Source organism: Candoia aspera, chromosome 3 (assembly GCF_035149785.1).
Source record: "Candoia aspera isolate rCanAsp1 chromosome 3, rCanAsp1.hap2, whole genome shotgun sequence".
Lineage (NCBI taxonomy): Eukaryota > Metazoa > Chordata > Lepidosauria > Squamata > Boidae > Candoia > Candoia aspera.
Genome location: NC_086155.1, coordinates 119,449,316 through 119,521,404, shown reverse-complemented (window position 1 = coordinate 119,521,404; position 72,089 = coordinate 119,449,316).

The window sequence follows — 72,089 nt, the reverse complement described above, 5'->3', positions numbered from 1 at the left end:
ATTGTCACACTTGCCTAAGCTGCCAACCTGTGTATTCCCTGTCATCCAGGCCTCCAGGATCACTACCAAGCTGCACGTGTGATCTTTGAGGAGAACTGAAATTCCATGTGGAACAGGTTGAACTCCAAGGACCAGCGCCTCCATTTTGTCTCCACTATCTCCCTGGAAGGAGATGCAAAAGACAGAGTACAGTCAGATATCTCAAGTTTTATTCAACCAAAAGTCCAGAGGAAAAATAAATATCTCAGGCTAAAAGCAGCAGCTATCCAATCCCAACCACAAAGCTTGGGTCTCCTAGCCCCAAGAGACCAGGACACATTTGATAATGACTAATATTCCCAAGTGTGGAAGAATAAGGCAGCAGCTTCTGAGGACTTATTTGCTGCACAAGTTGAAAGATACCATTGGCCATGAACTTCTCATTTTGAAGCTACAGGTCTCGTTACTACAAACACAGCTGCTGGGGAAAGCTCCCTTCAGGTGGCAGTTTCCATGTACATTCCTGATTATTGTAGCATATAACAGTATGGAAAATATCTTGGGCAAAAGCAATTATTTTTTTATCCCGCCACAGGCCATTTCTGAAGTCCTCAGTGCAAAAAGCCAGCTGTCAGGACAACACAGCTACTTTACTATCATAGTGAAACCTATCTGCAGAGTGGCTATAAGGAGAGCTCTAAAATCCTCTAAAAATTTTATATTTATATTTATATTTATATATTTTTATTTATTTATATATATATATATATATATATATATATATATATATATATATCCTTTATAATTAAAGCAAGCTGGTGCAATATGAGACTCATCCAGTTGAACACAGCCCACCCACTATGAATGATCAACCACCATGGGTTTAGTAAATCTCTTCTAATTAGTTTCTTGAACTAAAACAAACAAACAAACAAAACTTTAAATAAAAGCAAAATGATCTTTCAAAAGCAAAACAACAACACCTTTTGGTGAATACTAATTTACTAATTTCAACAATAAATATAAATTTCAGGGCCTATAATCAGAACTACATGAGAACTTGGTAGCCAACTTTTCCAATCAAAATGTAGCCTTTTAATTTTAGAGACTCATGAAAAAGGAGTCCTGAAAGAGTACAGATTTCCAGAAACAGTGAGGCTAGTTGGTCAGCTGATTTTTTATACTGACACACTCAATAATAATAATAAATATAAATATAAATATAAATATAAATATAAATATAAATATAAATATAAATATAAATATAAATATAAATATAAATTATATTTATATGCTGCCTGACTCCCAGTGGCTCTGGGGAGTTTACAATTGTTAAAACATTTAAAAACAGAGAACACTACAAATCCCACAAAAGTTAATCCCATAACTTTTGCCTGAAATCAGAAAGTGGTACATCCCTAAACGTTTTAGGTTAGACCACAAGTATGGACTTCATTTTATTACAAATCTATTCATATATCATCATAATAAGTGTGCCTTGGAAATTCTCCATCAAATATTAGCTTTTTGTCTTATTAATTGCTGCCTTGGCCTTAATTAGCAACGATGGCTTAAAACAAAAATAATTGTCTTCATCCCCAAACACCTAAATTTAATTCAACTAAAAAGAAAAGTCAAATAGCATGACTGGTTCTTTTGGTTTATGTTATTCCTCCCCATGAAAATCTGTCAGCTCCATAAACAAACTCTATTTGATAAAGGTTTTATAGGAATTATTATGAGCTTTTTCATTTGTGCAAAGGAAGATGTATCACTATCTTCTCTTTTTTTCTTTGGCATCCAGGCTACTTTCCCCTTCCATATTGTGCAAACTTCAAGAAAGCAGCAGTGAGCATGTCAGAGAAACAGTGATGATAACTCAAAAATGTTGCAGTTTGCAACAACCTTTTTAATTTCAAGACAAGCCCATTAGCTTAAACATTACTTTCTTTTTCTTTAATTGGATTCTTTGGATAAATTGCAATATAAGGCAACCACATGTGGGCTATTTAAACAAAACAAAGCCTTAATCAGTCACAGTGAGGGTCTCTTATATTTTTGGTCCAGAAAAAAAAAAAAATTGAAGAGGATGATAAGGTGAGGCGAGGCAGGGTAAAAGCTGATATTCTCTCTTTATAACAGATAGCCTCAAGTTGTAGAGGCCATTATACCATGCATTTTCAGAGCAAATGAACTTGACAGATGGCTGTGTCACCTAAACCCCTACCTACCAACTTGATTATGCAGAAAACAATACAATAGAAAAGAAATCATTACTGAAGGAACCTGGTTAGTCCACAGAGGGCTGAGCGATGCAGAAGAACAAAATTACAGTTGTGGAATTGAACAGCAAGAATGCATTTAACATAAAGTGGGTTACAGCGAGGCAATCAGTCATGGCTACGGCTATTGTCTGGGCTTGTGTGCATGCTATATGAAGCAATCTGTCATCTCCCACTGAATTGGTGTTTAGTTTATCAGGGAAAACTACAAAGGTTTTGCTAGGGCATGTTTTGGTAGCCTTAAGTAGCTCAACAGAATGAAATCGGGGAGAACTCGAGGCCTTTTTCTGGGCCACATGGTACTTCAGAGAAGAGTAGGTTATTGTAGTAATATCCAACACAAAGCTGTGGATAACTATGGAAAAGAACCATCTATTAAAGCAACAATGTTTTCTGGGAAGGAGCCCTACTCAATGTGAATCAAAATATTTACCTGAATTCTATACATGGGGACTGGGGGGGTGGGATGGGGTGGGGTGGGGTGGGGGGAGGAGATCTCAAATTACATGAGAGTGAGGCAGAGAGAGAGAGAGAGAAAATGAAAAAGCATCTTACCCACACATTTCATATTAACTTATCCATGTTGTTGAAGCAGCTTTACAGTTGTGCCATGCCAGAAACACCTGAAGAATTTTCTGAGTGAGGGCCTTTGATCCTGGCTTAGCTATGATACTATTCTCAAAAGGAATCTGTGAGATCCTACCTTCAGTCTTGCTTTGGCCAATGCAGCAGAGTCCATGGGAGTTGTTACAAGTGCATAAAAATGTAATAGTTTTGTTATGGTCATTTGATCAGAATGCAATTTACAGGCCCAAAGTCCATAAGCACCCGTTATCCCACAAATCTTAAACATTTCAACTAACCCACTTCTATTAATGAAGGACCTGATTTAGACGATCACTTACTTTCTGTTTAATACAAGAAATACAAGTAATTGAATGACTGCTATTCTGTAGAAATAGAAGACTAATACAATCTGGCCACTTTATGGATGTGAGTTCTGTCTTTAGCTTTCATAAATGTTAATTCCTGGTATGAATTAACTTCAAATCTAAGATTAACTCTAAAACTAAGACTAAAGAAAAGAAAGAAAGAAAGAGAGAGAGAGAGAGAAAGAGAAAGAGAGAGAAAGGCAGGCAGGCAGGCTTTTTTTAAGGTTCAAGAAATCACATTGTCAATTCAGTTATTTCAAAACTGCTTCTACAGTAATTCAGGCAATAAAGTGGTATTTTATATTTTATAGATCTAACATATCTGTTAAACTAGGTAAATACTGACTTCCCATTTGTTATACCTTTTAAAACAATGCATGCAGTGACTTCTCATTTAATTTCACTGCTGTTGAAATAAATGGCAACTGTGCCTAATGAAAGCTGGACAAGTGTGGTTTTGCTTCAATATAGCTATTTATATGCATTTCTTAAGTTAATGTCATTGTGATAGTTATGTAACAGACCCACACAATCACCCAAGTACTAAAAAAGCTCTTATCAGCAGTAAACAGCTGGTCCCACATTCTCTCTGTTTCAGTGCTGTTACCCTTATAGCTCTGAATACACATGTGAAAATTGCTACCACTGTCTGTTTCTTCATCATTGTAGCCATGTCCATATGAGCTAGGAAGGCAGAGGGTTGTGGTATCTACTGCCCCAATGCCCCATTGGGGGAAAAAAAAAAAGACTTTCATAAAATAAATGTATGGAAGATGTTAGGGATCTGTTTGAGACTTCAGAATCAGAAGCTGAAGAAGCTTCTGAGCCTTAGCTTGCACCACAAAAATTAGCTGAAGAAAGCATGCCTGAGGAGACACAAGAGCAGGATGAGTCAGCCAACCCAGAGCCTGACCTAGGCAAGGTCCTCAGCCCAGCAGCACATTGCAGATTTAGAAGAGCAAAGGAAGTCAAGCCACTGATTTGAAAGTAACAAACACAACTCAGCTAATTAGTCCAAAGAGACAAATCTCAAGTTTGGAAAGATCCAAGAATGATCTGTTTCTAGTCCAAGGTTTCAGGTAATGCAACAACAGCATATGAATAGTATCAGAGGTAGGAAATTTGAATAATTTTTGTCAGCCACAAAACCCATCTTTTTTGCCTAGCCCTGATTATCAGCCTCAAGGCAAAAAAGATGGGTTTTGTGGCTGGCAAAAATTATTCAAATTTCCTACCTCTGATAGTATTCATATGCTGTTGTTGCATTACCTGAAACCTTGGACTAGAAATAGATTATTCTTGGATCTTTCCAAACCCGAGATTTGTCTCTTTGGACCCTTTTGCTAAAGCAAGCTCTCATACCTAGTATTTATTTTTATTTTTTTTTGCAGTGTGCTTTGTGTTACTTTGGTGAAAGATTTATGACTGCAATAAATATCTTGAGTTCATCATCAGAAGCTGGCTATGTGTTTAAGTGACAGCACAGAACAGAAGGCCAGCCACTTGCTATACCTCATGGCTAGCTTTTGATGTTTTGTGAACCATGGTGTTATCCAGCCAGTATTTTGAAAATCCAAGTCCCAATTCTATATTAAAAAGTAGCCACATGTTATTTTGTCTTCAGATCTAATGGAACAAAGACAGCAAGTTTATGAAAGCCAATAGGTTTGAACCAAAAAGTACCATTATTAGTGTTTACCTGGGGGCCACAACATTGGTGTAATTTAGCAAAACAAAGTATAAAGAAAACTTTGAAACTGTAACATTGAACACTTAAAATGTTAGCTTTGAGACTTGTACACAGGTAGTTATAATAGATGTTTCCTATGCTTTTTCTGGACATTCTTCCTTGCTTCCCTCTCCCCAAATTGCCATTCAGTTCACCAGTATTCAAAGTGAAGCTCAGCACAGCAACCATCTGAAACTGAGAACCAAATAACTTATATAGGCATGGTCAAGAGTTCAGCTAGTCTAGGCAGACTTTTTCATTATAAAAGTATGAATGGCAAACTACAAGGTACCTTTATTTTACTCCCATGGCTCACAAAAGATACTTTAAAGGGAAAAAATAAGAAGGGAAGGGAAGGGAAGGGAAGGGAAGGGGATGTAATATGGGCAAGTTCATCTAAGGTCTGAGACCCAAAGAAATATGCTCTTCTGAAGGCAAAGCATAGACGTAATTGTCTGCATGCCTGCTCTGTGTAGGATCAGGCTAGATGCTTAAACAGTTAAAGATAGGAAATGTTCTCTTACAAACACATACACATGCATTCCCAGATGCACATTGACACACAGATAAAGGCACAGTGGTGCTTTGTTGTTGTTGCTGCTGCTGTTGTTGTTGTTGCTCATTTCTTTTGCTTCCTATTGCAGCTTCCATGTATAGCCAGTGAGACTGACTAGGGAGAGAGGCCTAACTCGTGTGCTCATCACCTCTTTTTCTCTTCACACACAGAGTTTACACACCAGGAAAGCATCATGAAGGGTGCTAATCATTGGGACCTACTTCTGAACTCCTCCCCAAATGACCTACTTTTCTAAGCATACCCAGAAGTTTCTCATAGCTGCTGGCCCATTCGGGGCAAGTTGCAGAGAGGCCTTTGCCTTTCTGGACCAAGACAATCAAGAGACCGAGACCTGCACTTGACTGCATTTGCTGTTTGCACTTGGACAGAACCAAAACCAAACAGTTCTCAGTTTTGCAATATTTTACCAAGTAAATACATCTGTAAACATGCATAAGGCAAGGCACTCAGGCATTATTTATAGCAGTACCACGAAAAATTAAAACTTCTAAATGGTAAAATGAAAAATCTGTTAATTAAAAAAAATCCTTTAAAATAGAAAGGAATTGTTCATCACATAAAGCCTGTTTCATACAGGAAAGTCACCATAAAAGCGTGGACAAGTTGTATTTTTAACAGAAAAGATGGTACTATATGAGAAGGAGGAAGAAGAGCTAGGTGAAAAGACACTAAACTAAATACACTATTTTATTTTCATGAATATTCCATGTTCTTAAAAATACCTGGATTGATTCTCCTCCTCCACCTCCTATTACAGAGTGGGAAGGGCAGAGATCAATTCATAGACTTTCTAGTTCTGGTCATAAACCAACCAATCTGACTCTTCCTCATCATGCACAGAGTATCTTTCCTCTAAGTAAAACAGCAGCTTTTCCTTAAAGGAGCTTATGTTGAATCATGCAAAAATGTGGGGGCAGGGGATTCAGCAATAATACAGACGTTTTCACGTTTAGTCCATGGCACTGTCAGGTAATTCAAGAAATATGAGTGGAAAGTTTGCAGTCTGGGACTAGAGAGGGCTCAAGTTGTTGATATAAATAACATTGATCTAACGCTCCGTCTAGTTCAGCTGGTTATGTCTGGGGTGAAAGGAACACCATCACTATTATAAGGGCATAAGGCTTCTGCTTTATCTTTCCCACTAGATCCAAGGATTGCCTCCTGTACATGTTATGATTTATTTATATTTAAGTTTTTATTATTTGTTTGTATGAAGTTTATATGGGAAAACTAATCTACTGTTCTTGCTTAACTGGTTCCAGGAAACTAGTGCTTCCCATCAGCTGTGTGGAAGAGGAAGATGGGCACTACTACTAGGCTGACATTCAATTAAATGCAGCATTGGTCAAATTTATTTAACTTTCTGAAACATTTTTTTAAAGTAAAACAAATACCTATATTATGGAATATTAGAATTATGGCCAGATAATAAAAGATGCAGCGAGTCAAAAACCCCAAGGCATGTCCAAATTATGCAATAAATGTAAACATATCTCAGTTACTTAGTTATTGTAGTTATACTGAATGTCTTGAGTCTCAGAATAGACTACCATCTAAAGCAGCCTTCCCTGACCTAGTGCCCTCCAGATATATTTGGATTAGGTAAAGGTAAAGGTTTCCCTTGACATGAAGTCCAGTCGTGTCTGACTCTAGGGGGCGGTGCTCATCTCCGTTTCAAAGCCAAAGAGCCGGTGTTTGTCCATAGACACCTCCGTGGTCATGTGGCCGGCATGACTAAACGGAACGCCGTTACCTGCCCGCCAAAGTGGTACCTATTAATCTACTCACATTTGCATGTTTTCGAACTGCTAGGTTGGCAGGAGCTGGGACAAGCAACGGGAGCTCACCCCATCACGCGGATTCAAACCACCGACCTTCCGATCGGCAAGCTCAGCAGCTCAGTGGTTTAACCCGCAGCGCCACCACATATTTGGATTAAAATTCCCAAAATTCACAAGAAGATTACGGCAGGTTATTCTAACTGGGCAAATACTGAGGATCTAGGAATATCTGGTCCCATCTTAAAGTAATTCAGTATTTTCCGCTACAAATAAATATTTGAACATATAAATTCCAGAGATTTTTCAGGCACATCATGAATTTTCAAACATTGAAAAATACTTTAAATATGTTTTCAAAATGGTATTTTGTGTAATGTATATAAATTACTATTTACTGATTTTTTACAAAGCTACTAATGAATAATACTGTATATTGTTAAAACCCCTCTGTTATGCTAAATATAATTATTATTTCACATTATTACATTTATAATGCTGAGAGCTATATTCAGCTTTGGCATAAAGTGCTGGAAGCTACTTTCCAAAAAGTGGGAAGGCAGGTTAAATTTCTTTTTAGTTACAGTTAAATTCAATACAGCTAAGACACATTTAATCTCTATGTGTGTAATTATTTTCTCCAATAACATTAAACATTATAATTTCATGTCAACTTTTGTAGGGACTGAGAGGCCAGATTTAAAGCTTTCATGTAGCCATGGGCAGCAGATTGTTAAGAGTATTTAAATCTAGTTAGGTCAATAGGAAGGTCTCAGCTCTTAACAGTAGAGTTAAACAAGTGGACACAGCTCCATACCAATGATCTGATGAGCAATAGTTGGCTTGACTTAAGCATTCAAATTTAAAGGAAAATAATTTATTTAATGTATGAAATATTCAAAATCATACACACAGATACATATGTTAAGCCTATCAATTCAGATGGAGAGGGTGTAAGCCAATGGTATGTTCCTCAGATTAATGTGGTGGTTAGAGGTCAAGTTGGAGGTAAGTCAATCAAGGCGTTTGCATGTTCTTCCTGGGCCCTGCAGCAAAGACGCCCAAGGTGCCTCCTGACATGGCAAAGGTCCAGTGACTATTCCAAAAGGTCTTTCCCAAACCTTTGCTAAGCCTGCTAACACGTGTGTTAGTTTTGGCCTGCTGCTAGTGTACATTAGGGAGATATTGCTAGGCAATCATAAATCTTAATGTGAACAGCAGGGCAGCATTAGCTGTGTCGGAAACCAGTCTGTGTTATTGTCTTACAAGTTGTCTCAAGGATATGGAAAAGCAACTTAGGCCAACCCGGCAGCTTGCCCCCTTGGGGATACAGCACCAGCCAGATTCTAATACTTCCACCAAGTAGTGAAGCATGAGAATTTCATTTGGGCAGTTTTTATAAGAACTTACCACTATTTGTACATTTCTTCAGAAATGAAATGGAAGAAAGTTGAGATTTAAAATATTGGTGGAGTGGGAATGATAACCAAAGTGACATTCATTCAGTTGCAGTCTGCTTAAAGTTTGAATTTGATATCTGCATTTAAATTAAGGTTGTCACAGTAAATTAGGATGGCAATTTCCGTTATCTGCCAGATCTTACCTTTATAACAACAGGGCAGAAAGATACAATACGGCATTCTTACTGTCAGGTACCCACTAAATTGGTTAATGTAAGATGGGTGAAAATTCATTTCTTCTTATAGGAATAGACCAAAATGCATACTTTGCTTCATAAACTGGATGGGGAGAGTTTGAGATTCTGAAACACTGAATGTGGGCAAAAGTGAAAATGTCAGATATGTCCATTGGCAGCAGCAAGACACGTTAAGGGAGATTTATTTTTTATATTTAGTCAATAGTAGCTTTATTTATTATGTGCTTATAGCTAAGTGTGGTACACACATAGAATAAAACCATTGATACTGTAACATTACAGTCAATTATGACAGGTATAATAAGGAACCTCTAAAGTCTATGACATGTTAACCTCTGTACATCCATTGTACAGATGAATGTTGCAATCTCTTTTCCAAATTCTGCAAAAACATAGTATTTCAGCAATTCAGTTGATATCCATGGATTTTGGTCTCAAAATGGATTACCTTGAGAAAAAAAAGCACTAATGTTTAAGGTTTTTTTTAATGGTATAAGGATTCCCAATCTCTTACATACTTCTCATTGGAGAAACCTGATTTATATGTGCTTTCTCGGAGAAACTGAGTTCAGGGGTCCTCTACTGAAGTTTTTTTTTAATCTAAATGCTACCCCCATAATAAATAGAGTGGTCGTAATACGAGATGGGTGGTGGAGAAATATGACAAAGAAATAAATAAATAACAATAACAATAACAATTTTGAAATGCAGCCTTCAAAAACTAGCAGAGTTCAACAACAAGCAATCTCAAGCAATTTTAACAGTAAATTCAAACAGAATTACTTTCTTGCATTTATACTGCACCTCTTATCTTCCACAACTATTTCTGGAAACTCTTTATAGCTCTTTTGGGAAGTTATAGTACCTACTGAGGATTGCTTTCTAGACACCTGGAAAGTGAAGTAGTCTAGCCGCAAACCAAATATATATACATATACATACATACATACATATATATATACATACATACACACACACACACACACACATACACACACATACATACATACATGTATGTATGTATGTATATATATATATATATATATATATATATATATATTTCATTCATTCATTCATTCATTATTACTTGACAAAGACAATTAAAAGTTGTTCCTAAATAAGGAACATTTAAATTCCAAATAAAGATTAAAGCCTAGAGCCTAGCACTACTGCAAAGGCCATAGTGTTAAAATTAAGAATTGACAAGAAGGCTAGTGTGGTCCCTATGGAAAAAAGTTTTCCTCCTGGCTTCACAACACCTACTTGGAATTTAATCTCCATCCCTTGAAGATTCTGAAAAGGTTAAAAATTGAGTGCTTCTTTTCTTACCTGAGGAGTAACTCTGCATTGAACTGTCTCCTTTTCTTGTTTTTAAGAGTCTTCTGGATGAACATTACATTCATCTACAGGCATGGAGAAACTTATATGCAATGATTTCTCCAAAAAAACATTGGGATGATGAATGCATTTCAGGGCAGAAACAGTCTTGTTTTCATTCACAACAAAGAACTTAAATTAGTATTCATATTTGTCTTGTAATATAGTAATGCTACTTTCCAAATAACCAAAACACAGAAGAAATTCAGCTAGGTTGGCAATACTGAAAACCTTTTTGTTATTGTTGGATTGGAGTTTAAAAATTAGGCCAGATACATAAATTTCAGTTGCTAAGCTCAGTACAATGGCTGTCTGTAAAACTCTGAACAAACCACAATAGACAGTCATTTAACTACTTGTTAGTGACTGTTTCTGATTTGGAATATAATTGATAAAACACTTCCATCTTTCCATGCCTTCGATGAATATGGCCTTGGCAAAACCAGGGAAAGATGGCAAAGCATGCAACCTGTTTGTTTTCATGAACAGAGTGGGGCACCTCATATCACACCATTTATGCAATACAGCTTACTCTACTGCAAATGAGTTTGTCTGTTGTAATCCTCATGAAATACTTTTCAGTTTTTCTGCCTCAAACATTCATAGATTAATCCTCTGGGGAACCTGCATCTTTGTATCAGGGCATTATTCTCTACCAATGTACATTGTTCTAAGAAGTGCATAGACAAACATTTGTATCACCCACTTAAGAGAGGGAGGCACTGAGCATCTGTCATCATCAGCATCAGATGCTGATCAGGAGTGGACCTTTCAGTTCCAATGGGGCATTGCTCTCTGCCACCTTCCTAGTTGAAGCAAGTAAACCTCTTTAAAAAATCTTATATAATATTAACTTACTATAGGGGTATCCACTGGAGGGGGAGTGTCAAAAAGTCAAGATGATGATCATCTTGACTTTTTTTTTTATCCCCCGCCCCTGCACATTCCTGTTCACTATTCTATTATCCATTTGTTCTCATCTAGATTTCATAGTTCACATCCCAAAGTTGTATATGAGCTATAGTTATTTCATAGCTGTATTAGATTTTTGCATAGGCTGCCTTGCTGCCCCTTAGTCTCTGGGGTAAAAAAAGAAAATTGATGGTACCATTGCTGACACATTTTATTACAGAAGTAACAGTACTTTTTTTCTTATGTATCTATAAGTGCAGTATAAAATAATGAAATATGACATCAAGAAATTAATGCTATAACTTACTACAATCCAATTTTAGATTAAAACTAAAAGATAGAACCTAAGTAACCTGAATCATTCATTACATTTAAAACAATCATTACAAACTATATCTACTGTAACCTACAGTATGTACCATTATGGTCTGTATCTATACCTAGAGCCAGTAGAGTGTAATAGTTGAGGTGCTGGATATGGAGCAGGGAGACCCAGGTTCAAATCCATTCTTAATCATGGAAGCTCACTAGCTGATTGGGAGCAGTCACTCACTCTTAGCCCAACATACATCACAGGGTTTTTCTGGGGAGAGATTGGAGAAGAAAACCCTAGATATATTGCCTTGAACTCCTGAATGAAGGACAGAATGCAAACCACAAAAATAAATTGAAATAAAAAGGCAGGCCTGGGTAAAGCATCATGACTGTGTAGTTGGACCTACCAAGATTAAGTGGCTGTGGGTACTTGGACTGCCCAGATCTGGCGATATTCCAACTCTGCATGGAGTGGCACTTCCCCGTTCAAGGGTGATGTCCAATTTGGGATCTTCCTGGACTCAAAGCTCCTGCTGATGAGCAGATGGCAGCTGTGGCCAAGAAGGCCTTTACATAGCTTCATCCAGGTGTCAGTGGTGCCCTTTCCTAGGTCAGGGGGCCCTTCAGGCAGTCACTCATGCCCTGGTCACCTCACAGTGTGATTACTATGATGCACTCTACGTGGGGCTGCCCTTGAACCCGAAACCTTCAGCTGCTCCAGAATGCAGCAGTGGTGGAGAGGGGAAGAGCAAAATGAGCTCCATTTGCCAATATACATTCTAACTACTGTAAGTCACGGAACAACCAGATACTTCTCTACTGATGCTCAAAAGATGGCTTAATGCTAAAAAACATTTGAAGCACAGTTGGAGGTGGGCAATGGATTACAGTCCTTTGTTACACTTGCCCCATTTCTTTCTTGACAATGCCTGTATTTGAGTTTCCAGAGATCAAGAGAGGAAGGAATAAAATTTACAGCAAGTGCTGAAAACATTTTTTTTTAAAGCAAAGTAAGGCAAGGGTTTTCTGAGCTCTAAATGAAATTGTATATGACTCAGCAAGGAATCTACTTGGAGCTACCAGTTCCCTTCATTTGAATTGTGGCAGGAAAGGGGACCTTCTCTCCCTTCAGCCAGCCAGCCCTAGCCTTGACCTGTCCATAGAGCTACACAAATAACAAGTCAATTTCCCCATTTTGAGCACACTCTTCACGGGCTGCTATTAGAGACATCATGTCATTGAAGCAGTCAGTGGATAATCAAAGGCTGCTGATGTAGCACCAGCCTGCTGCTCTACTTCCAAGGAAACAGGCTCTTGAAAAAGGAAATGTCACATCATGGTGTGAAGATAAACAGAGGTATATCTTTGGAGCAAAATGCAGGGCCTGTGGAAATAGTGTCTGTAAATGACTTTGATTCCCCTAGTGTGATGAATCATGGAGTTGCAAATCCTTTTTAGCTAATTGCTATCAGCTTGTGAGTTTTTTTCCTTCCCCTTTTCCATGTTCAGTATCAATTTTCAGGGCCAAGGGAGATAACACTTACCCTACCCCCACCCCCACCCCTACCCCCAAGTCTATTGGAGACTCACCAGTAATAAAAGTAAAAAGGAAAAATAAATCCACTCCTGCTCTAGTACCACTAAGCTATTTAAAGAGGAAAGATATCAACTACAGAGCTGCTAGTATTAACCAAAAATAAGGGATATTTAGGAAAAAATTCCAGGCATAGTCAGTTTTAGCAATCTGCCTACGAGTTTCATTGGAAAGCTATCCCTCTTTGTTAATTTACTGGTAACTCAAGCTAGTAAGCAGAAAAAGAGATTTCCATATTCAGAAATACTAAAAAAGTATTTTAAAGGGCAAGATACTGGATCTGCCCTGACCACAAGATTAGGTTTAGAACCTAAATCCAGCAATTTATAAAACAGCCCAATTCAACTTGGACCCCTTCCCCTCACACTTTGGAGGCTAGCCAATTTGAGTCAGGGCTGAATCAGAAAGACAAGCTTTGTCCCTTCCTTTGCCTATGGTTGGAAATAAACCAATGCCTGGGATGCTGCTTTGGGTTTTCGTAGAAATTAAATTGGATGACATTTGCCAACACATTAGAACGTTCTGAGCAGGTGAAGTCTGCTAAATTTTAGAAGGATGCATGTAGAATTTTAGTGCTAGGCTCCTTTGAAGGTTGATATTGTTTGTAAAGGAAAATAGTTGTAAATAGTCTTTGTTCTTCTTCTGTTGGGATAAAACTTGCCAAATTTCAGAAAGATAGGTTCAAGAGGTTTTGTATAAGGCAATTCCATATGGTACTGGATTTTTATTTTGCAGTTTTTTAAAAAAACTTTCACTAAGGCCACTAATGAACTGTGGAGCAGCACCTACTCTCATCTGGTGGTGGCTGATGCTGAGCTTCAAATTAGCTACCACACTGAGAGATCAGCCAGATGAGCAAGAAAAGCAAGTAACAACTGCAGAGCAAAACAGCACGAGGCAGCAATCTCAAACGCAAGCATACTTTGGGACACCCATCGAGCGCCGCTACTTTACCCCAACATCAGGCAGGCAGAAAAAGAGGCAGATGGCTAACTGAAAGAAGAACTAGCTTAACCAAGCAGGCAAAGCACATTATATCATCCATGAACAAGCAAGGAATCTGGAATTCTCCTGTGCGAGCTGCCCATGATAAACTCTTTCTACCAGCAGAGATGCAAAGAATTGGGATTCAAGATGTGACATGCAAGATGAGGGCATTTCTACCTTACCTCACTGGAAATTCAGCATAGGTACCAGATCAACAAGTAATCCTGCAATTGCAAAAATCCACAGAGAAATGCAGGATTGTATTTTTGAATAAACGAATAATGTTTATATGTTAGACATCCTTATGTGCCTATAATTAAGACCAAGTATCAGAGTATAAACAGTATATTGCTGGAGCTGATTCCTATTAATGATGGAAAACTGATAGTCACTAATCTGATTTACTAATTGGTTTTGATTTTTGTTTTGCAGTGAGCTGGTTATCTGTTTTGTCAGAGAGCTTTCATGTCCCATACACTTGCTGCTGCTGCTGCTGCTGCTGCTTAGTATTTGTATGCCCTAGTCCACTTAGAGAGGGTGGGCAATAACAGTAAGTGGAGAACAAGACCTTGGCATAAGTGGCCACAGGGTTCATTTATTTGATTTATACCACACCATAACTGAATGACTCTCAGCAGCTTGCAAGATATATAACAATGACAAACATCTATGTAAAATAGTAAAATAAATGGCAATAAAGCTAAAAAAAAATTTAAATGATACAAATGGTGTAATAAAGCCTGATCTCTAATGAGGAACAATGGCACCACCATAGAGAAGCAGCTGCACCTAGCCTTGGCTCCCTTCACCTCCTGGATCACTAGTAGCTCTTCCTGGTAAGATATAATAGCTTGGACCAAAGTTGTTTGCAGAAGGTAGTCCAGGTGCTAAGCAATGAAGGGTTTATTGGTCAAAACTAGCATCTTAAATTATACTTGGAAACCTATCAGTAACCAATGCAGGGTCCACAAAATTATATGCCCCCATTGTCGGGAGTTGGTAAGTATTTGGGCTGCCATGTTCTGGACCATTTGTAATTTTTTAAGAGTCTTTAAGGGTAGTCCCATGTAAACTTCATTTCAGCAGTCCAACTGGGTGGTGATAAGGATGTGAGTCACCATAACCGAATGACTCTCAGCAGCTTGCGGTTGATGCATCAACTAAAGTTAGGCAACCATGGCTTCCATCTGCTGTCCTAGCAGGAGCTGAAATCTGGAAGGATTCCAAATCACAAACCTGCTCTTTCATGGATAGTACTGCTCATCCAGAGACCACACTGGCATTAATAGAGACCTTGCTGTATAACAGTAACTCCATCTTACTTGACTTCAGCTTTAGTCTATTCTTTTCTATCCAGACCCTTACTGTCTTTAACCATTTGGACAGGATGTCAACAGCATCTCCCCTACATCTTGGGTTGGTGATATAAAGTTGGATATCATCAGCATATTGCTGATACTGCACCCTCAACCTTTGGATGACCTCACCCAGTGGCTTATAGATATTGATGTTAACAATCAGGGGAAAGAAGACTGACCCTTATGGTCTTGCAGATGTCAGAGCCCATTGAGCTGACCTGTCCTTCCTCCCACTATCACTGGCTGAAACTCACCACTCATCCCCAACCCCCATAGGCAGTCCAATAAAAGACCATGGTCAATGATATTAAAGGCTGCCAAGAAGTCCAAAAGGACAAGGAGGTGTGTATTATCCCCATCAAAGTCCCAACACAGGTCATTAAGGAGAGCAATTAATGCCCTATTTACCCCATGTCTGGGCCAGGAAAACCAATTAAGAAGGATCTGGATCATCATCATCATCATCATCATCATCATCATCATCTAGTTTTTCATTTCCTTCAGGAGCTCAAGCATGCATATATCTCATTTTTTCAACCAACTTTTCTCACAGAGTCATCCATGAGCTTCAGTGGCTGAGAACGGACTTGAAGCTAGGTCTCCCCAATCCAGGTTCAATCCCTTAACTCATATGCCACACTGGTCTGCCTATTCTTGTGGTTCTTTATCTTTTATCTTGGTTTAGGTCAGATTTTCACTTTCTGCTTGGCCACTCACCATTTTTTGAGTGCAGGAATGGATGTCATTGTCCTTCCCTGACTCCCAGCCCATTGCAAATGCACCTCATGCCTGTGATTAAAACCTGCTGTTTTTTTCACTCAAGCTGTCCTAAGCCCTTCAGAACAGATGGTCTTCAGCACTTCATTTTGTTCTAGAAGCAATCTGAGCTTCATCAGTTTCAGTACCTGGAGCACCCCTCCCTTCCAGGACTGATCTTTGCCCTGTGCCATTTCATCTTGGGCTGCCGTGCAGCTATGTTCTTTGCTGGTAAGCATTTGCTTTTCTTTAAATAATATTCCAGTAATGACCGTTAAGTCAATGAACTACCCTCAACCCCAGAAGCTCATACTTATATCTCCCATGAGAATGTGCCATATGAATAAGGTCTCCCTTTCTGCCCAGGCTGGATGAAACATGCTCCCTTTGCTTTTCCACCCCCTGCACACAATATTGCAAAGCTTCCCTTCCCTTCCCTTCCCTTCCCTTCCCTTCCCTTCCCTTCCCTTCATTTTATTTATTTTTAAACAGCTTTAAGTTTTAAGTAAGAACCCTGCTCCTTTGTTTCCATGAAGCTGCCATTTCAAAAGCAAAAGATCCAGCCAAGTAAAGTGAGGAGGTTTGCAAATCTCTGATAGTCATTTCCTGAACAACCATCAGCCCTGCACACCTCAACCATATGCTGTTGTTGGAGAGCCTTTGGGGAATCATCCCATGTGCCAGGATCAGGCCATCAGACTGTGAATTTAATGGGTGGTTGCTAAATAGGGCTTTTTGAAAAACAACAACAAATAAATGGCATCCTTTTCCTCCTGAGGGGATCCAGAGGCAGTGGCTTTGGCCTTTGAACATCCTCAAGTCAAGCATCAAGAAAAGGTGATGAAGGTTAGGGAGGCTCCCCTGACATTTAAAGCCCTGGCATCAGCCTTAGCAATTATGGACCACCTTTCTAGCAGATGGTAATTGAAAAGTGTGACCCACATGGGCTCCAGTCAATAATGGCGTCAGCATACAAATGACACTCAGCTCCTCTCACTTACTATCCCCTGTTCTCGCTCTTCACCTTTTATCCTTCGCAGCATTGTGACTTAATCCACTCTAATGAGGTGAGCTTTGTTGCCAAAAAGACAGCAGCCACCACAGCTCTCTCCTGGCACCACAGGGCTTGCAAGGAAGTCAAAAGAAAAGAAGCGACTTTATACGTCTTCCAACCAGGAGGACAATGTAGCCTTTTGAAAAGTTACTGCCCTCAGCCTTTTTCCCCCATCCATCCCTGCACAGGAAGACTTTCAAGCTTGATAAGACGTGGCCATCATTAAGGTAACATCAAGCCAAGGGGACCAAGGTAGTTATTGCATTGTTGTACAGGCTTTACTTAGCTTGAAGCCCATTACAGCCAACCACGTGCTACTCTTTACAAACAGTAGGGTGACAACAGAGACTGGTGAGTGTGTGGATTTCCAATACCTTTCCCCCCTCTATCTCGTCCATCTGTATTACTGGAGTCACAGTAACCCTTTGTGAAGTTGACAAAGTGGCAAGATTATTTCACACACATCCACATAAAGGAAAACTGTATGGCAAAGCAATACTTCTGAGAGACCAGTTCAATACTGCATCATAACAGAAATTATGAATGTCCCTGAAAACAAACCTCTTTCCTCTGGCAATCAGTAGACCGTATTTATATGGCATATTCTCATGGAAGGTGAAACATAATGTGTTAATGGAAATAAATACTCCTGAACCCACTTCACTGTGTTTTTATGATTTGATTTAAGTGGCATAACTGTACCTACTTTTGCAAGTATGTTGTCACAGATTTGCACTATGTATGCTAATCTGCATCTTTCCCTTTTTCCTTTGCTGTGTTTCCTTTGCTGTGTTCTCAGCCTCATTCTCTCATTTCCATATTCCAAAGTCACCATCTGATGATTTTAGGCCCATCACTATCTCTCAGCCCAATCTACCTGTAAGAATAAAATGAAAGGAAGCCACCTTGGGCTCCTGGAGAAAAGGCAAAATATCAGTCAATCAATCAATCAATCAATCAGTCAATCAATCAAATATTTCTTTCCCCTTCTTTCCATCCTTCCATCCTCCATCCCAAAATTGTTAGGATCAGCCACCCAAGATGGAGTGGCTACATCTTGCAGGACAATTCTTTAGCTGACATTTCAAATAAACAACCACACAGAAAGACCATAGCTTAGTGGAAAGGCACATGATTTGTATGCAGAAGGTCCCAGATTCAAATCATAGTATTCAGTTAAGAGATTTGGATGTACAGTCTGAATGTCTTGAGAATAATAACATAACATTGTTGTACGCTGCCCAGAATCACCTTGTGTGAGATGGGCAGCCATATAAATGTGAGCAACAATCAAACAAACATTGAAAAAGACTCTCTTGCCTCCAATCCAATCTCTGTACTGCAAATGTCTGATTCTGTACACCATACATATCCATCGCTAATTGATAATATTTTATAGCACACTCTGAGCCAAATGTTAAGCTGTTTAAAAAGAGTTGGGTGGTCTGTTTAAGTGATTTTTGCGCTGCAACCTTTGCAGAAATACTTCCTCGTGTCTACAGTATGCACCAGTGACTATTTATTAGGGATGAAAAGAAAACACTAATTGGGAGAAGGAAGACAGGCAAACATTTTTGGTTATGCAAAAACCTACTGCCATTTTTTAAAATAATGCAGTTCTCTGCTTGCTTGCTCAGATATAAACTCATCTGTGATCAACATGCCTTATTCCCAGGTAAGGTATACTGTAGATTACTACAGTCTTAATTCATTTGGTCTTTGTAAAGTCATTGCATAGAACAGTCAGTTTTGTTGTGCACAGGACCATGGTTATCTTGTTCATCATATGATGTCTGACTGGTAGGATTTCATATGATTCATATTGGAACCAGAACACAGCAACTGCCAGCAGGAATAATAATCCTTAGTAGAATAAAGGTGAATATTTACTTTTTTTTTAAGGGTGAAAAAATATCTATCTTGCTATAATCACTAGTCTGGGGCCAAGAAACAAAAGTGGAGAGTGCAGTTCTACTGCTAATTAATGTTGTCATTTTATGAGTTGATAATAAATACAGAATTAGCCATTTTCAAAATGAAAAGAGCAAGATAAAAGTTAAAGACAATGGGAAGGGATTACAGCGCAGGATCTTAAGACACTATATACACAACCAAGAAAGGCAGAGAGGGAGAATCCTGCCTCTTCTGCTCCTTGGACCTCCCTTTCTTTTCTTCAGCCCTAATCTGATTTTTCCCAGATCCTTTTGATCTCCCAGAGGCAAGCAAGCAAGGTCCACCATTACAGATGGAGTAAATATGGAGATTAGCCTCTTCTCGTACTGCATTAGCTGCTAATACCTGATTAAGTCCCCCGAATCAAGCAATTGTCTCAAGCTTTGGCTACCAGAGAGGCAGAGCACAGAAGGGGGCAGGATGAAGGCCGATTTTGTAATGGATCCTTATTTTATCCCAGTGCTCTAAGAAGATTAGGCCTGGGGGTGTCACATTAGCCGTGATCTCTGGGCCTCTGGTTGTCTCTTGCCGTTTTCAAACGCCTCAGCTTCAGCCTTAGAACAAACAGTCCGCTTGGACTCTATGGCCCCATGTTGTGGCATGAATAATCGCAGGCAGCAAAGTGTCTCTGAAGCTTCCCAAATGCAAGGCAAATTCGCTAGTTTTGCTGGTGGGAAAAAAATGTGATTTGTGACAAGACGGCAACCTCACTATGCAATTTAGACTATAAAAATGGCATTTGCCCCCATCCTTGGAGAAAGACTTGAGTCTGAGAATACCTTCTGAAAGATACAGGTTGTTCTTTTCTTTTCCTCTCCACCTTTTGTTTTCACAACAACTGCCCTGTGAATTACTTTTGGCTGAAAGTAAGTGACCCAGTTTGACTATCCCAGGAGCTCCATGGCCAAGCAGAGGTCAGAACCCAGATCTGCTCAGGGATGTCAATATTGTATCAGTTCCACCCAGATAAGCACTTTTCCTGCTTGTGCAGGTGGGTTATGCCAAGAAATGGTGGCTGGCCCACATTTGCTACTTTTTGGCACATCCATTCACTATACCATAGTTAGCTTTCCATATTTTGTTTTTAAAATGTATATAGCACACAGTTAAGCTAAGCTCATCGGTATATCCACTGATACATTCCCCTTCCCTCCCCTTCTCTTCCCTCCCTCCTCCCTCCGTCTCTCTCTCTCATTCTCTCTCTCTCTCTCATTTTCTTTCTTTCTTTCTTTCTTTCTTTCTTTCTTTCTTTCTTTCTTTCTTTCTTTCCTGCCTTTGAGTCAGTCTCAACTTTTGGTGACTACATAGATAAATCCGTGCAGTTTTCTTAACAACATTTTTCAGAAGTGGGTGGCCAGTGTCTTCTTCCTAAGTCTGAGAGAGGGTGACTGGCCCAGCTGGCTTGGTGCCTAAGGCAGGACTCAAACTCATGGTGCCACAGTTTCAAGCCCACTATCTTCAACCACAATGCCATGCTGGCTCTCAAATATATCTTTATTAATTTCCTTTTATGGGTAAGGGATATGAAGCCACATTTCAAACTTCTTTCTGCCATATTCTAGACTTTCCATCTCTGTTGCAGAGCACTCAAACTAAAGTGTATGGATGGGGATAGAAGCCCATAGTATATGATGATAGTTGGAGCACAGACCTCCAGCACTTACGATACTTAAGTATAAATCATATTCTGTATGTTGGAATCACAGTTCCCAGAGTATAGAAGTTATCAATGGCAATGGGAAATCTTGAGCATACTGACTGTGACGACATCACTATGCCACTGATAAGTACTGATAATTAATACTCTATATAGTGAGCAATATATTTATAAATAACAGTTCATTCTCAAAGGAAAGATCAAAAGAAATGTTTTGATATTGTTCAAAGAAATGTGGCATAAGCCATTCAGGCAAACTAATAAAGAAATATGAAGAGAGATAGAGAGAGAGAATAGTGCAGAGAAGTATAAAGATTTTTCATTTGTATTTTACATGGTTGATTTTAATCAACAAAGCAGTTAGAACAAAAACTAATTTAATTCTTCCTATATACAGAAATTTACTTTCTGAATGTTCCTTAGAGCATATGCAATGCAAAACAAAAACTGCATAAAAAACATGTTTATTCTTTTAAGACAAAGCTGCTTTTCTTGTGCTCAGAAGAATATGTACTGATATCTCTCCATGGAGATCAGAGATACATTAAAACAAACCATCTTTTATCCATCCATTTAAAAATTGCTTTATTTAAAAATTATAAAATGCTCTTAAGCAAGAAGAAAAAAACATATTTAATTCTGGGGCAAAGTGGAATATTATTATCTAGCATCGTTCAATTCAAGAGAGAGGTTCTACAGTCTTCATATGCATGCCCATAACCTGCTTAAAGTTAAACCATATGCAGAAAATGAACCACATATTCTATTTCACTACAGAATTTCTGTATCATGATCTGGAATTGCCAGCACTGATCTTGACACTAACATGGGAACAGCAGTAGAGGAGCAAAGAAAAATGAGTCCTGTTCATAAAGAAAGTGCCACACAGCATCTTTGACTTCTCCTTTCCTAGGAAGGCTTAAGTTTGGATCCTCAAAAATAATCAAAAAGCTCACTAACACAGTCATAGGCTTTCATGTTAGAATTACTTCTACGTGCCACAATTTCCATTCTCTCTCCAATCTCTCCAAACTATTTTGAATCCAGCTGAGCAATCATCCTCAGTGCTGTGCAGAATGCACAGCAAACACTGGGCCAATGAATGTTTTTCCTGCAGCTGACCAATAGAAAAACGCAACCCCCCTCAACATTCAGACAGTACCACTTCAGGTCCAAAAACAGCAGACAGTGTCTCAACCCCATGCCATGTAAAAAGAATATGAAACAAAATGTTAATTTTCTTCCCAATCCACCTTTTCAAAGTGTATGGTGAACCCCCCTTCCTAATTAACCTTTCCAGAATATATTGTAAAGCAATCTGAGCAGTTGTTCTAAAGGGCTAACTGCAAAGCTGATGAGCCACCATTACTTATTGCATGAAGGATAATGTCCTGGCAATTTTGCAATGACTATGTTTACCAGTAGCTATAACATGGCTGCATGTTGCCCAAATGTCTGGAGAGGAGAAGAAGGAAGACATATTTTAAGTAATGCACACAGAGTCAAGAAACAGGGTACTACGGGTTGCAGATTAATGGAGGAAATATAATCCTGGCGGCAGCAAAATGTAATTCATATGTTGGAAGCAATTTCCAAAAGGCAATTTCTGAGTTGGATTAAGACAAGAACTGGCTTTAGGAAAACACAGTTCTTAACCTGCTTAGTGTACCCTAGGTCTTTATCTGCTCCCTTTCCCTCTCAGTTTCTGCAGTGATGCTCCAAGGGGAATCAGACAGAAACAAAATGTGGGAATGGATGGATGGATGGATGGATGGGTAAGGAACTGAGGATGATATATTGTAATACACTCTAGATTACTTATAGGTAAATCAGATTTGCAGGATCCATTTTTGTTTGTTTTTTAATAATAAAAACTGAACTCTATTCACCAGAGGCAAACAAAACTATGGCTAAGGGCAGAGACTGGTACAAAGTGGTAATTCAGAGAGAAAACCCAATTCCCTATTGGTCTTCATGAGTTGTCTTTGATACACTGAGAATGCTATCCAAGGTATTATTCTGACAATCAAAATTTGGAAAAAAATAAATACACATGTAGAGATTTTTTTTAAAAAATTAAAATATAAGTTATCCACAAGGAAGACCACATATTCTTCTATTGGAGGAATATACTTGTTTGCTACCTATGCATTTGATGTGCCTGGTCATTAATTCATTTCTGACAGAGAGCTGCTGCACTCCAGGAAAGTTGCTAACAAGCTCCTTCCACTCTGGGTATGCTCAAAGCAATGGCTCTTCTACAGAAACATAGAAGGTGCTGCTCTTTTGAAAGCTGGCCATTTGAACTCTTTTTCTCCTTAAAGATAGAATTCTGGGATAAGAATGAAAAATGTCTTCTTCAGCTATGTTTGGAAGACAATGATGGAGTGTATCAATTTTTTCTTTTCTTTTCTTTTTTTGGTAAAGAATGCATGTAACTCATATGGAATTTTTCAGAGGCAAAAAGAAGTTAGGACAAGGGAATAGGGATGCAGTTGAAGTACATAATGGAATAACATCTTGTTTTCCTTAATCCCCACCCACTTTTTATATCAGTTTCCCCCAAATCCTTCAACCTTATCCAATATGTTTAATTGCAATAAAATATAAAGCCATACCTACAGAAGAGACTGGGATTTACAAAAAGTCTTGGGTGTATCATTTCGTCTTTGATGTAATCGAGAGAAAATAATTGATTTTTTGCTGATATTAAATCTGCAAGGATAAAGAGTGAAAATGGGGAGAGACTGTTCACCCATCCTTCCCCCAGCATCTCCAACCTTTCTGTCCCTGACCTTTCCAAACTGAATAGGAAAGCCTGAAGGAGGCATTCAGGTGGCTTCGCTTGAAAGTACTGTATATAAGTGTGATACCCACAGAGATGGGTGGGGTGTCTAATAAAGCAGAATTCTACCTCTACAGTACTTACAATTCAAGCAAACATTTGTGGAATGCTTCTTCATTCCTCCAGGCTCAACACAGGCAAGGCAGGGACTGTGCAAGCCCATGTTCTCTCCCCATTGCTGGTACTGACACAAGTAGGTTGAATACTTATATAGAGCTGCTGTTTACTCACACTGTAACACTGTAGGTAGTCACACTGATCTAGATGGAAAAAATTACTTCCCATTACCACAGATACCCAGTGTTCAGTCAGTGGTAACAGGAAGGAATTTTTCCTTCTAGATCAGTGTGACTACCCATGATGTGTAAACAGATGGATAGGTATGCATAGGTGGGAAGGTGTGCACACATGAGCCCATGCATGCAACTCTGCTTTGTTATATACTACCAACTGCCTTGACTTAAATTTCCTTTGCCTATGGATTAACAAAATAGAGTTAGCCGAGCTGACATTATATTAATGGATCAATATTAGTTCTACCAGAAAGAAATGGCAAAATTTGAGAGTTGTACAAATGCACAGTAAATCTTTCTTAACACCATTATTATTTGTAAATTGCTTAAATGGATATTAGAATTTAGCAGCTGCCACATTAAAGATTAATATTTCCAATAAAATCCTGGTTCTACAAGAGATATTAGAGTTATCTTCTAGAGGTTTTTTATGTGAAAAATAGGATATACATTACTCAATGGAACAACTGAAACTTGTTTAAAGGAGAGATAAGGTAATTTTCAAAGAATAATTTCAAGGAATAATCTTGTTCACATTTTGACAGTGGCTGCAATTATTTGTCCTGCTATCTTCACACTGACATTTTTATGAACTATTCTGTCCGAATTTGTTTTAATATATGATTTAGATCGTTTATTCAATGCAGTTGTTTAGAAGACATTTTTTTAAAAAAAAGAATTACTCAGAAACAGACTAGTAATGGGTATCAAAGTGCCATTAAGACAAAGCTTTTCCTATTAACAGGCCTTGATCAATATGAATATTGATTATTTTAATTAACAGAGATTATCAGATCTAGGGAAAGGATCCCTGACAGACATCTTATGTGAGCATTTGTGGTATATTAATAATATGTAGTCTTAATAGCGTTTCCTGAATCTCTGATTTCACCTTGCAAATTTTGAATATGAAGGGTTGATGAGGTTGTTCCATGTTTGGATTCTTGTGTTGGATTCCGGTGGTGCCGCTGGTTCCCAGGGGGAGAATGCATTCCAGACAGATAAGAGGCTTTGCAGCCCGGACTCTGTTGCTGGGAAGGTTAAGAGGTTCAAGGTGCCCTACAGCCCTTCTGGGTTATTTCCCCTTAGGTTAGTTGAGTAGCTTTAGTCTGGCAAGATTCTCTCTATAAGGTGAGAACAATAAAGAACTAGAGTTGGAATACCAGCTCAGCATGGTTCTTGGCCTGGTTTCCTGACAATTCTATTTGAAAATACATTCCAATTTGGCCTCATGGGCTGCATGATTACTTAGGCATAGTCCTTCTTAATCCCTTGCCAATTAATTAAATCAATGTTATATTCCTCTTCTTCTACTTTGTGTGAGGTTACATCTAGCCTCTCTTACTATGCTGACCTACAAGACAGGTCTTGTGTAAGGACCAAAATGTGTCTGCTGATCCTGCTTCTACAGCTGCTCCAGAACTCCTCTGTAGCAATGTAACCAAAGGATGATTTCTGTATAACTCACAGAACCTGTTCCAAAGTTCTCAACCTAAGAGTATTGGCATTATAGACGAATGCAAATATAATTTCCTTGCTTTTGACGGACCCATCTATTACCAGATCCAGTCTTAATCCCTATCCTGGGCTACTTAGAAAGCCCCTTTCAAATGAATGGCTTGCAGTTTCTGGTTACACTCTACAGCTGATCTCTTGGAATATAGGTAGTTGGTGCTCCAAACAGAATGAAGCCACCTTTACTACTATACTACAGTACTGCGATATATTTTAAGTTTTTGCAATGTCCATTTGTAAAGCTGGATTTTTTGTAGTCCTAGGGGTACTGTGAACCAAGAAAGTTTGGGAACCTCTGCTATAGTAGCCTGATATCATTTTCCACCAGGAAAATATAGGAGCAAAGGTTTCTGACTTTGACTGGCTTGCACCTGGCTTCACAATTATGTCAGCAGTACATAATTTGAAGCAGGGATATTTCAATTCCAATCCCAAAAATTGGCTATTGCTCTAGAGTTGAAAATCTAGGACTTTAGTCTATTGTTTAACATTTGTAACCCGCTCCCCAATAGATTGATTTCTCAGACCAATGTGTCCTTGAATTTGTCTGAGGATTTTATATCAGATTTGGCCTTTCCATTTTCTAATTTAGCTCTGATTTTAAACCCAGGTGCAAGACTGATCATGAATCCTATTCCTGCATTTTAATGCTTCAAATTTTCAATCTGACAAGTTCCTTCATCTTGCCCCCAGTCCCCCTGCCAAGGCATAACAACAGGACGCTGGAGATTGACCCATTTAGCCATCTAATGTGATCAAAGGCTCTTAAATGGCTCAGGCTCTTGGTGACCCAGAAGGAGAATTCAGTTTCTGGGGCCCCAGAGAAGCCAGTACTTTCAATTACATGCTAGTTTCCAACACTACCCACTGGCAGAATTGACCCTGGAGTTGTTTTACACCCTGAGTAAGGCCACTTCCCTGACTTGCTCTTCACCCCCCCATAAGGTGCACAGTCCCCACTCTAGGTGGTCCAAAGTCAGGGCTGAGGTAATTTCTCAATGCTAACACCCCATGAAGTGTCACCTCTTCAAAAGTTTATTGTGCTAGCAAAGGATGACCATGAAGTCCTCAACTCTTTCTATCCATACTGAAGCTCACACAATATCACCTTTGATTTGGCTGTACTCCTGTGGGAAGAAGCTTTATAAAGAAACCTTTGAAACACTGGGACAAAGAATGCAGCTTAGCCAAAGCAGCTTAAAAGCTGCCTTTACAATCACCAAACAAAAATGATGACTGCTTTTATGCCATATTTTGTACCCTAAAAACAGAATACAAGGTTCTTTTAGGGGACAAGAAACTGCAGAGGCAAATGGCTGATTGGGAAAGATTGGTGAGGGCAGCCCAAGCAAGCAATCACCCACCTATTGGCACTTAGTTGCCAGTTCAGTCCCTAGGCAAGCCTTTGGCACCTGAAACTCAGTCACCTCTGAGACCTGGGTTAGTTATTTTTATGAGGTATACAGCAAGCCATCTAACAATGCCACTGCTTACCTGCCATTGAATGACTTTCCCTGAGCTTTGCCTGTCACTATTTCTGAGACCCTTAAACTGATTTCTCAACTAAAAATATGCAAAGCTGCCAGTGGTGATCTAATCCCAGCTGAACTTTTCATATCCCGTGCAGAATGGTGGTCTCCTGTTTCAGCCTGTTTATTTACTTGTTTTGACCCATCTATCCAGTTGCCCACTGTGTGGAATTACTTAATAACCATTCCAATATTTCAAAATGGAGACAATTATCCAGACAATTATCACCCAATTAAATCTGCTCAGCATAATAATCAAAATATATGCTAGGCATCTCTACACAAAACTAATGGATTGGTTGAGCCAAGAAAAGAATTTAGCTGTAGAACAAGCCAGCTTTTGGCCAGGCTTCTCGATCTTTGATTAATGCATCACTTTGCAACTTTTAGCCAAAAAATACTCTAGCCTCCCCTGAGGGGCCCTCTGTACTGCCTTCATTGACTTGAAGGTGGCTTTGATTCGATCCCCTGGGATGGCTATGGAAGATACTAGCTGCCTCCTCTATTGATTGCCAGCTTCTGTGGCTAATTAAAATGCTACACGAAGACTCTACCATGCAAGTTAAATGCCTTGTCAATGACGCTGTTAAATCCCCATATAAATGGGTGTCAAGCTAGGGTGCATCTAACACCCACCCCCCTTTTATTCAAATCATGTTACTGGAATTGTTCAGGTCCTCTGCAAATGTGAATTTCACTCTACACCCCCCCACCCACAACTAAATCAGAGACCAATTTCCACACTCCTCTATACAAATGAGACAGCCATTCTTTCCTTCATCTCAGTTAGACTGTACTGTAGCCTTTGCGCATTGGCTGGAAATACATTATTCCAAAATGAAGGTGTTGCTTTTCACCATGGTACATTGCCAACATATGTGGAAAACCAATGGCCATCCCATTAAACAAGTAACTTTTTAAAATATCTAAGCATCTATTTCCAGTGATGTTCTTGTTGGCTTTAGCAAACTTGAGAGGCCTCAACCCAAGCCCACAAAGTCATCAATGCAGTCATTAATTTGCCAGAGGCAATGAGAGCATATTATTCCCTACAACCATTAAAGTTTTCAGTGCTGAGGTGCTGAGCTGTTAGGTGCCCAGTTCTGTGCCTGCTCTGATCACTCACATTTTGAAATCATCCAGTCCAAATTCATAAAGCACTCCACTCCAAATGCACTACTTTGGCTAGAATGTGGATACCCCTCTACAGCAGCTCAAATGAGAATCAGTTGCCTGAAATATTAACTAAGACAGACTCTCTAGAGCAAATCACTGGCCCAACTTACTTTGGCAGATGTGTTTACTTCCACTTAGAAGAAGACCACTGCCAATTATTTATTCTCCTATGGCTTTGCTTCCCCATTCCTAATATCACTCAGAATAGACCGAGCAATGCAAATAACTAAATAGAGAGTCCTTGATCTGGACATAAAGAATGACCTAAAATTCCATCTTACTGTCTCAAGGACCCCTTTCATGGTCTTTTCACTGTCTTCAATATCTATGGAATCACTTTTGTTATATGCAGAAGAGCACTCACATTAGCAAGGCTCATTGCCTTACCTTTGATGCTGATGGAGGGGAGATATAATAACTTCCTTTATGCAGAACATTTCTGCATCTGTTCTGACACAACAATCAGATAGAGGAGTCACTGCCCCCTCTATTGTGCTTGGTGTGCAGAACTCATAAACCTTCTTACTCTTGGGTAGGCTAGTCTGAAACTAATGTTTTTCACTTTTTACCTGCTGCCATCGCCACTGAAATTTCTAGGAATGTAGCAAAGTTTACCTTGATTGCCATTGATATTAGAGCTCTAGATTTGATTCTTCTGCTGGTTGAGGGTGCTGAACTTCTTTATCTTTTTACTGTTCTGTCCCATCCTGTCCCATTCTTATATAGAACAATTAGACTATTATTGCTAATCTTCTTCTGCAACCTGCTTCTTCTTGTGCACTTTTTTGGGGCCAAGGAGAATCAAAAGGGAAATATCAACATAACTGGAGCAAGGATAGGCTTCAAGGTTTGTAGAAAAAATGCTTTAGTGAACAACAAAGGCAATCTCATAATAACTGGCCATACTTTGTACACATCTATAGCCTTGGAAAATTTTAAAAAATTGAATACTGAAGGGCAAGAGGAAAATTAATTGGTTTGCTTGAGTCCCTAGGTATTTATTGAAGCGCAAAAGGTAAAGATGTCTTGGTGGACTTCTGAACAGAACATATCTGTTGCAGCATTTCTATCTCTAAATACCAGTTGTGGTGATGGGGTAACTAACACAAATAAATGTGCCTTCATGCTGGGTTTATAGGCTTCCCAAAAGCACTTGGTTGACAGTGTTAGGAAACAGTGTGTTGAATTAGATGGAATTCTGGTATAATCCAACATGTCACTTCTTCTCTTTATATGCTCTACATTTTAATTTTCTTTAACGTGCATAGGATCAGCTAATTAAATCCATTGACATTTCTTGATTATTTTAACAAACATCAGACATGTGATCTTGTGTGCTATAAGTAGGGTTATCAAATTTGGGCTGCAGAAATCTGTTTAGAGTTTTCTGTATCTCTTTTCTAATGGTCATCCAGATTTTTGCAACCTGGATCTGTTAGACCTAAATCTAATGTTAAAATTATAAAATATAATATCAGAATTTAATCAACAGCAGTTACATAAACATAGGTCACTTAAAGTAGACAACCTAACTGTAAAGAAGAAAGCTTTCATTTTATATGCTCCATGTTAAAAATATCTAGCTTATCAAAAACAAAACAAAAACTTTCACCCAGAATAAAGGTATTGTATGTCCAATGGTCTCTGATGTAGCCCTGTGTCTTGTATTTGCCAACTAAACCAGTCTTATAGATAGGGTTATGAACAGGTTCTTTGACACTGGTTCAAGTCAATAAATGTCAAAAACAGCAGTATTATTTCAGTAGCTATTACACCTGGTTCTCTACTAAATGAATCCATTCACCACATTCTCACCATCAATTGGGTGAGTGTGTCCTATATTAAATGTACTTTTTGTATTGTCTTCATAGGAAACCTCCCTATAGGACATATTATAGCCATGATCTGCCAATGATAAGATCAAATTTCTGTAGATAGGTTTAAGCCAGTAAAAAAGAAAAAAAAAACACTCCCAACCAGGAATAACCAAATCTGTTAATGATTCTAGTCAGTCTTTTTCCCCAGTTAGCATGTTTCTGCACATGTAGAAGACTGTTGAAGACAAGCAAAGGGTTTCTGATATGGAATCCAAAAGTGAGGGGTCCTTTTTGCTTCACCAGACTGTATCAAAAGGGCACATTTATACCTCCATCAAAGTAAGGTTCTGCACAGGCTTATTTCAACCAGTGCATTACTGTTCAGTGTCTATGTTATTGTCAAATACCTCTGAATACTAAATATATGTGAACTATATATTCATCATATATTACATGTTTAAATACAACATCATAGAATAGCAAACATTTAGTCAAGAATGAGGGCTGCAACCCTATAGCACCCACAGTCACTGGTTTTGTTTTGTTTTTGTATATTTACTTCAAGATTGGAGAGTGAGATCTGATCTCTCAGAGCAAGCACCCTGCAGTGCTATTCTTATCTCTATGCTATGAAAGGTCTGCCATTGGAGGAGAGGGAGGGGGGAGGATCCAGGTATGATATCAGTGTTGGAATTATCAGGGGTCAACTCAGCATCATCTCATAAGCATAAGGGTGTCTCTCTAGCAAACACATCTCTATTGTGCTTGTGGGATGTCACATGGGTCACCTGATTTCCACTTCCTCCTTCTTCTTGGGCTTGAGGATTAACAGTCTCCATTACCTTGTGGGTAGACCTGCAAGCAGGAGCTGCTGCAGGAATGCAGCCCTCCTTCTACCATCTTGCCTGCATGCAGACTTCATATTCTACATAGAAAGTGTCTACAATGAACCAGTGATGATTAAGTGCTTTCTACTATGAACTTACCTGTATCCAGATCTGCTGAATAAAAGTAAGCTATCTCTATTTTCTTCATCTAACTACAGTGTGAAGACTGAATTTATTTTCTGAATGCAATTAAGCTTAATGTGCAAGTTCTCTTTTGGTTCATGCTTCTACTCTGCAAGATTGCTGTTAGCTGCTTGGAGTTCTTTTACTAACCTTTAAAAACTCCATCAGTCAGCAGATCAAGGGGGGCATTAGATCTGTAGATTCCAAAATCCTCCCAGATACACCTGAGCACAAAGGGAAATAGATATAGTCCTTGTCCTAATAAGAATAACTTTTCTCCCAATGCAGAAGAAATAGGAATGGAAAGGAAATGAAAAAATAAAGCTTTCAATAAGTCAGTGGCTCCACCACCAGCTCCCTCCATAACAAGCAGGGTTGCTTGCATGTTAGCTATACAAGGCTGTGACATACAAAAGCCACTGCTTGTTAGATATCAAATGCTATCAAGTATTAACGTAGGCTGAGAGCTAGTTTGGTGTAGTTGTTAAGGCATTGGGCTAGAAACTGGGAGACTGTGAGTTCTAGTCCTGCCTTAGGCATGAAGCCAACTGGGTGACCTTGGGCCAGTCACTCTCTCTCAGCCCTAGGAAACAGGCAATGGCAAACCACTTCCAAAATCTTGCCAAGAAAACTTTGCAGGGACTTATCCGGCTAGTTGCCAGGAATCAACACTGTCTCTTCTCACATATCTGAACCAAAGGTTGTAGAATACCAAACATATCCATATCCATATCCATAACTGCTGTATATTGATATCTATATTATATCTATCTGCATCTAAATCTACATCTACATCTGTATCTATCTCTATATATCTATCTATAGATATACATGAAATATTTAACAAATACTAAAATAATGTATTGAGAAAATTCAACAAGAGAATTTTAAAGAGAAATCAGAAGATTAGAAATCAAATGTTGGTGTAAATGGATTCTGTCTTGTTTGTTCTGGTGTGTTCTTTTAGAAAGAAGAAGGAGTAATCCTAGAGGCTATAGAATTAAATACTTACTGGATGTTATGCCCCAGCTTTCACAATGAAGTATCACAATGACTTTTAGTGGAAAGGATAATATCCCAAGGTGACAGTTCAGGCTAAAAAGCAGTTTACATTTTTGAATTTTGAAAATTACTTGCAATCAAGATTTTACATGTGTTTCTTTAGCAGGAAAGTCACAGAAGCCACCTCATGGGCAGCTGATAATTTCAGAATGAAATAGCTGCTGAGAAAAACTCTCCCTCAAGTTGACTTGACCCCTGCTGACATCATGCTCATGTCTATGTTCTTTTCCTGGAAACAATTTTTGGGAGTTTGTTTCTTAATTTCCTAGCCTAGTCTGCATACAGTGTACCAAAATATTCTTGCATCAGAAATTCAGTTGTCTTGCATTTATCTCTATAAATAGAAAGACTAATAAGGGCTAGTCCTACTTAGGAATGTAATTCTTTGAAAGATTTGCAACTCTGCTCACAGTCAAACTATGGTACATCAGAACAAGGACTTCTACAATACATATGATTCTGTTGCAAGTTATAAAGCTTCAGGAGCACTGTAGGACATCCTATTCAATGCTGAGAAAGGCCTGGATTGTGAAATATAATGGTGTTACTTGATCAGATACACTCAGATGGATAACACACAGGCACTTATGCAATCCTGAAAGGAGTACAGGAAGCTGCTGTGTAAAATTTGCCATTGTTTAAAAAACACTTCTAGAATTAAAAAAAATAAATACTATACCATATGCTTTGAATAGTGTATAAGAAGATCTAGAGTTACCCTGAAGTAATTTCAAGTTTACAGCCTGCCTGGCCACAGAACAGATATTTATGAATGTCTGGTTATAAAAGACAGAACCTCTACCATTAACTGTACAATGCAATCACCCTTTCGGAGCACAGATGTTGAAAGGCAGTCAATGACTGCTTCTTTGCTACAAGAGTCCAATTCCTAGTGCCAGGATATTCCCTGTTGAGGAGAAGAGGTGGTAAAGCTGGAAAGTGGGACCTTTAGTCTTAGAAAGGAAGATATTCTCCAATTTATACTTAAATGAGGCAGACACATGATATTTAGTTGGGCCTTGAGAGCAAGTGACTTGCTTAAATCCAGCCTGTGACAACTGATCAAATTTATATCCAGATCTCTTTGGTCCACAACCAAAGCTTTATCAACTATCAGGAATTAATGCAGACTTTTGAGTAAGTCCTACTGTATTTAGTGGGCTTTATTCTTTGGCAAGGGTACACAGGATTGCATCTTTAAAGTAATGCATTTCAATAAACGCATGTAGGAATACTGTGGAGTTCAGTGCTGACTTCAAGAGAAATCAGTGGTCATTTGACCACTGAATAAAAGATAATACACATTTCATCTATTGTTTTCAAAATGCGATTCAAGCTTTATCCTCCAGGCTTGAGAGATCAGTTTCAAAGATCAAGCTTTAATCTCCAGTATGATACTGCATTACTTTGCCTGATTACACCAAGGAATCATTCTTCTACTTAACTTATCTCAGCTTTGGTAAGCCCCATTGTTTTGGAAATCCAGTACTTTTGAAGCTTGTTTCCAGATGACTCTGAGCCTCGACTTAGGTGGCAAGCAGTCAGCTAATAATTGTTGCTGTTTGGAAAGCACAAGGGATACAGCTCAGTGGAGAACCGGTATCGTATCATTAGCATATTGATTAACAAGGCTAAAATGAAAAGCATGAAAAGAATGCAAAGGAAACCAATTGGATAGGTGACAGCAAGTATGGGAAGCTGCTGCCAATGGAGAAATAAGTGCTGCATAAACATTCAACGTTCAGATTGTTGGAAAAAATACTTCACTGTCATAAATCTCCATTCAGAATCAAACCCTTTAACAATATGCAGTAAGCATGTCTAACCTCAACCCTTAGATTGAAAAAAAATCATGATTATTTAAATGATATATATTTTTCAGTTAATTAAGGGGTTCCGACTATGCCCATTTATCTTGTGTGAGTAGTTCGCTAATTACATCAAACTATGAAAACAAATTCATCAAGAGGAGAGTAAGAGAGGGATGTCCTACATGTAGAGCAAAGTAGGTGACTCTCCTCCCTCACTTAATGCCATATTTTGAGCCAAGTGTGAAAAGGCTTCAGAACTGCAAAGAAGCATTTGCTCATTCATCTCATTATTATTTACTGTTCTGATTAGCAGTGGCTCTCTAAAGACTTAGAGAAGATTCTTTTCCAGAGATTAGACAAGCAAAGCACTGAATCTGCAGTCTTCTATATGAAAAGCATTTATTTTATCTTAAGAGATCTTTCCTAGTCCTCTCCTCTCTGCTGAGATTGGAGAAGTCAGAAACTGAATCTTTTGTACAAAAATCCTGAACTGTGCCAGACAGCATTATGTTTCCTTACCAACTATCATTATATGTTTCTTTGGCATGTGTGAAGATTTTGTACCAGTTAAGTGACAACTTTGAATTACTGGGTTATTGCAGACATTTAAAAATGCTTACCCGTTTTCTGTATTTTTTAGTCCAATGTAAGCCCTGGGCAACAAGGAGAATGCTTGACAACTGAACACAGACTTTCAGTAACAAGCAAGGAAGAACAAGGAAAGATATCTCAGCCCAGAATGTCAACAAATAGAATATAGCAAAGAGAAGATTAGAGACATCACAAGAAAATGTACAGATAAAGTAGGGATACCCAAGTAAAATCACAGGATAGGTCTGATACAGGCAAAAGAAATTAAAGGGAAATGGAAAGACTACACTGGAACCTTTTACAAACAGGATTACAGGATGATAAAATCTTTTGTACAGAAACAATACGTTCAGGAACCAACTCCATAGGAAAGTGAGGTACCAGAGACAGTAGACGAGCTGTTAAATAGGAAAGCACAGGATGATTGATTGATTGATTATGTGCTATCAAGTTGGCATAGACTCTTAGTGCCTACATAGGTAGACCTTCTCCAAAATTACCTGTCCCTGACCCTTCAGGTCTTCCAACAGTGTACCCATAACCACTATAACTGAGACTACCTACCTTGCTAGTCATTACCTTCTCTTTTCTTCCACCTTTCCCAACATTATAAACTTCTCAGCATACCTAGGTCTTTGCATGACATGTCCAAAATATGATAATTTGACCCTGGTAATTTGTGCCTTAGTGAGAACTCTGGATTGAAGGTGCAAATGAACTGTTTAAAAATGCAGAAGCAGCAGCTAAAGTCCTAGCAGTTCTGTGTCAGCAAACATAAAGCAAGACTGTGAGAACTACAGATTGGATAGGTGTATATACCTATAATGAAAAACAGAGATACAAGAGAATGCACAGATTGCCAAACCACTGTATTATTTCTTTATACATAAAAAGTTCTGTTTAAGATGTTATATAGAACCAAACATAGAAATGAACAGTCAGATTTCAAAACAGGTAGAGGATAGCTAACATATAATGGATAATGGTGAAAGCAATAAAATACAAGGAGGCTTACCTTACAGAAAGGCCTCATGTCAGCACATGAAATATTGAAACTAATGGATATGCCCAAATACTTGATTATTCTTCTGAGGAATCTTTAGATGAAATAGGAAGCCATTGTAAAAACTGAATTTAGTGAAAGAGTGGTTCAGAATGGGAAAAAAGTGAGACAGGTTGCATTTTGTTCCTTTATCTGTTTAACTCACTCTGAAAATATATTATAAGAGTAGCAGTACTGGAAGAAGACTGGAATTAAAATTGGAGGGTGACATAACTCCAACCTGAGAAATACGGAAAACACCATCTTGTTGGCTGAAAGTAAAGAAGTCTTAGGGCTCATAATAAAAATAAAAACGGAAAGTGAAAAATATCTATGAATGATCAATATTAAAATTGTAATGTCAACCAGCATGCTTAATGAACTTATAGTTGACATCAGATAATTGATAAATATAGATAAAGATGGACAGTGAGTTGGAAAAGTGAAAAAGATTATTCCTTGGAAGGAAGGTTTGTCACTACCTTCTACCCTAGGATTAATCACTTCTTTACTTCTCTAGCACAGACAAGATCATAAAGGATAAGGACATTTCAATTACAACAAAGATTAGAACAGTGAAAGCAATGATCTTTTTAGTGGTAATGCACAGCTATGGAAGCTGGATATTAAGAAAGAGTGAAAGAAAATAAAGATGTCTTCAGAATATGGATTTGGAGTTGATTATTAAAAGGACAGTGGAAGGCAGGAAGAAACACTCAATCAGCCCTGGACCAGATAAAGTTTGACTGCTCCCTTGCAGCAATGATGAGCAAGCAGAAACTCACATAATTTGGGCACATGCTTTGGGAATAGAAAAAATGATTATACTTGACAAGATTGAGGGAAGTAGAAGAAAGAGAAAGCAATGGATAATGAGGAGGGATAGGATCGAACAGATTACTGGAGTACTGGAATCTTTTTTGGAAAAGCTGGACTTTGTACTAAAAGAAGTCAAGATTAGCATTTGTTTATACAGTGACAAGGAGGCAAATGTGACTCAGTTGGCACTAAACAAATTAATGTAGGCAGCATAAAGAAACTTTCCTGAGCCTTACTGTGATCTGCATGTGGGATTTCTGGGTTGTGTCTGGCATGGTTGATCACAAGTAGTCTAAGTTTGCAATTTCATCTTGTACATAATGTTTTCTGAAGAGGAGGAATGGGGACAGCATTAAGGTAGTAAGCCTAAATAGATCTTTCTGGAAGAAATGTCTTACTGCTGAAGATTAGATTTGAGCTGTAGGGGCATGAAGTATGGAAGAATACATTATAAATACTAATAATGAAAGACAATCTCTTCCACTATGACAATCTGTCATTACTATCCTAACTGAAACTCATCACAAAAGAAAGGGGAAAAGACACAACTACTCTCTGAATACAGGTGTGCCCTTCAGGGCAGAATTGAGAAATGGTGGCAAAGTGGGGGCTGGGAAAAAGAACTTTTCCTGAAGTTTGCTTAGACTCATCTTTCAAATGTCATTCTAGTTAAAAGCATATTAAAGATATTTAAAATATTAGTAGTAGGGGAGGAGAAGGCTAGTAAATCATTATCACACCTTAGACAGTGTTCTTTTAAGTTTCTAAAAAAAAAAAGTAATAGCTCCTGTAAGATCTGAAACACTGTCAAGGTATGGCTGACTGCATGCCTAAAACATTTTATGCACTGTTAATTTGTGACTCATAATCTTATGTTAGGCTGGAATTGATTTAGGTCTTTATATAGGGTTTTAACAAATGGGGCAGGGGGGATCTGGATAAGGGAAAGCAGATAAAAGGAAGGACTATGTATGCATGTGATACCATGATGTCTTCTCTTTAGATTTATCCGATCTGTGGGAAATCAGGAGGAAAGACAGAATTTCCATACAATTTCATAATAAAAGGTCCACACATACCCATGAGAATTTCACGTAGATTTTCCGTTCATTGTGGGGTACATCAAAAGCAGAGGGGTTTTGTTTTTCCATCACAGAAGAGAATGCTTGAAAAGAACATTTTTTAAGCATAGCATTATTTTACTACTTTGTTCAGTTGAAGTTTCAAAAGGCTTTTGACAAAAGCCCACACAAAGAATCTTGGATAGACCTAGCAATCATGAGATAAGAGGAGAGGCCCTCTGATAAATCAGTAACTATTCAAGAATAGGGACCAGAATATAGGAATACTGTAAAATGAACAGTTCTCTCAAGGAGAAAAGGAGGGGTCCTCCAAAGAATGATCACTGGGCCTGGTGCTTTTTAATTTGTTCATAAAGGATCTAGAATTAAGAATACACACTGAGGTGCTGAAGACATCAAATTAGCCTGAGTGGTTACAACAAAGAAGGCCCTTTAAGAACTCCAAAAAGACCTCTTCAGCCTGGAGAAATGATTTTTAAAATGGCAAATATAGTTTAGAATAAGGAAGTGTAAAATGATGCGTATTGAGGCCAAGAAAAACAAAACAAAACAAAGCACCTGGTAAACAAAGCATTCTTCTTTTTTTCCTACTAGCTATCATGCAGTTTGATGGAAGAGAATTTCCTTTAGCAATTCTTCCAAAGAAGAAGATAATTTGGGGGAAATTCCCATGAACAGAGTATGGCTTTTCTTGCACTAATAATGAGCTGGCCAATGTTTATATGCAAATATCCTGTCTCTCATTGTACAATAATCCCCGCTGTGGTCTGCAGCCCCTCTGGCTTCCCATGCTTCAACTAAACCCAAAGGAAAAATGTCAGAAGGGATTGAATTGCTAATTGAATAAGATCACTGCTAAGAGGGAATCCTGCAAGTAACTATCGGAGCAATTGTCCACCCACTTCCTCTAACCAAAGATTTAGCAGACAATTTCAAAAGATTGTTGGAAGTAAGTTACTTTTTTAAAATGTATTTACCCTTTACATGATGGTAAATTGAAAAAGGAGTTTTGTGGGATGGCTAGATAGGTGAAAATACTGACCTAGTGAACAGAACCAGTTCATGTTGGGAATCATTAGAATAAGCATTGAAAAGAAAGCTAAATATACTGTAATGTTTTTGTACAGATCTACGGTATGATAATGCTTGGAACACTCTGTGCATTTCTACTCACCACTGTTCAAAAGGAAGGAGGTGGGAAAAACACACACAGAGAGACAGAGGTGGGCAAACAAAGCAAGGGATTCTCCTATGAAAAAAGTGGTCACTATGTTCAGGGCTCTTTAGCTTAGGAAATAGACAAATACGGGAGGACATGTTCATGGCAGTGCATAATATTACGCCCAGTGTGAAGTTACCAAAAATGTTTCCCTTCTTAATCTTAGAACCAGGGTCATTTAATTATGATAAACAGTATATGTGTATAGGTCCTGGAACAGATTAAAGGAAGAATGTTATCATATCAAACTCTGGTGTTAAACTGTTAGATGCAGTGTGGCCTACTAACTTTGATGGCTTTAAAAGATGACTAGACACATTCATAGCACTACCACTCTTGATGACTATTTATTATTTGCACTACCAGAATAAATAAGATTCACACTCCTAGTTCAAGGCACATAAGCAGGAGGGCTTTCCAGTGGCATATGCTTTGCCATTGTGGGACCATGCTGGAGTAAGTAGGCTTTTGAGCTTGCCAATTAAAATGCTTCTTAGTGTTTGCTATATAATATGAGGTAAAAGCATCCTTACCCCTTATACTCAGATAAGTGCATGGGTTTGTTTAACAGCTCCCACTACAAATATATTGAGATTCTATTTTAATATGTGAACCATTAGTAGTGAACTAGACAACCCATGACCTGTAGGGTCATCCTTCTTTCCACATATAATATAGGATGGCACCATTTCCCCTACCTCATGACCCTCAGCAGTGAAGTGAAGCTGCCTCCTCCTCTTCTTCCTCCTCTTCCTCCTCTTCAGCTGGAACTGCCTGTCACTTTGCAGGGGGGAGGGGGAATAAAGGGAGCTGTGGACTGTGAAGAGAACTGCACCCCCGCTCCTCATCCCAGTGTGTCCCCAAGGGCCCCCTCCCTCCAGGGACCCATCAAGTGCTGGTGTCCCCCCAGCCAGCCCTACCTTGCCAGCAAGGGTCCAAGTTGGTCCCTTGTCCTTCCCTTGCTACCCACCACCATTAAAAGATTTCAATTTTCGGCCTCGGTTCCAAAGAAGCCAATCGCTGCTTGCCTGTCAGTCCTTGCCACCGGCTGATTGGGCGCAGGGGCCAGAGGGAGGCAGGAAAGAGGGTGAGAATATGCCCCTCCCATCTTCCCTTGCAGCATGCAATCTATGGGTTTCTTGGAAATGTAGTCAGAAATCACAGTTGCCACAACTTTGCAAATAGAACTGCTATAGAGATCCTTGAAATTGCAATTCCTTGGGAGTCATGGGTCCCAGATTTTGGACACATTCTTTAAGTTAGCCGATTTTAGGTACCTTGCTTCAAAAATTGTTGCCCTATGACGCACCATTTTGGCTAATTGAAGGTTACAAACAGGCAAACAGATGAGAGTTTTAGTAGTATATAGATGCCATTAAAAACTTGAACAAAATATGATTTGCACAGTAATTGGAAGCATCTCTGAATTATGGGATAAAAAATAGCATTGCAGGTGTGACAAAGCAGAGACACCCCATAAATTACATTGACTGTGCTCAGACTCTCTGTTTTCAGACCAATCTCTGTGTTCAGACCAAACAAGAATACAGAATTATTCATGTAGTATGAATCTACATAACATACATCCTCACCCCAGCTACTTTTGAGTAAAATGAAGAAATAAGAATTGGGTTTGGGGAGGAGAAGAAACAACAAGAACAACAACATAAAAAGTGATAATCTCAACATCTGAAGCAGGGGAGAATTGCTCTGGCGGTGATAACCTAGAAAAGTGGAGCAGCTGAATCTCAAAGCAATGTACTATAGCCAGAGGTGTCAGCAATAATCTCATTTGACTTAAGCTGGGAATTTTTAGTGAAGTGGCTAGTTTCTCTTTAAAGTTCACCCTTTCTGCATTTTTTCAGTGCAGCACTTATTCTGCTTGATTATATCGACTGCTACTGCATCTGGATGTGTCTCCTTCTCTTTAGTTACTTTTATGGTTATGATCAGAGTGTAATGCATTTTTTCCTCAATGTTCTCCACGTAATGATCCCTGTCTCCCATTGAGTCCCACAGTGTAAATGAGATGTGACAATGCTGCAGTGCAGTAATGTTTAAATTGAAATGTCGTAAGGTAAAGCTGCACACTCCAGGCCATTGATGTTACAATACAGTGGCTCAGAGAGTTATAGGAACGACTTACATTGTTTACGAGTCCAAAATAAAGATAATCTTCAAGTGAGTGAAAAAATAGGAGTGAACGAGTGGCTGAAAAAAGGCAAGGAAACTTCAAATTTTACAGTCTGCAGGCAATCAGTGTATGCAACACACACACACACACAGGGTTATTTCTCCATAAGAGAATCTATCTGTGTAACAGTTTGGAAAAGCAAAAGATTATCTACAGAGTTGGTTATTCTTCAAGGGGAAAAAAAAGATTCTGTTCCTATTCCCTTATTTTTAATAGCAAGCTCAGTGAGAGTTTGCTATTAAAGTGAGAGTCATCCGGGGTTGTAATCAAAACAGGCCACAGAGAGAACCAAGAGGGAGACATGAGTATATTTGCAGGAAAACTTAGTATATTAAAATAATACCTGGGAGAAGCATCTCATCCAAAACACCCACTGAGGAAAAGGAAAACAGCCTTGTGTGAGAGGATGGGGTAGGTGGGAGAGGAATGAAGTGACATTTTTAGGAAAAAAAATGGCTGGCTAAAGCCTCAGCAAAAGCACCCCTTTTAGGAAGGTTTCTACACTGCAGCATCGGAGGCAAAAAATCATAGGAGATCTTATGGCAAGAGAGACAACAAAGCCTCCATTGGAATTCTGTGGGATGGCTGAGAAACAAGTGATTTGCATAGTCTTGTTTCTTAATGTAAACTTCTGGTCTGGATGAAGCTCCTAATTACAACAACAACAGCAGCAGCAGCAGCAACCATCTGTGATGGGATGCTCACTTTGTCCCCTGTTTGAATGTCATCAGGTAAAGCTCCGCATTGTGATTATAGGAATCAGGACAGAGGTTTCTCTGGTGCCACCATACTTAACTCCTAAAAAAATGGTCCCTGTAGCTATTCTTTGTTCTCTTATAGGAATTTTCTAAGCCAGTGTTTCTCAACCTTGGCAACTTTTAGATGTCTGGACTTCAATTCCCAGAATTCTGGGAGTTGAAGTCCAGACATCTAAAAGTTGCCAAGGTTGAGAAATTCTGTTCTAAGCCCATCTCATGTGCACAAAGCACTCTCCTCAAAGGACTAATATCAGCTTGGTGGGAGCAATCTTTTATGAGCTAATGACACTGGGGAGTGGAGCAACTCAACCCCAAGAGCCAAAACCCCAATCCAATTTGCCCTACAGGTGGTATTTGATAAAATGTAAAAAAAAAAAAAAATGTAAAGAAATGGAGGGGATCTCACTACAGATTTTGGCTTAGTGTCCTTAAAAAATGTTTTGGAGGGGACTTGAAAGACCCCATCGTTTTTACCTTCCCTTAGTCCAGCCTTTCTGCTCTCTCTCAAGCTCAACTACTTCTCCAATTCATTTCCAGCTAACTCTGCTGTGTCCATCTCCACCCGCAGTAAGTTCCCTTTAGTCTCTGCCATTGTTAAAGGAAGGGGAAGGCAATGGAGATTTATCTCTTCTCTTGGGTGATTTTTTCCCCTTCCATTTCCCTGAAGCTGTAATGAAATGGTAACAGCGTCCCCCCACCTCCCAGTTAGGAGTGGTGGTCCTTCAGGGATAGTCTGCTAGATACATATGGCAATATGATACATATGGTTGCAGGAAAGAGACAGTTAAAAGCTTTTGAAAATCAGAAGGGCACAACAAGATGGAACTGCATCTTGAAAAATGTATCATGGACACCTATGTATAGGAAAGGCTGTTTCATTTATGCACGGAATGGCTTAGGTAACCTGAATGTGTTGGTCCTGCTAGGATGCCTGGCCACTCACCTGCAGTGAACTCTGCAAATCTATTTTCATACAGTTTTTAATTCACAAACATAGTGTAACTTTTTTCAGAAGAGTTGTTCTACTTTTTCATGCCAGTGTACTGTACACACACACACACACACACACACACACACACACATGGGGAAAGTCCCCAAAATTAATGTAAATAGTACCTGATTGGAGCCAAAAATGTTTGTTATGAGCAAAGTCCCTCCAACTTGTGTGAGAATGGTTGCTTCTTCCTTCTGTGCTGTCCCATGTCAGAGGACTGAAGGACAATCAGGGGTTCTGTCATATGGTGTTGGGGGCTTCAGCAAGTGATGGAGGTGAACATTGAAGACTCCCCCATCCTCCAACACACACTTACAACAACAACCACGCATATGATGGGGACAGCACAACATTAGTTCCAAATGTATTGGTCCTGAGATTCCTTCCAAGCTTCTGAAATGTTTTTGCCTCCATCTGGGTCCCCAATAAGCTTTCTTACATTGCCGTTTCCTAGTACAGAATATGAATGTGTGTGTGTGTGTGTATATATATATGTATTTTTGAACATTTTCCATTAAAAGTAAACAAGCTTAAAAATAATGAACCTCTGTGGCATTGGGCCATCAGTCATTTTGCTCCTTTTATCTTGCAAATCTTGTGGGATTGACTCTGGTGTAGTTCATAATGATGCCCTTCATAGAAAAACAGCTGCCGGTGCTCACCTGTGTTCTTGCCCAGCCAGAGACTGGGAGAAATTCCTCAATTTAGCAAACAAACTTAAGCCATTATTAGAAATGACAGGGGAACCTGATGAAATTGTACTTTCAATTGGAAAACAAAATTGCAATCAGGCCAACATGATTTCCTCGTGGTCAGACCACGCTAATGCCGAGTGGCGAAACACGGGCAAATGTATTTAAAAGTCATAATGGAGCATTACCCATGCAGTCTTCTCCTTTTATTGGCCCTTATTAATATAAAAACTTCAATTTGCATGTAAATGTGGTCAACTTTCATATCATCAAAATACATGAGGCCCAGGAAAGTAATGAATTGAAGTTTGATGCAGCAATTACTGACGTTTATAAAGAATTTTAAAGAGGTCATTCTAGCCCAGGCTGAGAAAATGAGGAAATCAACAGGGAATATTGTCAATATAGCAACAGTGGGGGTGGAAGCCAGTCCCAGGTGCTGGAAGGCCAGATGATGATTAATAGAGAGGGAGTACGAAGGCACTCACCCAGAAGGACTGGGCTGGACCCAGGCTCAGTAACAGCTTTCATGAAAAGGTTCTTGCTGGGTTCCCTCTCAGCCTGGCTCAGAGATGCAATCCAGGGGGAATAAAAGTAGCAAGTGTTTATGAGCAAGAGCTGTACAGAAGGTTTAATTGGGCTCCACATCCTTTCAGCTCCCCTCAGTACTTGATATGCAGTTTAACCTTTCTTGCCCCCTCCCCATCCTCCCTCTCCGCTGCCATTCTCCCCCTCCCCACCGCCTCACTTTGGAAAGTCAGTACCCAAGAGTGGCTGGGATTTTAATAAGGCAAACTGGCTGGAGAGGGGTTGGCAGAACATCAGCTTAGTTGCAGAACTGAGTTAAACTGCTGCTGTGTGGTAACAATCATGTATACATTTGCTGGCCTTTCTACCCTTCCTGCCAACTTGCACCTCAGACGTGGGACTATCGTGCTTGGATGCTGAACCCAGCTAACCTTGCAAAGGGGCTTCCAATTCTTGTTCCCTTCCCCTCGTAACGTAACTGTACACAAAGATAGCACACCGCATAGTTTTAACAGGGGTGGTGGTGGTCATATAAATAGTTACGTTTTATATTTTTCAAAACACTTAACATGTTTTCTTGGAAATTCATAAAACATTTAAGTTTAATCTCAGTTACTGCAGGTCTGAGAGACATTAGCTTGCTTCTAACCCTGAGTTCAAAGCCAAATTGGAATTTAAAGCAGAGTTGTTCTGTATCCAAGTCTGGTCAATACAAGGCAAGTTCAAGTATATGTAAGTGCCTTCACTGTCCCTCACCAGATAAGCTAATCAGGACCCACAATTGAAGAGAGGCTCACCAGAAGCACTTTGAACCCTGTTTGATGTCAATCGAGTTTTCACTGACATACCCCACAGAGTAAGGGCTTCAGGCTGTAGCACTGACTGCATATTCTTACATTAAAAGGTGTCAGAAAGAAGTCTTTAAGACTATAACGCTCCACAGTATAGTAGTTTTTTGTCTGCACTGATGAATGAATGGATATAACCAGATGCAAGCTGAATATTTCAGTGAATGCCTTAACCATTATATTATAGTAGTTTCTGCACAATGAAAAGAAATGTTATAAATATGGGTTGTTTTAATCTCTTTGCTTCATGAGTCTTACAATTTGGCCCTAAAATTGTCTTAAGTGAAGCACTAAAGATTTCTCAGCTTCATCTATAAAACAGTATCTGTCATGGAATAACCACATTAGATCAAATTAGACCAACATATATGCAGAGCATAAGATTAGTGAAGGCTGCGAAATGAAATAAATGCTACCTTTGAAACCATCATTAATAGGAAGCAAGGGGCATAAATAGTACTTGTCCCAGAAATCACCTGGGCACTTTGGACATTCCTGGAAAATACTTAAAATGCTGAAAAAACCCAAATGATTGACAATCCAAAAGGGGGGGGGGGATCTGTTTTGGAGAAAGAACTAGATATCGAAGAATAAAAGATTCCAGTAAAAAAAAAAAGAAAAATCAGCAGGACATGGTATTTTTGGTGACTTTTCCTGGTGGGAAGCATGGGTCCTGATTGTAAATCCTATGACTTTCAACATTTTCAGTCAGTAGGAAGGGGAAAAATGAAGATAAAGCAAACTGTACCTGTGTGTTTATAGTGTGGAATTCATTTTAATTGCAAATGAGAAAACAGTAGGGGGGGGGGGGGAACACAAGAACTGGTCCATAGGCTCTTAAGGTTACATTATTGACTTTTGAAATAATGTTGAATAAAAATATTCCTTTCTTATGAAGACAATACTTATAGACCTAAATTCTTAAACTTTTTATTCTGCTTGATTATCACTCAGGTCAATCAATATGAAAAATCAAAACAGGAGTAAATAATGTAACAGAAATCCATTCATCTGGAAAGCCAGATTAATTTGGAAGACTATTGTGTTTCCACAATAATTCTTCCTTAATTCTTTCTGCTTCTATTTCTTGCTTTGTTGTTGTTGCTATTGCTAGTGTTCAAAGCTAATTTTCTATTGTATCATTTCAAATAACTCTGAGATTAGTTAAATATTTTCAGTTATGTTAATTAAAGCAAACAGATAAGCAATTGCACTCAAGATTCAGTAAATTAAGTCAGAAACACTTCTTGCTGTTGGGTAATTCAATTTGGTGATAACAAGCCAGCAACTAACTAACATTTTATAGGAAAAAAATGAGAATATTCTCAGTTTCTTTGGTCATGGGTACATATTTAAAATTCAGAAGGTGGTATCCTTTCTGAACAAGAGCACTGAAACACTGGAAACTCAACATCTCTTCATGCTTTATTTCTTTGCTGTTCTTTGGTACGCCTACAGACAATAACCCCCCTCAAGGGATAGCAAACTAAATCAATGCATATATTTCTCAAACCTCTGAGACTCAGCCTAAACATTTGCAACTTTTGCTAATCGAAGTGGTAAGTGATAAAAGGGCAGCTGTTCTTATGAGAAAATGCCTGAGTACAGTGAGTTAGTTTTTTTTTTTTTAATGTTATTTTAGCCTTCTGCTGCAGGAGTGATTTTTCACAAGCTCAAAGAACAAATAATACATTTCACAAATCCATTAAAAACTCACCACAAAAGAGGCAAAAACAGGGCAGACTCTGCATCAGTCTTTCTAATATGATTTTGGAAACTATCAAGAACTGAGTTTATGTCAATAAGGGAGAAGGAATTATCCAAGGAATACCACATTATGCTGTTCTGGAACAAACTATGGTACACTATAGGATACTTTTTGCTGAGGTTCCTAGTCCTACACTTTGCATAGCATATTGCAGGTGTTGGTGTCCACAGCTGAGGTGAGAGGCAAATGACAACAGATATACAATGATTTCATAATGCAAATGATACAACTGACATACTTATGTTAGATATCATGACAAGATTACACAAGCATGCCATTTGCATGATGACATTATCACTCAGAGGTCATTATTTTTCTAGCATGGCTTGTTAATGATACTGTTGTTTGCAAGGTATACTAGCATAAGGATACATAATCTACCAACTAATTTCTTGCCAGAGACTGGTTGAAGGATGGGAAATGTGGTCAGGACCAGGTGGAAGAGGCCCCCTACCAGGACAAAGTCTTGTACTTAGGTGTACCTACATGTGGAGGATCTGGAGGCTCCTTACTCCCTAACAGGGTCCCATAACACTCCAGTCAAACTGGTTCCAATGAAGACAAAATTTGGAAAAGGAAAAGTGGGACATCACAGCATTGGGAAATGGTAGGTGGTCTACTGTGTTATTCATTCTCTGTCCAAATAATACAATAAAAACATAGAGAAAACAAAATATGTGCCAATTGGAACTTAATAAGGATAAGTGCCTGCTGAATTGATAGGGCCATGGAAAATAGGTATCACCACTTTAAAAAAGTCTTAATTCAGTTCAAAATATAACTTGGTGGCTGAGTGCATGCAAAGCAACAAAGCAAACACAGGGACAATAATTTGTTTAGAACCAATGTCAAAAAAGGATTGTCCTGGGAAAAAAGAGAATCCTGGAGCATATGCAACTACCCAATAGTCTGTAGTGAATGAGACAAAACACTAAAGGAAAATGAAACACATACCCTAGACTTCTGCAAATAGTGCCTCACACCTTCAATAACATAGACCCTTCTGATTGCCTCCCATTTACAATACCCAACCTAAGACTTTCTGACTTCTCAGCCAAATACTTTATATGATGTTTAAAGTACCATAAGGACTTCATCAAGTCCAAGTCAAGTCCTGGTGACTACATGGACATGTTCATGTAATTGTCAGAACCAAGCTTGCTTCTGACTCAGATTTAGTTTCACTTTCTGAGTCCGAGGAGGAATTGGAAACTTACCAGGCTGGAATCGGAGAAACGAAACTCCAGCATGACTCAGCAGAGTGGGAAGAACCTACAACGCTGACTGGGCAAGATCCAGAGGAGGATTTGAATACGCCAGTTAGCACATGCCAGAGACGGGCTGAAAAGCACGTGAAGGAGAAGGAAGCCCGATTGGCTGCAGGAGACTCTAAGCATGCCAAAGATCAGGATAAAAGGCAGCCGTGCTGAGAGCGAGCTGCCGGAGACAACCGATCCTCTAAACCTGCAGCTTCGGGAGAAGTCTTTACTGGTATCAGAGTCAGCGACTGTGGCCGAAGAGGAACCACTCTGAAGACAAATCGAATCCTGCATCTGCTGCAAGTGAGGAAGCAGTGTCAGCCATGCCCAGCAGCCTTTGCCTTGCTTCCAGCCGTGAATCTCCACAGTCTCCTCAGCAGCATGGGCAAGCTTTGACATTCCGGTGCTGCCACTTGACTTCAGTCCTGTGCACCCATGCCTCGTATGCTCCTTTGTGTCCAGGAGTTTCACACCTATCATGTTCAGGATCTGGGTGTCAGGCTAGTCTGGGGCTTCCAGCCGAGTCCAGCCTAGTTCCAAGTTCCAAGCCTTGCTTTAAGCCTTCAGTCCAGAGAATCCAGTCTCGTCCGGGGCTTCCAGCTGAGTCCAGCCTTGCTCCAGTTTCAAGCCTTGTCTTCAAGTCTTCAGTTCAGAGTACCCAGCCTAGTCCAGAAACTCCAGCTGAGTCTAACCTCATTCTGAGTTCGAGTACTGCTCCAGTTCATCCCTCTCTGTTGTTCATAGTCCTGTTCCAGGTCCAGTGAGTCAGAGATTCAGAGATTCAGCATCAGTGCCATTCCAGTACCATCCAGTTCGAGAACCGTTGCCTCCAGTCGGCCCAGTTGGGCTTGCTTAACCAAGTCTAGCATATCAAGGACTTCATTATTGTAAATAGTTATTTAACAAAGATTATTTTTTGAGAACCTGTCTGGTGCTTAGTCTGAACAGGACAGTCATTTTCTTGACAACAGTGTAGAATCTGGTGGCCATTGCCTTTTTCTGAGATTTCTCTGAAACTTCACAGTCTTGTCCATAAGCCTGGGATATCCAGATGCTACCCCATCTACATATTAACCATATCTGACCCTACTTAGCTTTTCTGAGATCGGCCAAAGTCAAGTCGGGCTGCCAGCTGTTGAGTACATGTTATTACCTTGAAAATTTTCTTGAAACTTTCAAACTGACCAAACGGGATGATTATGATATGCAGGAAGACCCTGGTTACTTCCACACCACCATTTTCACTTCCCAAACCATCAGAAGCAGATTTGAGACTAAACCACAGTAATGTAACCTCAAACCACAGTGAATACTATACGTGGCAATTAGTGTACCCTCTACCTGGCCAACAGAAGGGTACAAAAATGGCATCTAACTAGTGCCTTGCATAACAACCATAGCCCTTTTTGTTTAGCATTTAAAATACTTGAGTGTTTGCAGTTGAGAATGCTGCAAAGCCTCCACAATGACACATCACCAAGTTGCTATTCCCCTGGTGAGTTGATTAAGCTACGGCAGCTTAAAAGTGAGAACCAGGAGCCATGAGGTGGGTAAGGCAAGAGTTCCTCTGGTACTGGGGAAATGGCCTGTTGCCAGGTCCTGAAGAATTCCACTGCTTCTACTAGAAAACCAGATTCAATGCACTGCCTATTGTCCTCCACCTGAGGTGGGAATAAATTGGCTCAGCTGCCAAACAATGACAATATTTTGGGATCATAGCTTTAATAACTCGTGCTAGATTTATTTTAAACAGTTTAATAAGCTTCTGGTAATCTCCAGAGAAATGTCTGGGGCTATCAACAGGCTCACAAGCTAGGGATTTTCTATTAGATGCAACCAAAATATATAAGGCTGACCCTGCCCTTAGACATACAGGATTCAATTTGTTTACATTTATACAGTGAAAAAGTGCATCTTGAGTTCTGCTCGGAAAATTCTAGCAAGCCAGATGAATGCAAAAGATGAAAATGGAATTGGTTTGAGAATGCAGGCCTAAATAAAGTGCATTTTAAACAGGTAGAATAAAAGAAATGGGTGCCTCATGCCTAATCTGCCATTTTTCTCCTTTTAGGATTAAATGTATGGCTTTTTGTATTGAAGTGAAGAAGTGCGGATGAACTATAATTATGAATAATATGCATTCTTGGGGGAATTAAAAATAACTGAACACAGAACTACACAAAGAATAGATTACCTGCTCTTTTAAAAATGTGATTGTGGCATGTTTTAACATATCTGTTCTCAGTCATCAAAGGTACACCAGAAGCTTATGTTTACCAAATTTTCAGTTCCTCAACATATAATTAAGGGGCTTTTCCCATTAATTATTTGCTTTGTGTTTCAAAAGAAACTCATGCATATAAACAAATGCTCCTAAGCTAGTGAAACAAATATTCAGGGCCACACTTTAAGAAATAAATTCTTTCATGCTTGGATTATATTTTTCTGTAATATGTTCAATCGTATAGCTTCAAACCATTTCAGCCATTGTGTATAGAAATGCCCTAGTAGACTGTGCACAGACAGTTTATCCAACACATACTTATTAAAACATAAATCCCACCATACTCACTATGGTTTGCTGCTAAATGAACAGCATTGCAGCCTTAAAAAGTGCAGCCTTTACCTTTACCTATATGTGTATCCATTGAGAAATAAATCCTCTTGAGTTCAATAGGATGTCTTCTCTCCACAATCAACTTTGCCCACAACAAACTCAACTAGCCTATGGCTCTGTTTCTGGTGATGCCACAATATGTTTTCAACAGCTTTTGGCAGGAAAAAAAAATAGAAGTGGAACTCTTATAATGGTCCAGACACATGGTTCTTTCTGCAGATTGCATAACTCCAGTTGCCTACACCGGCATAGGACTTACCTTCTTTCTCACTGTACTAATACACAAGATCAGTTGGAACTGATTCATAGAAGCCAGAAAGGAGAAAAGAAAATACTTCATCATGTGATGAACAGTTATAAAATTCACTGTTTCAAGGTAGGATGAATGTCATTGACTCAGAACCAACCTGGTCTTGGAAATGAAATCTCTTTGTAGCTATTAGGCAGCTTGCCTCAAACAAACAATTTCCAGGATGACATTTATACCAATAGGAAATACACACTGTCTTCATGTTCTGTTTGTGGATATCGGGGGCCATTTGCTTGGCTTCTGCTGATGTTGCAGGTGGAAAAAGGTGGTAGCACAACAAAGTATATTAGCAGTGTAAAAACACCCATCCTGACTAGTATCTTCCGACAGTTTCAAGAGAACTATAAATTGCTGCTTAAGCTGATCCATAGAATCAGGTGGCTAGCCCTATGTTTGACATGGCTAATTTAAGAGATGAGAGTCTTCTCTCAGAACTTAACCTTAACCAGTTCTGACATCAGGTTTTTTGTTTGTTTGTTTGTGCAAGTTACAGTATATCTGACCTTGCAGATCTGTATTAGTTCATAGCTTCTGGCACCTACATTTTACAGCTTTTGACAACTGGCAAGTCTCTCAAGGCCAGTTTAAACACTTCAACCCTTTTCTAGGAGTTTGCTGCCCACTTGCACTTGCAGTAAAATACATTGCCGGAAATATATTATTTCAATTCTACATGTTTCACTGTTACACCTAACTTTTAGTCTGTATTCAAATATGGATGTGAATCATTGTACAGGCAATTTGGTGTCTCAAGGAATATTTCACAAGTAGTAAAAGACAGGCAAGAAACTGGATGCCATCATGAGAACTTTATTTCCTATTGTCTAACTATTCCACATTCATGCAGTTCATATATAACACACAAAAAAAACATGGTTTAGCATTATGAGGACAAGCTACTATGATTACTTCATCTTGTTTCATCCTCTGACAAAATCCAAAGAAACTACTTGTAGTTTAGAAATACATCTAAAGTGAACGGTGGTTAATTTTAATTATGATTAATGAAAATAAGTTAGCTTCAAAGCAACCTGATTATAATTTTTTTTAGCTGGAGAGAGTAACAACGCCAGGAAAGAAAAATACGTTCCATTCTCCAAAATGGCCTTCCCATTCCTTAGCAGTTCTTAAAGATAGCTTCCAAAACTTATCAGCAAACCTCTTCATGAAAAGGAAGACACTCAGAAGCTCTGCCAGAACTATTAAGAAGCTCTGCTTCAGATCAGGTAGGACATAGACAACTTACAAGACCCTAAAACTCTCTCATAGAGAAATCTTGAAGTCACGAATCTGTCAGTTGCAAGGATCCTGAGAGTTCAGTAAGAGCAATATGTGTCTTCTGGGTGGAAGAAGCACATGTCTAAACCAAGGAGAATGGGCCTGTTCTCAGTAAGAGGGCAGGCATGAAAGGGCGGCTGAATGTTATGAACAATTCCTAAGAGATTCTAAAGTTCTAAGATTCTATGGCTAATGTACCTATTATCATAGATCTGTCTAGACAGAAGATTAGAGTTTAATTTGTTTTATACGCAATTCTACAAGAAAAAGATAATACAGGCCTATTTAGACACTTTTGCTACCTTCAGTGTGAGTTTATTTGTACTTTGTTCCTTTGTAGTGTTTTTTCTTTTGCTTGTACACCCAGGACATAGCTGTTTTCTGTACACTGAAGAATTGTTCACAGGTGATTATGGCTTTTGTTTACTTTCTGTTTCTTGCATGTCTCTTTTCTTTTAACAGCGTTAAGGTAATGCTGAAAGGTTTTACAGTGTGCATTATAGAGAGACAAGCTTAAACTTAGGCTGCCATTTCTACAAAGCTGATAAGACTCAACCAGGCCATGTTGCTATTTGAAACAGGCAGAGGGCAAGTTATCCATCTGTGGTTGTTTCTGTTGCTGTTCCTTGTCATCGCTTCCTGTTCCCTGTTCTTTTTAACTGCCTCCCTCCAATTTCTTTGTTAAGGATCAGAATCTTCAACTCATCTTTTGTAGGCAAGGTAACCACTAACCAATTCTGAGATATCTAACTTATCACAAACAGCTGGAAAAGATCACTTTCCAATACACATCAGTTTTCTGAGATAAGAACAAACTACAGGGAGGATAGTAATAAAGCCTAGCTACATGCTCTACAATAAAACCTTATTTATTCCTGGCTTTCATACAACCTATTTTATACTTGGTATGAAAGTAAATATTTATATTTAGATAAGCTAAGAATCAACTGCATCTTACCATTAGCTGAACAGCTGTGATGTCATGGAATTATGGCACGAATGAACATGCTAAGTTCTGAGAAAAAGGATAATGAAAAGATGGGAAGCTATTGTTTGGCTTAAAAGAGGAAGGACGCATATATAGAAGGCCTAGATAATATAGCAAACACAACTGCTGTGAGTCCTAAAATAGCCTTAACATAGTTAAAAACAAAAATCTTTCCTATCAATAATCAGGAAATTGTGGCTTTGCACACACATGGTGAGATGCTACCCACCCCCATTACTTCACTCACTGTGGTCTTTATCCTTTCCAGAATCATTTACTGTAATTCCTAGCCACAAAAATGTGTCCACACTGCTTTAGATAGATGTAGGCAAAGCATTATTTTTGATAAGGTAAGGACAATACAGGCCTCTAGTAAGCTGAGATAATATATATAAAGCATTAAGAAAATTGCTATATAAATATTAAGGGTTTGAACTTCTGTTTAGAAGGAATCCCATAAACTCAACAGAACTCTGATTGACAAAAAGCAAAATCAGAAAGCACAACAGACCACTATAATGATGTTTCCTTCTCTGAACTTCTCAGTGTGCTTGCATCTATGTGCATACCAAGAAATGTGGAAGAAAATTATTCTGCTGACTCCTTGGGATCTCTCTGTATGATGACAAGAGATAGCTATCCCTGGCTATTATTCTAGAGAAGATAACAATGCATTTTAAGGCAGCAGCTTTCCCAACCTGATGCCCTTCAGATCTGGGGTTAGACTTTTGATATTAACAGAATTTAAAAACAAAACAAAACATTTCTTTTTTCTTCTTTAGATAGACAGACAGACAGACAGGGTATGATGCCTGCTAAATGTCAGACTGACTAAGGCATTTCTTAAATTACTCTGAAACAACTGAAAATTGTTATAGTTTTAAAATTCAGCTGAAGCTGTTGCACAAATCTAGTTCTTTCCTGTTGCTCGCTTTAGATGATCAGCCAACAGCTAACAGCTAGTAAGAAAGAATAGCAAATGAGTGAGGTATGAAAGAAGAATAAAGAAAAAGAAATAGACCAACTTTCTTTATTGGTCTTGTCTTACCTTCTTTGATTCAACAGTAGAGAAATAAGGCAACTGATGCAACCATGATCATTATGGTTAGCCTACCTTACCCTCCATTACCCCACACTGTCATTCTACCTATAATTAAACTACATTTCAAAAGTGCATCTGTGTGTGTGCACCTATGGGCTAAACTAGTTTTGATATTATCCCCTATATGGATGCTTATTTTGTGGTGGATTTATGCTGAATTCAAAATAATTTCATATCCTCTCACATTGGCAACATTGGTGGTTCATTTTTAATTTGATGAGCTGTGTGTTACCAATAAACTCTGCTAGTAAGTCTTCAGGTGAATGAATATTATTACGAAAACAACTCCACAAAACCTTGGGGATAAAATTCGGGGGAAAAAGTAAAACAAGTACCCAAAACTGTAATGAACACACCTTTACCAGGGGAGGTTTTAAGAAACATAGTTGTGCTTTTGCAACCATAACTTAATTTGACCAGCTGGAATCAAGCCAAAAAGTAATCAAAATGATAATCTCTTCTGACAATCAAAACTAAATTGTAATGCTAGTAATCCTAGGTGAGTGTGAAAAGGCATGTACGTGCTGGAATTAAAAGCTAAGTACAATCATTGCATTGGAATTCTAACTCACAAGTCTGGAGTGTCACTCTAATCTGAACAGAGTAACTTCATCACACAAGAGAAGCTCAGGCTATGTCTTGAGGATAATGGATGCTATGGTGCAAACAGCTCATAGCGCATCTTAGGTTATATTGATGGAAAAAAGCACGGATGCACAATAGGATTCTGAAAACTGCAAGTTGTGATCCTGAAGGATTATACTATCCTTCCTGCAGTAGCAATTATCACAACTTTCATTTGACCATACTGGGTCCTAATTTGTATACATTTTCAGAGCAAAAGCAGTAGGCTTTAAACTAAGACATTCATTGGCAACAAGTCTTCTTACGCACTACTTTCACCTTGCTCCACATTCTATGAATTTCAGAATGAGGGGCACTGTGTAAATGGTCAGGGTCTCTTCTGTCATGTAGTTAGGACTGTGGGCATTATTTGTCTTGGGAAACTGGTTGACTCCTTCTCTCTTGACATTTAGATAACTTAAAATCTTTGGGGGGCATTTATTTATGCCAGGCATTTTAATTTACCAGGCCACAATTTTTCTCCCTGTTGCCAACTGGTGCTGGAGACTAAAAAATGTAACTTATTCTAGCCCAGGACTATGAGGTAATTGTGGGTTAGCTGCAGTGTGCACCATCTCTTAAGTCTCCTCTGCATCGTCCTGTGGTAGGACCCTTCTCCACCCTCTCTCCCTAAAGGATGACTTGTACTGTCTTCAGAACTGTAGTTTACTTATACTTCATTCTCACCACTTTAGAGGTAGCCAAAATTCAGGATACACATTTCTAAAACAATAAGCCAAGCCCACAGTATATGAGATGGCAGCTTCCCCAGGGCACATTCTGATAATCATATGGAGTTCTGTATCTTGCTGTAGTTGTTTCCATTCTAATATCCTGGTCTGGTGAGGATAGACCTGAGTAGACTTGACCTGACATTAACAGGCTAGCCCAGTGTCAAGGGTAGTAGAGCCGGAGACTGCAAAGGCACGAAGTCTCAGGTGAGCTCATCTCCAAATCTGCTGAACCCACCATAGTCACCACGCATATAACAGCTTGCTGCTGCTGTATCTCACCCCTCTTCAAATTTGTTGATTTTGGCTTTTCAGAATGTTGGAAGTTCAGAATAAGAGATGAATTGAGTCAGCTGTTCTAGATGCTAACAACATTACATTATCTGAAAAACAACGTCCGGCAATATATTAAATCTGGGTCAAATATTGTATTTTGCATAATCTAACCTTTTAGCTGACCCATACAGAAGGGATCATGTCAGGGTTGAGCAGGAAGGTGACTGGTGGAGGCTGGGCATTGTAGCAATATAGTCTTGAAGCCTGGCTAGTGGGAGGGATGGGTTATCAGCATCACTCTGCCACAGATCACTGGAGTCTAGATCTGTCCCTGTCAGCCAACTTCTGGGACCTCACACTACAGTAGAAGTGTCACAACTATCCATAATTTCTACCATATGTGGAATCCATAAAGCAGATTGGCCATATGCTAGAGTACAGATGGCTAATTTCTGTAATCATGATGTCCCTCTATTTTCTGTAAACTGGACCTACAGTGGGAGGAGTATTTTGTCACACATGAAGACATACTCAACCACAATTGGAGCACTACATTAATTATATTAATATAGTTAGTATAATTAGAGTAGTAAAAAAAATAACCAATAAGGCTATCAAATTCTGAATAAAAGTGTCCTGGGCTAGGCCTGGATTGAAAAATAATCTGTTAGTAATCCATAAGCTTTGGGCTATGTGCCTTTCTGAAGAAAACTTGAGAAACTTGCAAAGAAACTCATCTTGATAAGAAATGCTTACTGTCTTTTACTTACAGCTTCTTTATATAGCCATCCCATTGGGACTGAAGAGATGAGCCACTGATGAAGCATGAAGGTGACACAAGCTATTCTGTATAGCACAAGCTCATGAGTTCTAGTGACTAGGACTGATATTCCATATTGTAAGCACTGTGAAAATAGAACACACACGAAGCTTTCATCTTAAGAAATGGGAGGAGGAGGAGGAGGAGGAGGAGGAGGAGGAGTCAATGTTATCTTATGCCAGAAAATGTAGATAACATTTTTTTTTCCAGCCCCAGCTGCCATGATTCATCAAGTGGTATTCCTGTTTTAATACAGGGAGGAAGAGAGTTGGAAAACAGGGCAAGATGTCAGAAAGGAATAGCCTCTAGCAGAATGTGTAGCTCATGATTTAGAACTGAACTAGATATAATTGGGTTCAGAGGCACTGGTCAAGTTCTAGGAATAGTCTAGAAGAGGTGGTCTCCAGTCAGTCCAAAGGTCCTGACACACAGTTTGGAATACATAAGTGGATTTCTGAGTGGCACTGGAAGAATTGCAGATGCAGGCAACAGTGAGACAAGTCAGAGAGTAGGCTTAAATCTGCCAAGTAGGGTATCTCCTGTAGGCACTGCTTGATTATTGGATTCTGCCAGCATGTACTGCTAACTTCAAGTGTTCACTCTGTTTTGTTCCAGTTGCCTGAGTTGCCTTTGCTCTCTTGAATGCAAGGGAGAAGGAATGTGATTTCCAGAACTTCTCCTTTCTTTTCAGAGAAGAGTTGGCCTTGTTCCTACCCAAAGGATGATTGGGATGCCACTGTCTCTTGTAGGACCTGATCCTGAAGAGGAAAATGAGGATTCCTCAGAAGCAAATGGGACAGTGGGAAGAGATATATACTGGGCACTGTATTCTTGATATCCTATATCCTTTAACAATATAATTACTGTGATTATGTGCCATCAAGACATTGTTGACTCTTAGCAACCACATAGATCTTCTCCATGACAGTCTGCCCCTATCCTACTATTTCAAGTCTTCCAGTGATGCACTTATCACCACTGTAACTGAGTCCATCCACCTTGCTGCTGGTCATGCTTGTTTCAGTTTCCTATTACCTTTCCCAGCATTAGAGCCTTCTGTAGGGACCTAGGTCTTTGCGTATTGTGTCCAGAGTAGTATAATTTGAGGTTGCTCATTTGTGCCTCAAATGAGAACTCTGGGTTGATTTGTGGGTTGATCCACTGGTTTATTTTCTTGGCTGTTCACAATATTCTTAGAGTCTTCATGAACACTGAAGTTCAAAAGCAGCAATATTGTTCTGCTTCTTCAAATTCCAACTTTCACTTCCAAAGAGCATCACAGGGAAGACCTTGGCTTGTATTTACTGTATTCATAACAATAATGTCTCTCCTCTGCTACTGGAAAATGGGGCAGGAAATAAATGAAACATTTAAGAATTTCATAGTGTGGGTTCAGATTAATGAGGATTTTTTTTTTCTTTCATGAATGGTAAACATGGATGGATGCTGGAGACAGCTTGCCCTGCACTGCCCCCTAAAATTTCCATCCAAATATACAATTATGGAACATATGAAAAGACTCTTTTCCTTCTTTAATTTGATACTCTCAACAAAATGAAGTTGGCTTGGGCCTATAAGAGGAGCAATTCTTGCAACAGATACTTGGTGCTTTTGTCCTATCAATTGCCTTGTTAAAATAAGAATATGATTACATTGAAGAAATCACTAATACTACCCTTCTAGAGCTGGCTATTTAGGTAAATTCCCAGCTGATCCTGGTTTCCTGGCTATTTATGTAAATTCCCAGCTGATCCTGATTTTTACAGGATCTAAAGAAATGAGATATAAACCTACAGTAAATGGGGAAATAAACAAATTGTTTCTATGATGTAAGAATTGTCCCTTTGTATTTTCTATTTCTTTTTAAAACATTGTTTTCTACTCTGAACCTTGGAGACATATAATAAATGTCTCCCAAATTAATGGAACAGGCCTAGGCTCCAGGCTAAATTACAGGATACATGTTTAAACTAAATTTCATCATTTCTTGCTCACTTCAGAATTATATACTGTATATCCTTAGAATGATAAATTTCATGAAATTATAGATTTGATTTTATCTTGAGAAGTATCAATATCTTTAGAATTATTATATGAGCCACAGATATCTAACAAACTCTCAGCATATCTGGTTTTCAAAATTCTTTGAAAGAACCTAAGACAGCTAAACTGTTATATGGATTTCTTAGGTAACAGATGCACTCTTTGATATTACAAGATGGCATTAGTGGAAAGATTTATCATTTGAAACTATTTCTTTCCTACATCTAGCACTTCATGTATATGTTAGCATTTTGTTCTGATCCACATTCTTCTAGTAAAAAGAGAGTTTCATGAAACAAACCAACCTAGTACATCCATCCAGTTCAGAGCTACCACCAGCCTTCCCATAAAGTCATCTCTCTATGTTAGAACTTGCTTCTCCCTCACTGATTATCAAAAACCATTCCATGCTACAGTAATGGGAAAAAAGAGCTATTTAAATTGATATTAAGCATGAACACCTGAGTATTTTTATTTTCTTGCTCACCTCTTTCTTGAATTGAAAAATACTGTAGGTCTGTCTAGCTTATGAAACTGCATTAGAATTGCAGTGTCTAGTTTAATGCAAAACAGGTTGTATTTTCACCATTTGGCTGAAACATAAGTCATTGGCATTATAATTTCTTTGCTTTTATGGAATCAAATGATTCCTATGAAGGTTTTTTGGGGACAGGGAATAAATTGCTTTTTGAACATTTAATCATTTCTTCATTATCAGCAAAAAAATAATTATAATCCCCTCTACCGCTAGTAAATTTCCTTTACTATATCAGCATTACCACCTGTTAGTATTAACAGTCGCTGTCATAATCTTTATGACATAGTTGTATGCAAACTTTCACTTGTTTTAGGCATACGACATAGAGCTTCAATACCAAATACAGCCAATGGGGACTTCATAAAGATCTAAAGGATATTTCACTATATATTTTGGGATATCTCATATGCTGGAGTGGGTCTAGCATTCAAAGCAGATTTCATCTGGGTGCCATCTGAGAAAGAAGACTCTCCTGGGGGAGTGAGTATATGACTTGGGATAGCTTTAAGTTTATTGTGTGGAGCTCATGCTCTATTTATTACTCATTTCTGTATACTTTGATTTATGCTGGATAGAGCTTTGTTGCTCCATAGATCTCTTCTTGTTATTTGGAAGTGACTGGATATGGTTAGTGGTTAAAGTGTCAAGTAGACTGGGAAGATCCATGTTCAAATCCACACTCAGCCATGAAAACTTACTGGGTGACTTTGGGCCAATCAGAACAACCTTCCTCATGTAAGTCATGGTGCACTCCTAAATAAAAGGCAGGATATAAATCTAACAAATCATCATCATCATTGTCATCTTCATCTTTATCATCAAGATTCCTTTGTTCTTATGCTGCTAGCAAACCACAATAATATACTTTATCATGCTTTATGATAAACCTATTTTGTGGCTGCTCTGCTTTCATTTCATTGTAATGAAATTATAATAAATGTTAAAACTCTATTTTGCTAGATTTTTGCTATCTTAAACAGCAGGGAAGTTGAAGATTGATGCTGTTTTGAAGGAATAAATGCATATACCCATGAACACCAGCTCTGAACCTATCTACGACCAATAAAATTGTATTTTCCACTTGATATTTGTTGTTTCAACATTTCTTCATGCAATGAGACACTTTTTTAAAAAAAAATAAGTGTACTGTTCATTCTTCTTTTGAATCAGCTTGAGTCAAGAATAATTATTCCACTTAGTTATTGGTGGTAAAAAATGGAAATAACCACCAAATACATCTGTAGCCATTGTGCCTGTAAACCTACAAGAAATGCTCTTGTGCTAGCAAATTCGGTACTTTATTAGTTAGTACCTTATTAAATTGCCTATTATTTCAGAAATCCAGCTACTGGGGCCTTGAAGCATAGAGAATGCTAGTACTGCACTGTTTTGGCAAGGGATTAGAAGTGAATTTTTTTCTTGCTCCTTCCTTCCAAGCAACTGATTGGTGCTTCCCTAAATTTATCACTAGACAGGGCCCAATATATATGAAATAGATTCACAACACATTCCATGTGTATTACTCAGAAGTTCAGCCTACTTAACTCCTCAAGTTCTGTGATGCTGCTTCAACATGTCAGAGGGGTGTGTGTGTGAGAGCATCCATTAGGAAGAATGTCCAGAATGTATGCCAACAGTATATATTCCCAGCAAGGTCACTCAAGGTGTGAAGGTCATGCCCGCTGCCCACCTAAAGCAAGAAGGCAGCTATATTGGGCAGGAGCTATATAGGAAGATGCTAGAGACAGATGATGACTTTAGTGACAATAGCAAAGGCATAATTTCATATTGCACAACTACTCCTGTATTTCACCAAGAAAACCACATGGATAAACAATATAAAATGATTAATGATATAGTGCCAGATGATGGGCCCCTCAGGTCAGATGCCATTCAACACACTACTGAAGAAGAGCTGAGAATCGTTTGGAGTACTGATGTTGTTCATGATACAGCTAGATTAAAGCCTTCAGGGCATCTAGATGCTGATGTTGTCAGTCAGAAAAATAAAATCTGAAGCCGCAGAAACAGAATTATAGTAGGAACGTGGAATATAAGGAGCATGGACATGGAAAATCTTAACTCAGTGACGATGAAATGAATCAATTACACATTGACATCTTAGATATCATTGACTTGAAATGAACTGGAACTGGACTCTTTCAGTCAGAAGACCATACTGTACACTACTCAGACACAAAAACAAAGAAGAAATGGCATTACTTTCATAGTTAGGAAAGATATAGCAAAGATAGTACTTCAGTGCAATGCAGTAAGTGACTGAATAATGTAAATTTGACTTAATAGTTGGCCGTTTAATATGATAGTTGCCATGTTTATGTTCCAAACATGAATGCAGAAGAAAAGTAGTTTTACAGTGAAGTTCAATCTGAAATCAAGAGAACATGCAAGCAAGATGTGCTGTTTGTGGTTGCAGGCTGGAATGCCAAAGCTGAAATTAGTAAGGAGCAAAATGTAGATGAAATGTGTGACCTAGGAAACTGTAATGGTATGTGGGAAAGACCTTGAGAGATGGGACAAAGAGATGCTACCTAGGGAATGGTCAGATAAAAGACCACGTAGCCTGCAGCTGGATAGTGGGTGGATCCAGTTTCTCAGTCTGTAAAGGAGATGGCAGGAGAAATGTACTTTCAGACTTGCAAGATTCTGTTAATGTAGCTTTACAATAAAGTAGAATTAGCTTATTTGGTCTTGTTTCATGTCTGGTCTGCCTGGTAAGGCTGCCAAAAACAGGGATGAAACAGGAGTACAATTTATCAATTTCTGACAGTCCAATGATTTCTTCATTGCTAACACAGTCTTCAAACAACCAAAACAAAGTCTATATACATGGTCATCACTAGATAGAGTATATGCAAATCAAACTGACTATTTTATTGATACCCAAAGGTAGAAGAACTTGGTTATAATGGCAAGTTGTGGCCAGTGAGCAATTGTGGAACAGATCATGAACTGTTCATGTGCAACTTCCAAGTCAATCTAAAGCAGAAGAACAACATCAACCAGTTTCCATAATATGATCTTGACCATATACCCATCATTTTCAAGGAGAACATCAGAAATTGCTTTGAAGTCCTGAATATCATTAACAAGAAACCAGAGGAACTGAAGTCAAAGAATTCTTTAAGGATGAATATGGAAAGAGACTGCCAAAAACCAAAAATCAGAAGAAACAAACTAATGGAAAAAATGGTGGAAATTGCCAAGAAGAGAAAAGAAGCAAAAGACAAGAAAGACAAAGATCTCAGGAAGGAGTTTAACAAAGAATTTCAGGGATTTGTTAGAAGAGACAAGAAACAGTATTATGACATCTGTAAAGACACTGAAAGTAGAAAGAGACACAGAAAAAATAAAGGAAATCTTCCAAAAGATCTCTGAATTCAGAAGGAAGTTCCAACTTCAAACTGGTATGCTAAAGGATGCCAATAGACAGAGAGTAACTGATTCAAACAAGTTCAAAGATGTTGAAATTTTGTACAGTAGAGTTGTCAATATACAAGATACCTTAGAAGATAATCCCTAATTTACAAGAACCTGTAGTACTAGAAGATCAAGCTAGATCAGCACTCTGATCAAGTCAGATGGCTACAAGTACTGACCAGGCTCAAATTATCATATTTTGGACACATTATTTAAAGGCCTGTCTTGAAAAGTTTATAATGCTGGGAAGGGTGGAAGGAAATAGAAGAAGATGACCAGCAGCAAGGTGGATGGACTTGGTGATGGATGCAGTTAGAAGACCTGAAGGGCCAGATTGGGGACATAACATTCTGGAGAAATTCTATCTATGTGGATGCTAAGAATTTATACTGACTTGATGGCACATAATCAATCAATCAATCAGGCTATCTAGATTTGTTCCCACAGATTTTTACATTTACAATAGAACTTTTATCTTTTAATTAAATGTATGCATTTTATGAAAGCCTCATAGCTTTCAGAGATTTCAAAAATGTGTTCCAATCCTGCCTTTGTTTTCTTTCTTTCTATGAGAGCTATGCCATCAGGTGTGCTGAACTAAAAAATACTGTAATAGCGTGGTCATTATACATTTTAAAGTCCACTAAATCAGCAGAACTGTTGATATACTTTCCATATGCTAAAAATATATCTGCATTTTATGTATCTTCTAGGGTTCATTATATCTTTAGTACTTTAACCTTTGTCATTTAGCTCCATTCAACTTTATGCATTCTGCAGCTGTTTCTATAGGATTAGATTTCTTACCTAGAATGTTGAATCTTTTATGCTGTTCTATAATTGTAGAATTTTATTTAAAGGCATTATAAGCAACTTATAAGTCTGCCATACTGGCATTTTCTATCAGCCATTTGAATTAATGCAGATTCTGTTACCATAATATTTTATAAACAGAGCATAAAAAGTATTCCAAGTGAAACAGAAGCAAAGAACTCCATGATCACACAATTTTCTCAGATTTATTGCCTGTGAGTCTCTGTGTAAATCTGAGCAATTTCACAAATTGAAAATGGCTTCACCACATTGTCTTGTGTATTTATAAGGGGTTCACAATTACCCACATTCTTTTTCAAAGCCCTTTAGATATAGCCAGCTCTTATTTATTACATGCTTGCTTTTTAAAACACATTTTGCACTGAATATGTATCAGTTTGCCTTAGTCAGTGTTAAGATTCATTTTGCTAAGTGTCAGTATGATTACCCAGTAAATAAACAGTTTTGTGAATCAAAGCCTTTATAAACTCCCCATTCCTCTCAAACTGGGCTAAGTGAAGCTAGTCTTCAGGAACAGGAAGAGAAGGAGAAATCAAAATACTTCACAGTGGGATGGTTATGTTGAAAAGCGTCTGCTGAAATGTAAAATAGGGATATGTTGAATGTTTGCCCATACATGCCCATTGAGAGCTTTAGGGGCCAAAATTTCCCACATTCATTCTGCTACCCAATCTGCTGCTACTGTTCTACATAAGCTACTTTCTTTTATTTATTTCTCCTCTTACCAAGAAGATGATCCAGGTTAGTTTGGGATCACAGAATGTACAGCTATGTAGCATTGTGACATTAATTAGATTTGGCTACACCAGGAGTGGACAGTGTTTTCAGGTTTAGGGACCACATCCTTCTTTTAGAGGAAAACAGTAGTCAAGTACTATAATTGGTGGGGTCAGGCAGGAATGGACAGCTCATACTTTTTCCTCTTCTCTTTTTCTGTCCATTATTTTAGGGCTACCAGATCTGGGCCACAAAAATCCAGACAACCATTTGTCAGCAGCATTCAACAAATTATAGCTCTGTGCTGCCAACTAGCTGTGGTCAGGATTTTGACAGTCCAGGTCAAATAACCCTGATTTATCTGTTATTCATTTAATCATCCATTTATTGATTTTCTTTCACATTCATATCTAAACACAAAGTGATTGCCTCCATATGTTTGCTACTACATTCCCAACCTCCAGGATCTTTAGCAAATGAAGTCAGCTCTAATGAGATGACAAATATGCAAGCACAGTAAGCACCAGTCAAATTAATTTTAAAGGGCAATATTTTCTCTTGGGTCCATTGTCAACCCTCCTTCCTACTTGGATGACTCACAGCCAAACAGGTGTACAGTTTGAGCTCTGATCCTGATTGGCCACAGTAGTGATTAAGGTGCACAACTGTAGAGTCCAGTGAGTTGGGCTGCCAGAAGTGACCCTAGTATCTGCACTCAGAGTGAGTGAAAAACAGTGGTGTGACCCTTATCAGTGGCAGTAATTCTTGTAGTAGGAAAAATGGCAAGAGCCATATCATCATCATCATCATCATCATCTTCTCCTCCTCCTCTTCCTCCTCCTTTCAAATCTGAAACTTTGCATAACACTTGAAATTACATCTAATGCAGTTACTGCCTGAATAACTTTTGGCAACAGACTGTAATTTTGTCTCAGAAACAATGACCTTCTTTCCTGCAAATGGTGCAGATGAATAGTTCTGCTCTATAAAATAGCTACAACCTTTATGATATCAGGAGGTCCAGTATAATGCCAAGCTCCACTCAATCCTATCTTTTTGCTTAAAAATCAAGGAATGTCCACCATGTAACTGTGTTTTATAACTTTATAGTTATCTATATTGATCTGTATTCTTGTTATTTATTTAAATAATTTACACCCTGTCTTTAAGAATAATAACCTGCTGTATTATTAATAATTGAAATATGGCTACATAATAATTTTATTTACAGTATATCATCTCCAATCATACCCATTTTTTCATGATTAACCTTTTGATTATCCTGCTGATGCTGCACTTTAAAACTGCAATTGCCTTTCCTGTGGATATTTATTTCATTTATTTTGTTATTATTTATTTATTTTATTATTATGTGGATCAGACCCAGTGTTTCTCCTGGAAGTTCCCTGGTGTCAGTCAATCTCTCTCTCTCTCTCTCTCTTTCTCTCTCTGTTCCTTCGTCTTCTTCTCGGGTGTCCCAGATTGATCGGGTGCAACACTAATCTTCTACAATAAGTACAAAAATCATTAGTCCTTAGACCTTTGATCCATTGCAAGGGTCATGCAAAGAACATCCTAGAGCAGTGAGAACAGATTCTTAACTAGAAGTGATTGGGAGAAATAAATGCTCATTTAATTTTCAAAAAGAAAAAAGAAATGAGAATATAGGCACCGGTCTGTCACTCAAAGACAACTACAGTACAAGCCACAGGGTGCTGTATTCTCAAGATGTATTTAAAATAAACAGCTCAGTTCACTGCTTTTAGGGTATTAACATCTCTTCAGAGTTTTCAGTGAAAGTGGGAAATGCAGTGACTGGCTGCAGCTGAAGTCTTAGAATAGCAATGAAGCATGTCAAAGGCCAGTCATTTCTGGAGCTTGAGCTCTTGTACAATTCTTGCACACCAATTTCCAAGCTGTCCTTTGGAAGCTACCATATATGGAGAGCAGCAGCAACCTTGATCCATATGAGGAGCCATTGTTGTACAAGCCCTCAGGCTGAAGAAAAGATCATTATACATATTACTTGTCTGCTGACTTAAGCAGAAGGAAATTATCTCGCCTTTTCAAAGCAACACCACCTCCATTTCGTAGTCAAGGCTCGAGGCATCACGATCCGTGCATATCCTTTCCCAAAGCCACAATGATTAGCAATGCCACTCGTAAACGCATAGGAACTCCACTTGTTTCCATGCTGTTATTTTAAAAAAAATAGATCTGGAAGAATTACACTGTATCGATAGTGAATACCTGACAAGCAGGAATGCTATGGCAAGAAAGCAAAAAGATCAGTTTAGCCACATTTGAAGGTGGCCTTGTATATAAATAGAACAGTAAAGTAGATATTTACCACTCAGAACCTGTCAGTGTGGATGTACGATAGCATTAAGATTTCATTATGTTCAGAGAGAGAAATGCATGCACTGTTGATTGCCAAAAAGAGAAGCTTCATTGCTTCATGCTTAATCTGGGGCTAAGGAAAATACAAGCTTTGTTAAAAGTTGCTTTTTTTCCCTAGTGGCAAAAAAGAGAGAGAGAAAAAAACAAAGACAAAGCTCTGCTTATGAGTGTAATTCACAATTACTTGTATTAGGGGGCCACTTTAAAGCAAAGATAAAGAGTGGGGGGCCAGCCCCCTTCTCCTGTAAATTGCCTGAAAAGCCATATGGACTCATTCCTTAACAGGTTTTCACTACTGTTCACTGGTGAGTGGTACTTCCAAGTGGTATTAAATTAACTCTCACTGCCAGCTGCTGGGCACTATAACTCTACTACGGTTTTATATATTTATCTGTTTGACATGAGCGTCTCATGAATCCACATAAGAAGCTGTTGGTGGTTCTTAGGTCCTGGGAAATTTTTGATGCATCCTATGCACCACATATAATTGTTCTTTGATGGATGTTTAGGAAACTAAAATCTCTTCCACTCCACCCCCCCTTTCCCCCCTTTTTTGGTGAAAGGATACAGTAGCAAAATGTAGATGGGAGGAATAGGCTCAAATGTCAATGGATGGTTTTGTGTTTTTAAGGTTGTCCCAGTATTAAGATGGACTAAGATGGCTAGTTTATGATCACCACATAAATGTAATTACACTCCATCTTAAAAAACAAAACAAAACCAGCATAATGGCAACGTAGTGAGGATATAGAGAGGATATCCTTTCTGCCAAAGCGTTATGCCAAGCAAAGAAATGGTTCTGCTTAGAGATGTGTGAGAGTTGTGTTCAGTTTGTGGGGTTTTTGTTTTTCAGAAGAACTTATCCAAATATCATCCATCATAAAAACTGGAAATTTAAAATATTCAATGTAAAAAGAGCCTGAGATTTTTCCATTAGGGAAGGTGGCTTTGGATATTGATTTTTCAGAAGTCTAAGCTTGAATCCCTTCATATTTCATCATGTTTGTGGTGTTGTCTAGCAAGCAATTGCAATTTGATCCTCTTCATGGTAGGGATAATTGTACATTGTTGTTGTTGTTGTTGTTTAAGACTTAAGTTTAGAACCAAAATTTGCATGCTTCTGGTAAAATGTCAGACTTTAAAAGTTGGAAAGTGGAAGAAACTTCAACTTGCAATTGTTTCATCTTTACTTCTTCTAGGAATTCAGCAGACATTGTTTGAGGCTCCTTCTCCAGAACATTCTCTTTATGAAATCTCCCGTGTTCATTTCTTGGTAAGAAACAGAGAAATGCTACTGGAGTGAAGCAGTATATTTACAAAGGTGATCAATAGCATGATTAACTTGGTAATGTAGAAGGCTGATCAATCATATTATTGATCAGTTTAAGAAATGCATTAGAGTATCCATGTAGTATGGTTATATGTGTCAATGGCAGAGTACACAGACATTGAAATTGTCTTGCAGTGGATGCACAAAATATTGAACAGAACCAGAGCCAAAGGCTTCACAAACTTTTCATTCCAATCTATAAGATTAGTCTCCAGGGTAGCATACAAAGTTACAAATAACAGTAACAACAATAAAGAAAACCCTCATCATTAAACACACACACAGCAGGTGAGACCCTAATGAAACAATGTGTCTGTTATCACATGCAACATTTTCACTGTCGTCCTCTAGGTGCCATTTTTAACCCCACATCTAATCAGCGTGCATATGAAACCAAGAAGCAAAACAAGTACACATTACTGAGGAGCAAATCACCTTCAGCCAGATTTTAAATCACTTGGGTGTTTATGAGCTTTGTTGATGGGGATGGTAGAAAGGCTGATGGTTTTGTTAGAATTCTTTCCCAACTGGAAATCTTAGCAGGCATGCACTGATAGTATTTATTAATCAGATGGTGCTCTGGGAAACATAGCTTTGGTTAGCTTCCTACGTATGGCTTTAGGTTTTGTTGATGAAGAATTGATTGATTGATTGATTGATTGATTGAAAATTTCAGACCCATTTTAGAAGTTCAGATAGTCTCACTGCAATCAGTAAATTTATAAAGAGTAATATTTAACACTAGGCAAGTTCTGTGAACATATTTACAATGCAATTGAGGCTCAGAATTTTTTAACTTTCTGAAATAGAGCAAAAGTTATGGGGAAAGCTGTTCAGTTTGTTGTATAGTTAAGCATTAGAGCCTCAACAAATACACAGGCCGGATAATTATGAGCTTATTCATTACAAGTGGAAAGAAATCTGAAGTGAGATCTAATTTGAGGAAGAATAATTTAATGGAAAATATTGTTTAATAACATACAGTTTACAGCATCCAGGACTCAGAGTTTCCAATTAGTGGCCAGTTTGTCACTTAAAAACACCTCTAGACCCTCCTGCCGCTCTTAGACTTCAAAGCTACTACTAGTAGAATGTTTTGTGTGAGTATTTGGCTATAATTCTGTTCTCCTGTGAGTTTTGAGTCTGACCTTGACTCTGAAAACGAAACTTATCTTGAGCCAGAAGGGGAAAACAAAACTTATTGGGAAAGAACTGAGGAAATAGAAACCAGGAGTGACTCAGCAGAGCGGGAGAATTCGGAGGCACTGATTGGGCAGAATCCAGAGGGAGGTTTGAATCCTCCACTTAGTGCGCGAGAGAGGAGAGCAGAGAAGTGTGTGAAGCAAAAGACAGACCGATTAGATACGGAAGAGAAACGGCGCGAAAAGGATCACATAAAAAGGCACCAGCACCAGAAGCAACCTGCTGGAGACAACCATTCTACTGTGCTAATAGCTTCAGCAGGAGAATCCTTGCCAGGAAATGGAGCCTTGCCTGTAGCCGACACGGAATCAGTGCCAGCTCCCTCCACCAACACAGACCTACCTCCTTCGCACCCCAATCCAGCTGAGTCCAGTCTTGCATCCAGTTCTGAGCCTCTTCCCATCATTCCAGCAAAGCCCAGTCTTGCCTCCACTTCCAAGCCTTGTCTTGCCAATCCAGCTTAGTTCAGCCTTGTCTCCAGATCTGAGCCTTGTCTTGTCACCCCGGCAGAGTCTTGCCTAGCCTCCGCCACCAAGCCTAGCCTCGCCTGCATGCCGAGTCCTGCAATCAGACCTCAAGCTACCTCCTTGCCACACTCTCTAGCCACACCTGGCCTTGCTGATTCACAGGGAGAGTTAGCCAAGTTCTGTCTTGCTGTGTTGCCACAATCTCCTGCTACTCTTGATCTGGCAGCCTTGCCCTGTGTTCCTCCACTGCCTGGGTAGAGTGATTGAATTATATTGCCTATTAATAAGGACTCTTTTCTGTTGTAAATAGTTGGTTGTTAATAAAGAACTTTCTTTTGTAATTCTGCCTGGCAGTCTCATAGTCTGAACAGGACATCTCCATAGTTCTGTCTAGCTGAAATAGACAGAATTATTCAGATCTCATCATATGGCTTTCAACAGACTCAAGTATATCCTCAGAATCTCCTATGGCAGTTTTTCCATGCCAAAAAGGATATTCTCCATTTTGGCAAATGGTTAAAGTCCTCCAAGCACACATACTGGGTGCTGACATACTGTATATAGTAATTCTGGAATAACAATTCCATAAGCAAAGGTACAAATATTGTATATAAGTCTCTAGATTCCATCTGCAACTTAAAATCTCTGCAGATCCTGAGTACAGTATTAGCAGGATTCTAGCTTCAGTAAATGAAACCGAGCATGCATAATGTAACACTGACCCCAGTGTTATCATAGGCTTCACTGGGAAAGGAAACCTTAACCTTTAAAGCATTGTTCAAAACTTTATCAAACCAGTGGAGGATTGCTTTCCCTGATGAGCCTAAATAAGGTACATCAGCAATTTTCACCAATATTTGTCAGCATTATTGTATGCCTATCCAAAAATTGGAATAAAAAAGCTAGATGTCTGTTTGAGGGTTTACATTTTCCCTAACTTTTCATTATAAAAAAACAGAGAGCTAGTACAAACATTGACCTCCGTAGCAGATTACATAATGGAGCTTTGGAGTACATAGAAACTCATTTCCACAAATGAGAACTACACCTATGACCCCATGCAGCTACCTTGTATTTAGCTAGAACATTGATTATATATTCTGCTTGGACTGGCAGCCATTGTCTATAGTCTAAGAAAGTCATCTTTTTCATCCTTGCTCTTCCTTCTGACTGCAGTTGCCTGGGGTTGGTCCTTGGATTTTGTGTAAGCAAAGACTGACTCCTGTGTGATACATGGAGTGGCTGAAAATTTGTATCATCACTGAGGCTCCAAAAGATCTACCACTATTACAGAAATCAGGGCAGTAGCACTATGGAACTCTGGCTTACTAGAAGTGTCTGAAATATGACACTGGCCAGGAATGGAACTAGAAAAAGTATTCTTCACAGCTTCTTCCCAACATTAGTATTGCCTTGTTCTAGAGCTATATCTGACTTCTGAAAATGGTGCAACTTTATTTGGCTTAGAGTAATGGGATGAATTAAAATAAACAGAATTATATTAATGCATGCAAAACCTGAATGAAAATTATCTGGGAAGGAAAGAAAATGTATTTGGTACCTTATTGTAGAAAACCTGTTTTGGAATCCTTTTTTCAGGCTTCCTTTTTCAATCAGTGCTAAAAAAAATCTTGGGCAAACAAATGACTGCTTATCTGACTGATGTGAGCAAATACAATTCTCACACTTTCATTTGTGTGCTCTTATAATTATATTGTAAGTTTGGGCACAGTTCTTTTCTTTTAAAGCATCATTTTTGGGGAATATAATCTCTTCAGTAAATGCTGAGCACCTTGCCTTTGGTGCCAACACATGCAGTCAAAAAACAGTATGATACAATTTTCATGGATATGCTAATAGGATACCGTATTTGTCAATTTTATTATTTAATTTTGATTTTCTTTAAAAAAATAGTTATTCATACTTCAGTGTAAAATGAATTCAGTTTATGAGCTGCAAAGTCTTGCAATACAAGATAAAGTTAGAAGCTATATTATATGGGAGTTCTGGATAAAAAAACCAAATAGAATCATCATGAGAAAAAAGTTGGAGAAATAGTACAAGGAAATCAGAGTAAAATAAACACAACAGAACAAGAAATATTAATGAGATATGAGAAACACCAGAAGCTTTAGGAAATCATAGGGCAGCTCACCCAACAGCAGTTCTTGTGATCAAATAGAACAGCAAAATATTGGTAAGAATAAAAGATGGGCTGTGTGCAGACGCTCCAAACCATGTAGGGCTGATCCAATTCAAGGTGATAACCAGCACCTTGAATTGGACCTGGAAGGTAATCAGCAACCAATGCAGCTCCCACAAAAGAGGTGACACATGCACAAATGTAGTCTTGGGCAAAATTGTGTGAGCTGCTGCATTTTGAACCAACTGAAGCTTCCGGGTACTTTTCAAGGGCAGCCCCATGTAGAGCTCATTACAATAGTCCAAATGGGAGGTGACTAAGGCATGGGTGACTGTGATAAGGGCACATTAGTCCAAGAATGGGCACAACTGGCACACAACTTGCAGTTGTACAAAGGCCCTCCTGCCATCTGCTCCTCGAGCAGAAGTCATGAGTCCAGGAGAACCCTCAGATTGCACAAAGGGTCTGTCTGGAGCAG